The 72089-nt window shown below is 39.2% G+C and overlaps 4 protein-coding genes across 4 annotated transcripts in view; 2 read left to right on the top strand and 2 right to left on the bottom strand.

Annotated features, from left to right (window-relative positions):
* Positions 1-2296, top strand: part of LOC122666122 — a 6709-nt gene extending 4413 nt beyond the window's left edge. The window contains exon 3 of the mRNA XM_043862237.1: positions 2286-2296. The gene's annotated coding sequence lies outside the window, so the exon portion shown is untranslated. The remainder of the gene's footprint in view (positions 1-2285) is intronic.
* Positions 2297-12783: 10487 nt separating this feature from the next.
* Positions 12784-13203, bottom strand: LOC122665650 (secreted RxLR effector protein 161-like). Its single transcript, XM_043861800.1, has one exon. The coding sequence runs from the start codon at positions 13201-13203 to the stop codon at positions 12784-12786; it is 420 nt and encodes a 139-aa protein (XP_043717735.1).
* A 24939-nt stretch (positions 13204-38142) lies between these two features.
* LOC122664539 (enolase 1, chloroplastic) lies at positions 38143-48895 on the top strand. Its single transcript, XM_043860388.1, has 8 exons — positions 38143-38613; positions 44683-44990; positions 45402-45556; positions 45651-45968; positions 47066-47212; positions 47306-47356; positions 48547-48651; positions 48686-48895. The coding sequence occupies exons 1-7, from the start codon at positions 38192-38194 to the stop codon at positions 48610-48612; spliced, it is 1467 nt and encodes a 488-aa protein (XP_043716323.1). The 5' UTR covers positions 38143-38191; the 3' UTR covers positions 48613-48651; positions 48686-48895.
* Positions 48896-69005: 20110 nt separating this feature from the next.
* Positions 69006-70810, bottom strand: LOC122663826. The gene is made up of 2 exons (XM_043859475.1): positions 69206-70810; positions 69006-69024 (listed from the first exon to the last, which is right to left on the bottom strand). Exon 1 carries the CDS (start codon positions 70416-70418, stop codon positions 69273-69275), a length of 1146 nt encoding a protein of 381 aa, XP_043715410.1. The 5' UTR covers positions 70419-70810; the 3' UTR covers positions 69006-69024; positions 69206-69272.
* Positions 70811-72089: the final 1279 nt, after the last annotated feature.

Below are 72089 nucleotides of genomic sequence, written 5' to 3'. Positions count from 1 at the left end.
AATTACGTAATTGCTACCTACACCATGGCTTTTATACTTATGTTTTTTAAGCTAAAAAAGAGCAAATATCACAATTAAAAACTAGTTAAATTGTTTAGGTAGTATAACCATGAGTTTAAACAAGTTATTACAACTAAATTCTAGAGTTTAAATAAAATATAAACAAGAACAATTGTGCTGATCAGGTTCCATATCAACAAGAAGGATGTAAAATCGAATACAAAATACTTTGGCCGATTTTCTCTTGGTGGATGAATCCGAATGCCAGTCTTGAGAACATTATCATGGATGCACTCATCAATATGCGCTCATCAATATCTTGCCAATAATTTTGCATTAGATAGGAGAAAAGCAAGTACCACCTGTTCTTCTCATACATGTATTATACACTAATTACTAAGAAGGTGGAAGGAGTTGAACATTGAGCCTTGGAATGGATATAAAAAAGCTATAAGTGGAATCAATAAATCAATATTGAGCAGCTATGGAAAGTAAAGTCCCCTACTAAGTGGAGATGGTAGATCCATGGACTTGAAAATTGAACTTTTCTTTTTGTTTTTAATATAGGAAAGTGATTAATGATGCAGCTTTTATGATCAATTGAGCTCTGAATTGTGAATGATACTTTCAGAATGACTACCAAAAGGGCAAAAAGAGATTCAACACTTCAATTTTACCATTACAAAATAGAGTACTATATTTGAATTCATAGGTTGATGACAGAGAGAAATGCTTAACCTTCCAACTGTTCTTTCCTTAATTGTGAGAGAGAGAGAGACGGAACTTTCATGAGCCGCCTACACTTCCCAAAAATTAAACTTTTTCAAAATTAGATTTTTCCAGTTGATCTTCATCCAGACATGAATGTTGACAAAGAAACCTATGAGATCATTTCTTTGGTGAGGAATTCTTGTGTGTGTGTGTGTGTGTGTAAATTTAAAGAGAAAAATAGAGCAGGTTGAGTCTTTAATATTCGAGAGATGAAGGTATAGAAATTTTGAAGCGAGAGAGGGAGAGAGAGAGAGTGTATGTGACAAGATATCTCTCCCAGTACAAGTAGTTCCCCAACTCTCTCTTTTTACCTACACCTAAAGGTCCAAATTCGGGTTATCTTGTAATTCAAGATGAAGACTCTGTAGGTACCACTTGTTTTGGGTTGTCCAAAGATAAATACTTTCGAGAGATGCCCCTCAAGACAAGAGACTTACTGTCAGATACTCGACAGGGGTTGAAGAGAACACTTCCCATGATGATGTCTTCTTCATTCCAGCTCTTAATCAAGCTCTATATTCCAATTGGTATTACGTTATAAAAGCGCATGGCCGGCATAAAGGGTAAGTGTGAATCATCCCTGTTAACTTCAATCTATTGTGTTTTAATCTTAGAAAATAGTTGTAATTGTTCTAATTGTGTTAAGATTTTTTATTTTAATTTGTATGGAAATGTTAGTCAAATAGCAGTCCATAGGATCATCTCCATGGTTCCCCTAGGAAACCAATAAGAAGAAACATTTTGGGTTCACAAGAATTGGAATCTAGGTTTACCTAGGACGCCTTATTTAAATTTTAGGGTTGCCCATTGTCACCCATGGGTGCCCTACTGTGACCCAATTAGGGTATATATGGTATGATAAACCATTACCCAATCCATCTCTTTGTTGTCCCATAAAATTATGGGATCCATAAGAGAAAAAAATTTCATCTCTTTTCCATCCCATAGAAAGAGGGATCCTTCTCATACCTGAGTGTGTAGTGAAAAGAGATCAATTCGGGTTTCTTTCGCATCCCATGAATAATCATATAACTAAAACAAGAGGAATTAACAAGAACTTGCTAACCTGATGAGCCTCAAGTGTTGCTCCTCCAATAGATAGTGGTTCTTCCTCCAACGAGCACACCATGTAAATGATCTGAACCTCCAATGGTGCAGCCAAGGTTCTCCAAGTCAAAAATCGATCTTCTTCTTCAAATCTTCGAGAGCAATCCTGGGTTTCCAAAACCCTAACTCTCAAAATCTATAGAGCAAGAAAAATGAGAGAAAGAGAAGAGAGAGAGAGAGAGAGCTAAAAGTGTGGGGGAGAGGGGGAGCATCCAAAATTACCCACAGTTGAAAAATGTGGTCTCTACCTCCATGTTTTAGATAGTTTATATAATAAGGTTTTTTTTTTATTTAAATCCTTATTTTGAATAAACCCAATGAGAGTCTATTTCTCTCTCTCCACTTTGACTTGAACCTGTTTAAACCTGATGGGCTTCTAATTGGTGAAGAAGCAGAATCTAACAGAGAATGTTTAATTAATTACTTATTTTATATTTAAAGGATAAATAAAAATAGCACCTTATCCAATAAATTAAATAAAAAATTAATTAATTAGCAAATTTCATTTATACCCTCATATAATAATTAATTACTATGTACCAACCCACCACTAATCAACATCATCATTATGGAATCTAGGGCATGTACACATGTACTGTCAAACCCCATTCCATAGAACATGTTAGAAAATTACATTTATACCCTCACATAATAATTACTATATACCAACCCAGCACAAATCAACATCATCATTATGGAATCTAGGGCATGTACACATGTACTGCCAAACCCCATTCCATAGAACATGTCCATACGAGAGTGTCTATGTACGTGATCGGATCCCGTAAAACACGAGAAAATATTTTAAATGAAAAATACATATAATTAACATTTTATGTAAAATAGGTTTTGTAAAAACCATTTCTAAAATGGCATTGGATCCAAATTCCGATCTGATCATCCACGGACAATTTCTTTCTTGATGTTCCCCATTCGAGCAGTGGTGACCGTGTTGAGTAACTCTCTCACTCACGAAATGTTTGTGCATTCCCAAAACATCGGCTTTGACTCTCTTGAATCTAAGTCATTGATGATCCAAAGAATGCGTTCACATTTCGCAGTGACGAGGTCCTCTCAGGTACAGGGTCTCGGTGACACATGTCTATCCCATCCTACATCTGGCAGTAATACAGGGAATCAAAAAATGAGATTCTTTGCCAATGCACATTATGATGTGCACTAGCAATCGTACCCTTGCATCAACATGTCTGAGCATACCCAATGCGATGATTATATGATTAGGGTGCCCAATCGAAACCTTAGTCGTGACTACCATTTTAAATAAAACTTACGGACACATAATGCTCAAAAATTTTATATTGCATGTGATAATATTAAACCAAAATGTATAAAAGGTTCAATACAAAGTAAATCAGACCAAACCGAATTTGATAGACATATAAATCCAATAATCTCCTACTTTTACATCAAAGCCAATTTCCCATACATTTTAAAATCATACCCTCCTTATGTTTTTCAAACACTCCAGGAGACAAACCCTTTGTCATGGTATTAGACACATTTTCAGTTGTTTCTACTTTGGAGATACTCACGTCGTCGTATTGGATAATCTCTCTGATGAGGTGATACTTCTGTTGCACGAGCTTGTTCCTCTTATGAGCGCTAGGCTCCTTAGCTTGTGGAATAGCCCCTTTATTATCACATAACAGGGAAATTGGGGCCCTTGACAAGGTCAAGGACTACCTCCAAATCTGATAGAAACTTCCTCAGCCAAGCACCTTCTTTTGCTACATCACAAGCTGCAAGGTATTCTACTTCGATAATGGAATCAGCTGTAGATTTTGGTTTTGCACTCCGCCACACAATGACACTTCCACCCATTAGATATACTATGCCAGACGTGGATTTTTTGTTATCCTTGTTAGTTTGAAAATCTGAGTCTTTATAACCCAGAACTGACAACTGATCAGATCCAAAAACCAAGAAATAATCCTTAATCCTTCTCAGGTACTTGAGGATATTCTTGATAGCAATCCAATGCTCTCGTCCAGGATTAGACTGGTAACGACTCATAGTACCTACTGCATAGCAATTGTCCGACCTCGTGCATAACATAGCATACATAAGACTCCCTACTGCTGAAGCATAGGAAATCTTCCTCATCTCTTCAATGTTTGTCTGAGACTGAGGACATTGAGATTTAGAAAGGCGGACTCCATGTCAGAAAGGAACACTTTCCCGTTTGGAGTTCTCCATATTATATCTGGCCAGGACTTTGTCTATATAGGTAGCTTGCGACAAGCCTAATATTCTTTTCTAGCGATCTCTTACAAGTTTGATCCCAAGGATATAGTTGGCTTCGTCAAGGTCTTTCATCAAAAAAGTAGTGGATAGTCACTCTTAACTGATGAAAGAAACCCTACATTGTTACCAATGAGCAATATATCATCTACATATAATATAAGAAATCATACTGCAGTCCCACTGATTTTCTTGTAAACGCATGGCTCATCCATATTTTGATCAAACCAAATGACTTGATTGATTGATCAAATCTGATGTTCCAGTTTCTGGAAGCCTGCTTTAGTCCATAGATGGACCTCTACAATTTGCATACTTATCTTTATTCCTCCAAGGAAGAGAACCCCACTGGCTGTTGCATGTAAATTTTATTCTTAAAGAAATCCATTCAAGAATGCAGTCTGTACATCCATCTGTTAGATCTTATAATCATAGTATGTTGCGATTGCCAATAAAATCCTGATGGATTTCATCATCACCACTCGGGAAAAGGTTTCCTGATAATCTATACCCTCTTGTTGGGTATATCCTTTTGCCACTAGTCTAGCTTTGAATCATTCAACCTTTCCATCAACGCTCTTCTTCCTCTTGAAGATCCACTTACGTCCAATAGGTTTGACGCCAAGTGGTGGATCAACTAGAATTCAGACCTTGTTGGAATGTATCGAATCGATTTCAGAGTGCATTGCCTCCAGCCACCTAGTGGCATCAAAATCCTTAAGAGCCTCTGAGTATGTTACCGGATCATCATCCGATTCAACTAACACCATATAGAACTCTTCCACTATTTTCTCTTTTTCGGTGAGAAGAGTAAACCTGGTGGGTGGTCTAATAGTCCTTCCACTGCGTCGAGGTTCTTAAGGTGTTTGATCTTCATTGGGTATGTTGATTGGTCTCACCTTTGGAAATGAAGTTTCTAAGTTATCCAACAAGTCTTCAATAACTACAGGTTCAGTTTTCTTGATCAACATCTCTTCCTAAAAAAATGTAACATGTTTGCTAACAATGACCTTTTGGTCAATAGGGTCATAGAAATATTAATCTATTGTGCCATTAGGATAGCCTAAGACATAGCACCTTAAAGTCCTAGATTCCAATTTGTCTGTCTGTTTCTTTCACACATGTGCTTTGCAACTCCATACCCTAAGGTGTTGTATGCTAGGCTTACGCCCTTTCCATAACTCAAAGGGTGTCTTAGCTATAGACTTAGTTGAAACCCTATTCAAGATATAGATCGTTGTTTCTAAGGTGAACACCCAGAAAGAAAGAGGTAGTTCACTATATGTGAGCATTGTCTGGACCATATCCAATAGAGTCCGATTGCGTCTTTTAGATACACCCTTTTGTTGTGGTGTACCTGGATTAGTTAATTGATTAACTATCCCCTGTGAAGCGAGGTATTCCCTAAATTCATCTGACAAATACTCTACTCCACGATCTGATTGTAAGGATTTGATGCGCTTATCGAGCTGTCTTTCAACCTCGGCTTAGAATTCTTTGAATTTATCAAAGACCTCCGATTTTCTACGCATCAAGTAGATATAAGTATATAACCATATCTAGAGTAATCATCGGTGAATGTTATGAAATACTCAAATCCATACCTTGCTTGTATATTTATGGGTCCACACACATCAGTATGTATAAACTCTAACAAATCTGCGCCTCTAGTACCTTTATTGCTAAAGGATTTCTTGGTCATTTTACCCTGAAGGCATGACTCACAGGTAGGGAATGGTTCAATCTTTAGACTCTCTAAAGGACCATCTCTTACCAATCTACTGATTCGGTCCATATTAATGTGACCTAATCTTATATGCCACAGATATGTTGAGTTCATTGGAGCTGCTTTACATTTCAAATCAATATTTGAAATAACATTTGTTCTAACAAGGCAATCTAGGAAATACAATCCACTTTGCAAATATTCAGATGCCACAAAAACATTATTAAAGGAAAAACTATACCCATCCATAACTAGTTTAGAAATAGAGAGTATCTTCCTCTTAAAAGAGGGAACCTAATAACAATCATTAACACTAAATTAACGGAATCAAATTGAAAATAAAATGTTCCAACAGTCAATGTCATGGCTTCAGCTCCAATGCCCACCTGAGGACGCACCTCATTTCTTTCTAGTTTTCTTGTCTCCTTCAACCCCTGCAATACATTATAAATGTGAACAGTGGAACCACTATCCACCAACCAAGAATAGGTCGGTTCAAAGGACAAATTAGACTTATAAAGAATATTTACATCACATGTACCTTCTTTAGTAGCCTCTGAATTATCTGGCTTCTTATCTTTCACAATGGCCAGGATTGCATGACATTTTCTTTTTCAATGACCCTCCTTCTTGTAATGGAAGCACTTGCTTTTAGCCTTCTTATTGCCAAACTTTCCACCCTTGGGTTTCAGGGTTTTACCCTTATTTCCCTTTTTCTTCTTCTTCCCATTTGAAGAAGGCTTCACATCAGTTGCATTAACCTCAGCCTTATCCTTTTTCAAAGTAAGTTTTGCTTCTATCAGTGCATTAGCAAGCTCAGATGAGCTCCAGTTCCTTATCTGACATCTTATAAGACATTTGAAAGGATGCATAGGCAGAATTCAGTGATGACATGATCACATTAGTCTTGTACCTCATATCAAACTTAGTCCCCATGGATTTCAGTTTTTCTAACAGATTAATTAACTTTATGACATGATCCATTACCAGAGTCCCTTGGGATATTTTGGAGTTATGGATCTAACTTACCACATCGTAATGGGTATGTGTCAGCTGCCTATTGAATAATTCAGTAAGCTTATCCAATTTTTCTCCTGAGGTACGTATATCCTTGACTGGGTCCATTACTGACTTTTCCAATGATCATAGGATGTAAAGTGATGCTTTGGAACCCCTCTAAAGAAAATCCTGCATCACCTCATGTGCCTCAAAATCATCATGGTGGGGTTGAGGAGGAGCTGGTTCATCAAGAACCATGAAAAGACCTTCTGCAGTCAGGAGCAACTTAATGCTCTTATACAAATCAACATAGTTCATTCCATTTAATTTGTAATCGTTCATGAGTGCTAATAGGTTGGAATCAATGGCATCCATTGAATTTAGAATCTACACATGTACAGGTAAACCACACATATATTAATAACCATCGATAAAAATTTGAGTATACATATCAATGGTCTCTCATAATTTAGGTATTCCTCATGACCCAAAAAATGAATTGGATACCTACAACCCTTGCATGCATAACTTACCCTGTTTGGAGTCATTATACACACCATAGTAGTATGGACTAAGCTGTCTGCCTCATGGGCTTCCAAAATTTTTGGCCACCTGGGTGCCATGTCCAGATCCTGTCGGCTGACATACACTCAAGTCATGTATACACCTATTGCATTAGTTAGAATCATGGAATCATGAAAGATGGCCCACTGTCGTAGTGCCCTCTCACTATCTATACCCTAACGTATCTAGATAGAGATAAATATAGATGATCATGTGATAATGAACCTAGCAATGTCCTATTGGCATATACGGGGTCATATCACACAACCTCTACACTTACCTTCAATAGGAGGCCATGGATATGTCTACTAATCTAGACTAATCCATTTCATACATGTATTGTCTTCAAAGAGGGACAATGATAAACTCTCACATCATATCATGGATGGTAACATACAAAGTAATTAATCAACATTAATTATTTGTAATTATGGGATGGTAGCATTTTAATAGAAGTGATAAATTAATTTTCTCCCATTAAAATTTAAATCTAATAAACTTCAAGGGTGCATTAACATGCCAAAGATGCAACTTGCTTCAACTCGATCATCTCCTCTATGGATCTTTCTTCCAAGTTCGCGATCATCATTTCCATGAACCTTGAACACTGGCGGATCATCAGCAACATTCTCTGGGAAATCTAATTTCCTCTAAAAATTACATTTTAAAACTAGGAAAAATATCCATACGTTTTCCTTTCAAATATAAAGAAACCCCCATGGAGAGACCAACCTATCATTTGGGCTGCCCATAGGGTGGAGTACATTTGTATACAAAAAAGATAGGGGGAAAAAGAGAGAGAGCAAGAAGCATCACATCCACCCATTTACCCCATGAATTTAAATCGTGCTAATTTAAACCATCCACATTATTAGATAGCCAATCCCATAATCACATCGTCAATGCAACATCATGTATGGGTATAATCATGCAAGTAAAGAAACACATATGGATTTCATCATATTGAAACCACTACATCACATGTGATAACATCTATCCAAACCCATAAAACTAAAATCCAATTTTAATTTCAAGTGGGTGGAGAAAAGTATCACTTCACCAAGCTTCTTCCTCCAATCACAAAACTAATGTTTAAAAACAAAATTCTGTTTTGTAGAAAAAAAAAATTTAATACTGGAGGGAAAAATGCTGCAGGAAAAAAATTTTGCCGATTGCACACTGGCACAGGCCGTGAACATGGATTGTGGGTAAGGTCCAGGGGAGGAGCGAGCAGGGGTGCTTGGCAGTGTGCGCTCCACCCCCATATCCAAAAATTTTTTAAATAAAATTTCCCTTCCCTAATTGGGTACAATTTTCAATAATTGAAATTTAACATGGTTTTTATAAAAACCTAAGATTAATCATAACAACAAACATAGGCAAGTTGTTAAAGAATAACAACCTTGTAACTACACCTGTGCACATGGGATGATTGTTACAGTAACCAAATAACTACCCATGTGCATCCTTAACAAACTCAACAAAATTTAAACAACTTGCATCCCATACATAATATTTGCATCAAAATTTAATTATGTGATATCCATGGTTGAGATAGGTGGCTCTGATACCACACTGTTAGCTAAATAGCAATCCATGAGATCATCTCCATGGTTCCCCTAGGAAACCAATAAGAAAAAACATCTTGGGTTCACAAAATTGAATTTTGGGTTGCCCTAGGGTGCCCTATTTAAATTTTAGGGTTGCCCATGGTCGCCAATGGGTGCCCTACTGTGACCCAATTAGGGTATGGTATGATAAACCATTACCCCATCCATCTCTTTGTTGTCTCATAAAATTATGGGATCCATAAAAGAAAGAAATCTCATCTCTTTTCCATCCCATGGAAAGAGGGATCCATCCCAAATCCGAATGCGCAGCGGAAAGAGATCGATTCGGGTTTCTTTCGCATCCCATGAATAATCATATAACTAAAACAGGAGGAATTAATAGAAACTTGCTAACCTGATGAGCCTCAAGTGTTGCTCCTCCAATAGACAGTGTTTCTTCCTCCAACAAGCACACCAGGTAAACAGATCTGAACCTCTAATGGTACAACCAAGTTTCTCCAAGTCAAAACCAGATCTTTTTCTTCAAATCTTCAAGAGCAATCCTGGGTTTCCAAAACCCTAACTCTCAAAATCTAGAGAGAAAGAAGAATGAGAGAGAGAGAGAGAGAGAGAGCCAAAAACATGGAAGAGAGGGGGAGCACCCAAAATCACCCAAAGTTGGAAAACGTGGTCTCCCCCACCACGTTTTAGATTGTTTATATAATAAGTTTTTATTTATTTTTTATTTAAACCCCTGTTTTGAATAAACCCAGTGAGAGTTTGTTTCTCTCTCTCCTCTTTGACTTGAACCTGTTTAAACCTAATGAGCTTCTAATTGGTGAAGAAGCAGAATGTAATAGGAAACATTTAATTAATTAATTATTTTATATTTAATGCATAAATAAAAATAGCACTTTATCCAATAAATTAAATAAACAATTAATTAATTAGTAAATTTCATTTATACCCTCACACAATAATTAATTACTATGTACTAACCCACCACTAATCAACATCATCATTATGGAATCTAGGGCATGTACACATATACTGCCAAATCCCATTCCATAGAACATGTCCATACGAGAGCATCTGTGTACATGATCGGATCCCGCAAAACAAGATAAAATATTTTAAATGAAAACTACATATAATCTATCATTTTATGTAAAATAGGTTTTGTAAAAACTGTTTCAAAAATGACATTGGATCCAGATTTCGATCCGACCATTCATAGACAATCTCTATTTTGATGTTCTCCAATTGGGTAGTGGTGACCATGTTGAGTAACTCTCTCACTCATGAAATGTTTACGCATTCCTAGAACACTAGCTTTAACTCTCTTGAATCTCAGTCATTAATGATCCAAAGAATGCGTTCACATTTCACAGTGATGAAGTCCTCTCAAGTACAAGGTCTCAGTGACAAATGTCTATCCCATCCTACATCTGGCAGTAATACATGAGGGAATCGACAAATAAGATTCTTCGCCTATGCACATTATGATGTGCACTCGCATTCGCACCCTAACATCAACATGTCTAGGCAAACTCAATGCGACGACCATATGATAAGGGTGCTCAGCCCAAACCCTAGTCATGACTACCTTTTTAAGTAAAACTTACGGAAACATAATGCTCAAAAAGTTTATATCGCATGTGATAATATTAAGCCAAAATGTATAAAAGGTTAAATACAAAGTAAACTGGACAGAACTGGACCGAACCCGGTTTGATGGACACATAAATCCAACAAGAAGCATATGCAAGTTCGAGAGAGGATGACAAGGTCACTTATTGTTTCTTCGACTCTGTTACGGATGTGAAGCCCACAGAATTGGATTATGAGGACATGTATCAGTAGATTGAAATCATAGCTTTCGAGTCTTGGTTAGGTCCTAGTGGTTATGTTGCCAAATCTATGGCTCAAGATGGATTTCCTCCTCGTTTCTTAGCCAGAAAAGGATGGGAAGTTTATGCTTAAACTCCATGCAACTACCAGTTGTGAGAAGCTCAAGGCATCAAGTAAGCCATATCCGTTAAGTTGAAACCGTTAGTTAAAGCAAAAGATTAAAAAATGGCCATATTACCCTTCATTGGTGTAGTTTTACACTTTACATTACAAAACCAAACTCATCTCCTCAACTATCGTTCCAACCTTATCTTCCTCCATCGATCTCACCTCTTTCTTCTTTGGCGAACCTCCACTATCCTCTCTGGAGACCTTCGAGATGTGAAGCTGACCACAACCAACTCGTACATGGACCTCCCCTGTACTTTCCATTGGTCAGTTGGGATCCATATATAAATTTTTACAGAACTTTCATATTACCCGGGTTGCAGAAATTTTCCTGCTATCAAGCTCCTTGCATCTAAAAAAATGAAATTTTGAAAGATATTTTGGAAAATACTAAAGGGTATTTGTAAAGCAAAGGAAAGTGAATTATTCCATCTAGAGATGACTCTATCCATGGCCAAGGAGATCGTTTCATCCACCTTTGTAATTGTCTTTAGGTGCTCTTCCTCTTCTCTTCTCTTTCTTTGTTTTCTATCTTTATCCCTATTCGAAAATCTTGAATTTTTTGTTAGGGTTTAGGGTTTAAGCACAAGGTTGCTTAAAGCAATACACCCTACATATCAAGTTTGGAGTAATACAGGTTGCTGCCTCCAGCTAGTATTTATAGAAAAGACTAGGGTTTTAGGTTAGATGGGTTCTATCCAGTGGGACCCACCACAGCCTAATTCCTTATTCAAGTAGACTTATATTAGAACATATAAAAATGTTATAAAATATACCCAACAATCTCCTCCTATGTTCTGCATATAGTCAACACCAAGAATAGATAAACATTGTTCAAACAAAATATTGAATCAAATAAACAGAATGTTTAAAACTTTAATGGATCATAAGGTAAACTTCAAGAAATAAAACCTTTGAGTTTTAGATCGAATCTAAACTCAAACAACAAGAAGTTCCACATGCAAGTGAAAATTAAAAAGAAAAAGATCCTTGCAATCCTTAATGACTTTACTCATCAAGTAAGTCATCATCATCGAGATCCAGATTTAAACGTTCTCCTTCATCTTCGCCATCCTCTGTAATTTATCAAATATGAATTTCATAAGAAAAATGAATTCAATCATTTGCTTAAAGATATAGGAGTATCTAGTTCAACAAGAAGAACTTAGTACAATTTATATAATGGTTGGAAATGAATCAAAATTCAATAATAAGCATTACCGTCAAGTTTCTATGCAAGAATAAGACCCTATATAGTCTCTTTCAAAAGGACCATATCATGTTTCCTTTTAGAATATTATAATCGTCATAGCAATCACAGATGTTGTATCATCAAGTTTGGAATGACACATCATACTATGAAGGACTGAAAGACAAGTATAATATCAATGAAACATATCAAAACAATTTTCATATTTCTTTGTGGATTAACAAAGTAAGGAAACGTCATACAGAAATTTGCTACATCATCAGATTTGGAATGGTTTCACAAACCTCCATACTTAGTAATCCTACTAGATTATCTGAAATATATAAATTGTCACAGATGCTTATTATAGTTAGATGAGATTCAAATAATTCAAAATAACATAGGATTAGATTAAGACCTTCCTAAAAGGTCTTTAGTTCTACTTTCCCCCCAGTTTTGAATGTTCGATCTTTATTCAGTCCCTTTGTAAGGGCATCTGCCATATTATCCTTCAATCGCACATCAATCAAAGTGATGATTCCATGTTCTATCAGATAATTCAGCATGGCCTGCTTCAGCTTGATATGCCTCCTCTTTCAATTAAAGAATGAGTTATTAACTATTGTTTTTGTAGCTTGATTATCACAGAAAATAGATAGAGAGTTTAACTTCAAACTTCTCAATGGAATATCCATAATCAGATCTTTGATCCACTCTGCTTCATCTTCTGCAGAAGCTAGAGCAATAAGTTCTGATTCTATAGATGACAGAGCAATACAAGTCTGTCTTTTGGATTTCCATCCAACAGCTGCTCCATCCAGTGTAAATACATATCCACTGGTAGATTTACTGTCTCCTAAATCTGAGCACCACGAGGTATCAGAATATCCTTCTAAAATTGGAGGATGTCCAGTATAGTGTGAGGCATACCTTAGAGTACCCTTAAGGTATCTCATGAGCCTCGTTAGAGCATCACAATGCTCTTTGCCAGGATTACAACTGAATCCACTCAGCATGCCTACCGTAAAGGCATCAGAATATCCTTAAATCTATCTTCCATGGTTTTTGTCTTGTCGACCATTTGAGCTTAATCCCTAATGTCCATGATTGACAACACTGATCCGATCTCAGTCTTGAGTCCTTTCTCAAATTTCTTCGCCTTACTAATTTCTCCTTTCAAATGCTCTGGAGAAAAATGGAATAAGTCCTCAAATCACTGTTGATAATCTAGCACCGACTTGGTTCCTTGCACCAGTGCAATGAATTCTGCTTCTTTCCTGTCCCTGAAACTCTCTGGAAAGTAGTTCTTGAAGAAAACCTCTTTAAATTGCTCCCACGTGGGATTCGGGTGAGTGGCTTCCAAATTAGGCTTTGTAGCTTTCCACCAAGCTTTAGCTTCATTCTGCAACTGATATCCCGCACATATAATCTTTTGTGCCTCCGTGCACTCAAATACTTCAAATGCCTTCTCTAGGGCATTGATCCATCGTTCCGGCCACATTACTTTAGAAGTTATTTTGGAGAATGTAGGCGGTTGAAGTTTCTTAAATCTTTCCATAACCTTGGCGGTAGAGTTCTCGGCTAAATGTTGAGGCATAGGTGGTGGGAATAGCACAGGTCGATTGGGTGGCGGTGGTGGTGCAACGCGCTCATGCATCATGGTTGCAAACTGAGTAGACATCTGACCAAGCAATTCTTGTTGTTGTTGCATGGTCCGCATCGTTGTAGTCACGAATGCAGTCACGTCACCGGCTGCCACATTTGGCTGAGGTACAGCAGTAGTGGCTTACGCAGCTGGTGGTGCTTCTGATGAAGCAGCCGATGCCTTAGAGTTTTGAGCCTCAGTTTCGTTAGGCAGTTTAACCTCTGGTACAACTCGAGGTTGTTTTCCCTTACGACCACCACGAGAACCTCTTCTGGTGTTAACCATTATTGCTTCTTTGAAAAGAGGAGCGCATTCAATATTCCAATATCATCCGTATGGATCAACAATTATTTCCTAGCTGAAGCAGGTACAAGTCTAGTCCACAGTTCCAATGAGTTTCATGAGTCGTACCAGTAAGGTGGATTGTTAGATTCATTGTCTTGGTTTATTATGTGATGTGTCTTATTGAGTGCATTATGTTTCACCTTCTTATGCATTTTATGTATCAATATGCTATGCATGGCACTATATGAAAGATTTCAAATTTTTAAATAAAAGACTTTTATTTATTTACCTGATCTAGCAGGCAAGCATCTCCAGCTTCCTCCTGGTCACAAACTCCATCGCGAGCAGAAATTCTATGTCAGCTCTTACCTCTTTAGCTAAGGTCATAAAATACTCTCATTCTTCTAGTCCACTAATGGCAGCTATGGCTAAATAGAAATCCAACCAGTTCTCGGCTCGGGGCAGTACTAACCGTATCTGTCTCAATCTCTCTCGTAGATGTCTAATATAAATCATATTGCAGGGGTCTCCAGTCCTGGCCATAGTAATGGGTCCTGTAATGGGGAATGGTTCTAAGCATCAGGCTAAACTTAATTAAAAGAATTAGTACATATCTGCTGAAATTTAAATGACTATGGATTAAGAATTCTGACTCTTGGGTTGGCTCGAGGTACCTTAGCGTCTAAGTGCTTCGATTGGTTAGACAGCTTATTCTCGGTTGACCTATTCTCGGGAAAAGTAAAATCTATGCTTCCCACACATGGTACATCTGTAATACAACATACCTATATATCTATGTCCTGTTTACATGGCAACACTCCAGTCAGTTTGTACATCACAATATCCAAATACATAATAGTTTTCTATACACACGCCAATTCCAGAATTTGGTATACACATATATTTATATTTATATAATAACTACTTATATTACTCCTAATAACAGGAATTTTCCAAGTCCCCATGTGTTTTACTGAGTTTTCCCCAAGTAAGGGTTATATTTCTAAAATTTCATGAAAATTACATTTGTTAAATCTCTTAATTCAATTAATTATTTCCTTTTATTTGAAACCTTATTAAAATCCTAAATTTTGTGTTTATTAGGGTCATTATAGGTAAATCCTTGGTTCCCATGGGTCAAAATCTGAAAACCAGCAAAAATAGCCTCACTGGGCGATGTCTCTGGGCGTTGCCACATCGCCCAGTGCCATCGCCCAGAGAATCGGGCGCAGGCTTTTTATATCCGAGAGGGCCCCATTTGACTTCTAACTTCTTCTACACCTCTCTAAACACCTAGGAGAAGTACTTTGAGGGTGAGGGGACCATCTCAACACCAAATCTTGGCATTGCCTCGAGTCAATCACGAACCTACACATACCTAGGTGAGTTTTCTTAGTTACTTTATCTTTTCTTTGAATTCTTTTTGTTCCCTCTTGCTTAGGTTAGGGTTTTGTCAAACTTTTTTGCCCTAACTATGTTATTTTCTTCTCTTTTGTAGAAAATGTCTACAAGCCACCGTATGGCTAGGAAATCAGTAGTCCAGAAGCGGCTACGGGTTGAGTCAAAGGATTCTTCGGCATCCTCAGTGCCTCCTTCATCTTTTAGTGATGATTCTTCTTCGGAGGATCTCAACTTCAATCAGTTCCTCTTCTCCAGGTATGAACATGCTAAAGAGTGGAAGAATTTTAAAGACCTGAAGATTGTGAACGGTAGGGTGGTACGGGTAGAGGACTTCCACCAGTATGGCCTTTATGTCAAATTCACTGCCCTAGGTTGGGCATCAATGTTGTCTCCTACCAAGCCTTGTTATCCCAACTTGGTTCGGTACTTTTATTGTAACTTGATGCCATCTGGGGCACAAGAATTTACACTGTTGAGTAGGGTAGAGGGAGTGGATATTAGGCTGACCACTACCCTATTGGCAGAGATCCTGGGTTTACCTGACTCAGGAGAGAGGGTTTACTATCAACCTCATATGGATATATCTGAGATGTTTTCTTTGGAGACTAGGAGGACAGTCTTCAAAGCTTTGACAGGTTCAAGGGACACGCCTAAGTCTAAGACCTCCTACAGGCCTAGTGCTAGGGTGATCAGTAGGTGTGTGACCTACAATATTTATCCCAAAGGTGGGAACAAAGGCAGTATATCTACGGCGAGAGCTTACATTACCTACTGTCTTCTGGGAGCTGGGAAGGGGGGTCCAGTCATAAACCTCCCATATCTTCTTCTTCAGGTGATGCTCTACCATGCACGGAACCCAACTAATGGGAACCTTTCTTATGGGAAGTTCCTTACTCTGGTCTTCCAGCACTTTGGGGCTCCATGGGAGGGTGAGTTTGTTGATAGGACCAGATCCAGGCCCATAGACAAGACTTCCATCCTAAAAATGAAGGTGCCTGGGGAGGATCCACCATAGGGTGAGGAACAGATGGGGATGCAACAAGATATGGAGGAGCAGGCAATGGTGCATGGTGATGATGTGCACGATGAGGAGGTGCAGGGGTTGGAGCAGGGAGACATTCAGGGGGACACCCAGGGCATACATGTAGAGGCGCAGGGTATAGGTCCAGGCAATTTCGAGGGTTTTGACACTCAGTTTACTGACTTACCTGCATATGAGACGATCGGTGCCACTAGTTCTCAGGTTCCAAGGCCTTCTGATTGGGCACAGGTGATGACACATTTCCAGAGTCTCGACACTCAGCTCTCTAGCTTGGCGACTAGCGTGGATTAGGGTTTCACTTCTTTGGAGACGAGAGTGGGGTCTGTCGAGCAGCGGTTAGATTTCTGGGATAGATTCTACAGGGTTGATTCACTCCAGTCTCAACCTCCTTCGAGCGGCCCACCCCCGACTGAGTAGCTTCAGTGCAGCTTCGAACATTCTTGCTACGTGGTTATGATTACTTTTTTTTTTTTCCTATGCTTAGCTTATGTACTTTTCTTTCTTTGGTATGTACTTAAGTTAGTGTTTTATTTTCTTTTATTTTCTTTTTTATTTTTTTTTTTAGCTCATGTACTTGTTGAATTGCAGTTCCTACAATCAAACTTGTGTAATTATTGTTGATTTAGTGAAAATCTTACTTCTTTACTTATTTGCATCTACCTCCCCTGTAGCTTTTATTTGTTGCATGTTTTATTGTTTATAATTCATTAACCCTAATCTGCACTCCATGAATGTAAGAAGAGCCTCACGCTCTGATACCAAGCTCTGTCACACCCCAAACCACCCCCTAGGAGGATTGGGTAGGTGACCCGAATTACATAACGGCAATCCGCCAAATCCCACGGATCTAGAAGCAGTGCTTACATTCACGGAACCACATTCATTCACTTTACCAAGGGCAAGATCAAAGTGCTGTAGATAACTACAATTTCAATAAATAAAGGAAGCATAGTGATACGAAAAAATGATGATAATATATACATAAAAAGGTTTGTACATCTCCCACCAACCCACAAATATAAAAGCAAAGCTGACAAGAACAGAACTACATACATAAATATATACAGGGTGAGCATACTCAACCCCAAAAAGAAAAGAAAGTAAAAACTACAACCAGTCCACAGTCAGAACGGGGATGAACTCATAGCAAAAACAAAAAGGAGTCCCCAAAACAAAAAGCATCAGAAGCACTCCTCAATGGTCTTCATCAATGACCACTAAGAAAGTACGCAGGATCGGTATGACCTCCGTCGAGGTCCATACCAACATCATCGTAACAACATGGACTCTCCTCCTCGAGATAACCCTCCATGCCATAGCGGCATCAATCTGCAAAATCATCTAAGAAAAACATTGTATAACAGAGTGTCAACCCCACTGAGCTCGTGAGCAAATAACATCAATCATGCATGCATATGCAATCGCAATTCACAGTTCATATGATCCTACATGATGTGCATGTCCCGGGGGAAGGTTGATGTACGCGGAGTCATCAATGAACCTTCCTCGATCCCTATCGAGAAACCTCTCATCGACTGGCTCACCACTCGACATGTCGAAGATCTTAAAGGTCGGCTTCACGAAAATGTTTCAGAGGCCACCAACATAATAGAGTTCCGTCCCTACACAAAGGTTTAAGTTAGTTATGACTTGGTTACGGGTGTAACAACTACACTCTTCTGTCACTCTAATCTCTTTCTTCTCTTACTCTCATCTCTCTCCCATTCGTTTTATTTAGGTTAGGGTTTTACTCTTACTCTCATCTCTCTTTGATTTCAATAAAATAGTGTAGGGCTTACTTTGTTGTGTATATTTGACAAATAAATGTCTGCTGAAAGTGTTAATTCTAGCAAATCGTCGTACTCAAGTACCGATCCTTAAGGTGTAAATGTAATCGGAAAGCGGCAATTAGGCTCTCAGAGGCAGATGATAATCCAAATAGACTATTTTACTCATGCCCAATTTATAATGGCTGCAACTATTTCATTTGGTGTGATCCCATTAATGCACCAATAACCCATGATGTACAAGGGTTGAAAGAGCAGGTGCGAGTATTACGAGAGATACGAGGCTTGCGAGAGGTTAACCAAGGGTTACAGCAGGAGGTGCACAGTTGGAAAACTAAATTGGATGAAATAGCTAGGTCAATGAAGCTTGTTTGTAGTTGTATTTTGGTTTTCTTTGTTAGTGTATTTGTAGCAATGTTTATCGGCAAAAAAATGTGAATGTTTGATGTAATGAACCATTCAGTAATGAACAAATTAATGATGTTTGTTGGGGCTCATGTTTATTTTCAAATGTTAAAGTTTGTCAATTGGATCAAAAACTCAGATATCCCCTTGTTTATTTTCATCTACCTAATCCTGTTTGATATAGTCATACTTCGAGTAGGATTTCTCTTTTTGACCTGAAACCTGAAATCGAAATCCCAGTTTGATAAGTGATGTGGGTAGAAACAAGTGATGCTTGCATTACAAGTTTGATATATTTGATCTAAAATTAGATCAAATGGAGACATGATTGTTCCAATGAATAAGAAGAAGAATAAAAGGCAACATATACCATTTCAGATTAAAAATGGTATATGGTCCAAATCTGATTATGGTAGGCTTGTAGATATTGCTATTTATGGTGTGGTTTTAATGGGGAAAACCAATTTTTCCTGCAGAGGTCTGTTTTGGGTATTGAGAGTGGTTTATGGTTTTGATCTGAGCAGAGAATACATAACTCAGCTTAAGGGATTAATTGGTGGGATGCTTGATCAAGCAACACTAGATGATTTGCTGGTCTCCGATCATGGTGGAGGTGTTTATGATGTTAATTTGGTCTTAAGATTAGTTAGGGTTTTTGTCTATGATGATTTTGTGAGTATGCAGAGGATGAAGAAAGTGGGGAAATTAATTGATAAGTACATGAGAGAAATCTCTCCTGATCATAACCTCAAGATCACAAAGTTTTTTACAATTGCAGAGAGCTTACCTGATTCTACTAGAGACTGCTTTGATGGGGTTTACTGAGCAATTGACATCTATCTTGAGGTAAACATCATAGACACTTAAAATTTTTTTGTCTAAACTCAAATTTTTATTATATTTTCTCTGATTTTGTCTAAAAACCTTCCTGATTAATTGTAACAATGGATGATTTGTACCCTATTTATTGAAACAGAGAATAACCATCTGATACTCTATTAGTGTTACCAGGAATCTACCATACCATGAGGACCCAAATGCTGACCTTATTACTGAGTTGGTGACAGGAATTTGATGCCCAAAGCATTACAAGCACTAATCTTTTATGGGATTTTTGCTGTAACCCGAGTGAAAAATGAATTAATTTTCTCCAATCCGGGTGTCATGAGGGTCTGTGACTAATTTGGATACGGATTGGAGAAAATTGTTTAACTGGAGTTCTTCGTTAAGGGTTTAACGGTTGGGGTTGGGTTTAACAATTTATGAAGGAAACTAAACAAATAACACTCAGTGGAGTGGAAAGATGGGAAAAACTTACCCTCAGTTCGTGTCTTCAAACGATGGCACCGGATTTAAGGTTCTTCAAAGTAAGAACCTGCAACATAGTCGATTGATTGCTTACATTTAGTAAAATGAGAAGAAGAAGTGAAGATAAAAAGGTGGGGCAATTGATTGCTTACATTTAGTTAGATAAGGAAAATAGCAGAAGAGAAGAGGACTATTCCGAGCACTGACTTAGCAAAAGAGAAGAAGAAGCAACACAGCAGAGGGGTTTTTGGGGGAAGAAGATGCAAAAGGGGTTTTGGGGTTGAAAAGGGAAAAATCGGAATAAAAATACATTATGAGTATTGTGCGGTTTTAGAAAATTTGTAAATGCTCACGTCATCACTTAATGACATTTTTTAACAATTAGGATACAATTGATAGAACCTTTTCAGAAGTAAAGGAAGACATTATCATTATTCAAAATCTGAGGAGGAGTTTGATATTACGGATACTTAGAGGGGAGGGGGTGATATTTTCCCCAAAAAAGTCATAGAACAATGAAGCCCAGGACTCTTCATAACTAACCAAAAGGTAAACCTTAACGTCAGTTTCAGATCAATAAATTAGAGTAGTAGAAAAGGGGATGGTCAAAATGGCAACATCCGGCAGTTTTTGCCGTCTCCGGTGGCAACGTCCTTGCAAAAATCCCTTGCGGTTCTCTTCGGAGTGGGAGGAGTACAGAGAGAGAGAGAGAGAGAAGGAAGTGATGTTTGTGAAATAGCCGTTTCACGAGATCTGGGTTGAAGCAGATATGAGTAGCCGGAGAGAGGGAAGGAAGAGACAAGTGGAAGAGCAGAGGTTTACGAGAGGCTCTTCCAAATGGATAAAAAGAGACAAGTGGGGGGGAGGGAGGGGGGGAACCCAGATGGATAAAAAGAGACTAGTGGAAGAACAGAGGTTTACGAGAGGCAGTTCTCTTTTCCTAATAGGGAACTTCATGTTGACTCACCTTGTTTTTCTCCAAAACCGTTGATGGTGACAACGGCAAGTGAGAGAGTAGAGAGAATGTGAGACTTGCGGTACAGATGGGAACCGCGTGAGAGGAGTCGGTCATGGGTCGCGGTTGATGGTCAAAATGGCAACATCCGGCAGTGTTTGCCGTCTCCGGTGGCAACGTCCAGGCAAAAATCCCTTGCGGTTCTCTTCGGAGTGGGAGGAATACAGAGAGAGAGAGAGAAGAAGGAAGTGACGTTTGTGAAATAGCCGTTTCACGAGATCTGGGTTGAAGCAGATATGAGTAGCCGGAGAGAGCACTGCTGGTTTCTCCTTGCGCTTATAGCGGCGACCTTTCCGTTCTCCGACGCATTTCCTTGAGAGTGGGAGAGAGAGAGATAGAAGTAACTATTGTGAAAGAGGAGAGAGAGATAAAAGTTAAAATGAGAAGTTAAAAAAAAACCCAAAAGTGAAAATGTAAATTCAAATTTGAAAAGTGAAAATTCACTTTACAATTTGAACCGTTGGATCTATCTTGACACGTGTCGAGCATCCAATTTGGAAAATTGGAGAAATGGAGCTGATAAAAATCCATGCCGCCCTTTGTCTATTATTATTTTGGGTAAAAGAACATCTGTGATTCGCCCCTTCTCTATAAGTTATAGGTTCGGTTTTTGTCCCGTCAATCATAGTCGGGTACCTACAGTACCTGCTAGGGATGCAAGTTTTCCTGATGAATCCGATCCGACCCGAAACTCAGGCAAGCCCATCCTGGCCTGGCATGGCTTTTCAGCCGACATGAGTGGGCTAGAGTTGAGATCAATGGGGGGAGGGTTTGAGTAGAAACCTTTGGTTGAGTCCGGCTCGTTCTAGCATGAAGGCTATATTTGAAAGCCAAGAAAAAAAAGCAACAAAAAGAAGATTCATAGAAGAGAATCGGCATTTGGGTTCTCCCCCTCTCACCAAGGAGGACGAAGTTTGTCGAACTTCATAGGGCCTTACGTCAGGGAAATAGGACCCCTCTAGGGAATATAGTGATACGATCCTCACCCGATCCCTGGCACCCACACTATATGAAATGTGCAAGTGGGGAGGGTGAATTGTAAAGGGTCACCTTTGATTAGAATCACACAAACTATTTTCAAAGGACTCATATATTGTGCTTTTGTGGATGTAAGCCTCAAAACGGCCCAGCACAAACATGGAGCATCCCTCATCATTGAGAACAACGTTCAAACCAATATGCCACTAGTTAAGATGGGTCATTAGTACGAGGTTTTATCTGTGTAATATACCTTTGGGTATTGATGAAGACAATATTGGTGGAAGGCATTAAATGCCAACCACCACTATCCATCCACCACTTCCCCTCCCCCATTTCAAATCCGGTTCATTGAACAAAGTGGCTGATGTTCTTAGTCGTAAGCTTTGTCTTCTCAAGACATTGTCTTATGGGATTATTGGGTTTGAAATTTTACCGAAAAATTATAAAATCGACCAATATTTGGAAAATTTTGGGGGAAACATGCCAAAATGGAAAACATGATGATTTTTCTATTATAGATGGTTATCTATTCAAAAGAAATCAACTTTGCCTACCAGAAGGGTCCCTAAGACTCCAAGTCATCTCCGAACTACATAGTGGTGGTTTAGGAGGACATTTTGGAAGGGACAAAACCATAGCATTGGTAAAAGACCGATATTTTTTGCCCAAATTAAATCATGATGTGGAAAGGTTTGTTAAACAATGGATGGTTTGTCAAAAGGCTAAAGGAAAAGTTCAAAATTATGGACTTTACCAACCTTTACCTATACCGAACTACCCTTGGGAGGACATAAGCATGGACTTTGTTATTGGACTCCCAAGAACACAAAGAGGGTATGATTCTATTTTTGCAGTGGTAGACCGATTTTCAAAAATGACACAGTTAATTCCTTGCAAAAGTACTACCGCTGCCTCAAATGTTGCTCGCTTATTTTTCAAAGAAATTGTTAGACTACATGGGGTTCCAAGAACAATTACTTCGGATCATGACACTTGATTTGTGAATCATTTTTGACTTAGTTTGTGGAAGCTTATGGGTACCAAACTCCAATTCTCAAGTTCCTACCATCCACGTACAAACCGATGGTCAAACTGAGGTTGTGAATAGATCACTTGCTGACTTGCTTCGTTGTCTTGCAGGTGATCATGCTCGTCAATGGGATCTTATTTTACCGCAAGCAGAGTTCACCTGCAATAGCTCTAAATGTCGGTCCACTCAAAAGTGCCCATTTGAGATTGTGTATGGGCGAAATCCAAACCACATCTTGGATTGTGTTCCAATTCCAAATCCAAGCAAGAGTAGCATTGAAGCGTAAGAGCTTGCGAGTCACATTTGGGAAATCCAAGAACAAGTTCGAGTCCAACCCCAAAAAGCCAATGAACATTATAAAGAAGCTGTTGATGCCCACTGACGACATGTGGATTTTGAAGAGGGTGACCTTGTCATGATATATTTACGAAAGGAAAGATTTCCATGTGACACCTACAACAAACTCAAGCACAAGAAGATTGGTCCATGTCGTATTCTCAAGAAGATTGGACCAAATGCTTATCGTATTGAATTGCCCGAAAACATGAGCATTAACCTTGTCTTCAATATTTTCAACATCTACCCCTACTACGGCGATCCAAATACTCTAATTACCAACTCGAGGACGAGTTCTCTCAAAGAAGAGGGGAATGATGAAGACAATATTGATGGAAGGCATTAAAAGAGGGTGTTTTATGGAGAGGGATAATATTCTGTAAGCAGTCGCCACCTAAATCAGGTTCTAGGACCCATGTATATCTCTCCTTTCAGGGGAGAGAGAATATTCCACCTAGATTAGGGTCTAGGACCCAAATAGGTCTCTCCTTTTGGGAGAAAGAATTGACTCACAATGGATAAGGTAGAGGTCCATTCAAATTTCTAGTAAGTTCAAAATTACATGCTGGGAAGAGTTTACACAAAAAGTGCTTGCACATCCAGCGTTGCCTGACCAAAGACCAGTCTCTATCTATATTGACCATTAACTTTTATTACATGTACTTAGCATGCATTATAGGGTGATAGGATATATTAGGGAATCATATATATAAAGAAAGGGAAAAAGGAAAGGGTGTGGGAGAACTAAACATGCGCATTAATAAGGCTGCCTGCATACCCTCACTAGGATCAAGCTGAGCATAGTTCAGGAACATTTTGAAAACAATTATATGTGGACGTACTGGAAATGTATGTAGTACATACCTCATTGGAAACTTGAAAAATGTTAGAAATATCTTGATCATGGACTATTAGCAAACGATTTCTTGTAAGTCTTTTATGTCAATAGAACGAAAATTGCCAAAATTTGGGTATAGTTTCGGACAGGTCGGGAGTAATATTACTTAATTTGGTGATTGGAGGAATCTATTGACTGTGACCATGAGTCTAATGTAATTCCCTTGCAAAAGGTTCCTTTTGGGAATGACATCAATAATAAGTGTAGGTATTTCAATTTTGGCAATATATTGGCATATGCAAGACAATTATTCTAAATATTTTTTAAATCATTTGTGTAGCCTTTTAATGTAAATAAGCAAATCATTATTTTAAAAATCCTAAATAGGCATAATGGTATAAATAGGGAAATTTGAGGAAATTCCTATTTATGGCAATTTCAGCAAATTAATAGCATAAATAGGGGTTTTGGAAAACTACTGAAAAGGAAATCTATACTAAAGCATTTGAAGTAAATAAATTGGAAAGGGTTAGGAAATTCACCTGTTTGACCCTAAAGGGCCTAGCCTAGCTGCAGGTAGAATTTTGGCTTTCGAGGGTAATTTGGGGATTTCATGGGAACATTTCCCAGAGCCTCATTTCTTTTATTTCTCTCTTTCTTCTTCTCCTTTCCTCTCCTCCTTTCTTCTTTTCTTTTCTTTTCTTTTTCTCCTCCCTAGCTTTTTATTTATAGGCAACAGGGCACAAAAGGGGCATATATTTTTCGTCAGCACAAAAAGTGAGATTTTTCCAATGAAATGCTCTATACACCGATGCATAACCCAATTCACTGGCTCATAGAGCAACTCGCTGATGAAAAGCATGTTTTGTCACCCGCGCATAACTCGTTTCGAAGGTGAATTCTGAGTTTAGTTAGAATCTTGGTTTTTGGATGCTTTTTCTATGTTTTTCACGGACAACTTCTGGGAGGGATTTTTCCCAATCCGGTCATCGAAATTTGATGATTCAGATACCACCAGAAAGGTTCTGTGCTTACTATCTGATGGCACAAACATCAGAGGCAAATTATGTTGGAAATTGGGTTGGAAATATTTCAAAAATATGAGACTTGTAAATTAGTTATGTGGAAAGGTGTTTCCTACATACATTCTTTAGTGGGTACAACCAGTCCTTTGTTTGCGAGGTTTTGGTTGAGGGTAGAAAAATTTAGGGTCTAAACTATATTAGTATAATATATATTTGCATGTGTATTTTAAAACCCCGGTCTCACTTACGATGCCAACTTTTCCCAAAATACCCCAAGTTATACTATTACACTGACGACTTTTTCTAAAAGAGTTTTCCAAAACCTTTATTTCCCACATATAGTTTATGTAATGCAGAACTATGTTTGACCTGGTCCCTAGTATGGGTGCGAAGGTATCTGGGCGACCTTACGCTTTGGTTTAGCTATATGCCCCACGATATATCTCTTTATATTATTGTTATATTTTTACTGTACATATTGCCTGCATACATATTTTGTAGCTTTTAAACCTAGCAACCTATTCACCAAAAAAAAAAAACCTAACAACCTAGCTTAGAATTTTTTTTTTTTTGGTGGTATAAGCTTAAATTAGTTTACTTTCAAGTAATTCTACTATGCATGTTAGTATATTGGGATAGTTAGTAGGACTAGTAAGCCTAGGAGTTGGTATACAGAAAAAGAGACCGACCATTGGCCAAGTGTGGTTGGGTGCCTAACACCTTTTTAGTTTGTAATTTTTAACTTATCTAGAGATCTGGAATGATTTATGCCTTATCCATTAGAGTCAATTTTCTCTCCTAAAAGAGGGAGACATTTATGGATCCAAAAACCTTGATCTAGGTGGTAACTCCAAAAAGATAAGAAGATAGAATACCACTTACTTCTCCCCTTAGAAGCTCTGATACTATATGGGTATTTTGGTAAATTTCTTGTATAGGGTTTTGCTATAAATCTATAGTGAGTCTAAAACAAAAATTTGAGAGTGGTGTGAGGACGAGCGACTGTAACCCTATTCTCCATTGATAGTGAAACAGATCTCATCTCATTGTGGACGTATGCAACCTTGCCGAACCACGTAAATCCTTGTGTGTAGTGTGTGATTGATGTTTTACGCTTTTTTTCATTCTTCTCTGCATCGTATTAGGTTGTACAAATTTGTATCAGAGCTTCCAGGTTTTTCGTTTTCTGGGGTTTGGTATCACGATGTCAGGGAAGGGATCGAGTGTCAAGTATTACTTTGAGAAGTTTAATGGGAAGAACAACTTCACTCTCTGGCGACAAAGGATGAAGGGTCTTCTGATATAGCATGGTTTGGCAAAAACTCTGTTCTGGAAGTCAAAGAAATCAGAGAAAGAGCGTTGTCACACCCCAAACCACCACTTGGGAGGATTAGGTAGGTGACCCGAATTGCACTGTAGCAATCCGCCAAATCCTAAGGATCTAGAAGCAGTTAATCCATTCATAGACATACACATCCACCATAGTACATAATGAAAAACTCAGAGTGTTGCGGAGAGCTATTTTTAGATTAAAATTTTCAAAAGAGAAGTAAAACAAGAAAAGAAAATATATACAACATACAGTTTGTTCATTCTCTCTCTCACTCCCAAAGTAACAGCAGCTCCTAACTCTACCAGATACAGCTCTATCCAAAAGAATATAAACAGGGCAAGATAACCTAAGCCCCAAAAACAAAGCTGTAAAATAAAAAGGGAAACTCCAACAAAAACATAAGGAGTCCCATGATCAAAATAGAGTCAGCAGCACCCTTCACGGGTCATCCTTAGCTATCACTAAAAACACTCGTACCAACGGTATAACCTCCGTCCGAGTCCATACCAATATTGTCATAACCACCATAGCTTGCCTCCGGGAGATAAGCCTCCCCGCCACAGTAATATCCACCTATCTAACAGAAACATATATAACAGAGTGTGAGCTCCACCGAGCCCGTGAATGAAATATCACCATGCATGCACATGCAATCACAATCATATGAGTTCTACATGAGGCGCAGTTCATTTTATTTATTAGCCACCTAACATCAAACCTAAGGCAGGTTAGTGCTACTATAATCCCCAATACATGTATCCCTGGTGCGAGCTTTTTATCCCTTCCCGCGATACACCCATTGAGTTGTCAGAGAGGACCGATTAGCTACCGCATCAGTCACTAAGGTCAGCCCGACCAGCCCTCTGGGATTAACCTGTGAGACATCCATCCTTTGTTTCACATATCACATTTCTTTTCTCTGGCTTATAGCCATAATCACCTTTTCGGTGCAATAACATTTCTTTCTTTTCTTTTCTTTTTCTCTTTTATATGGTCACTCTCACAGGCATCCAACACCTTAAACCCTGTTGGCAAGGGTGCGTAGCATGGGTGATGATACTCTAGCCCAATGCATTTATATGGCATCATATGAGTCGGGTGGTGTCACCGTATCCCATTCTACAGGCTACCACATGCCTCATTTCCAAGCCGGCTACGGCATCTAGTCTAGCAATTCACATACAGCATTCAATGTTCAATCACAGTATTCACCAGTCAAATATTCCTTATTTAGTAGAATTCTCAGTAATTGAATTATGTGAACAATATATTAGTATTGATATAGATTGTGTTGACATATTAGCCTGTCGCATTTACATACACGGTGTAATTTCACTCACCTTGTTCTGGTCCTACTGGTTCAGCTATTGGTTCTATTCCGACCGGTGTCTGGCTGTGCACCTCGAGCACGGGATCAAATCCTAATTTATCGGATCATAAATGTGTGTCAATTAATATTCAAAGCTGTATTAATATCCTAGTGTTGGTCTAGGCTCACTGGTCTGACTCTGTGTTTATACTAATGCTACTTGGAATTCTCTGGGTCTTGCACTGGGCTTTCGAGTCTATCTCCTGGGTGAATCATCCAGAGATGTGGAATTCAATCTGACTTGGTACCCAATAGTATAGTCAGTCAGTACATGATCCAGACAGTCATACAACCAAGTGCCCAGGTCAGCAATTCAGTTGAATCCATTCCTGGGCATGGCTACCTGGCCCTGTGGGGCCCACTTGGGTACCCAAGGTATGGAGGTCAGCACACATTAGTGGAGAGGGATACTTTGGTCATTTACCACCTCATCACACAACCCTTAGGTCACTGGTGAAGTCCCAAAAAGATAGGACATCAAATCAGTCCAAAATATATCTCTGGGCATTTCACTGGGTGATTGGGCCAATCGCCCAATGCATCGCCCAGAGCCTGTTTGAGACGAGTTTGAGCTGATTTTCTTGTATTTTGCAGCATTGGTTGCCATGGAATCGATCATGGATACATGTGGGATGGTCATAGACCATATTTGGAGTATAATCCAATGGTTTTGGGTTTAGTTTACCCATTTGGAAGCCAGGAGCTGTTCTGACAGCACAGAGAATAGCTGTCCAGGCTGAACTCAACCTCAAGGATTCGGTTTGGGCTGCATGCAAGGCTTCTTTTATGTATAATATCATGGTAGGACACTGATACTACACTAAACTAAACAAGGATCATCTTGCATGCAAGGATCCATGCCCAGATTGCCTATTCTGGGTGCAACTAGGCTGTGCAGTCAAGCACAGAGACTGGTTTTAGTCTCAACAGTAAAATAGCAGTAAAAACATATATATTATGATCAGATCTTACATGCAATGGCTTTGCATGTCAAATCAGATGCATCCCAAGGCAACCCCAAAGTGTTCTGAGCTTTGCTAGCCAAATACACCATCAACAGAGCAGAGATCATGATACAAACATAGAGGGCAGCAGCACATAGAGGTAAAGATGATTACCTAGGGATGATGTGCAACTGAGTCAGTGTGCAGAATGGCAGCTCAGGTCCTTCTTCCCTTCCTTCTTCTTTTCCTTCTCTTCTTCTTCCTCTTCCTTCTCTCTTTCAGTTGGAGCAGTAAAACGAAATGAGGGTTGCCCCCCTCCTATTTATAGATTTGGCCCCACTGAGGTCTGTTTAGCCTCACGCTCTCCTCTCCCAGAATGCATTTTTAACTAAATTCTAGGCCATTCTGGCTGCACAGGTGGGGTCCATATGGTTCCAAGGGTGGGTAATGGTTCCTAAAATTTCCATCTACCCCTAGAGAGTGTTCATGGTCTGTATGGGTGGTCCCCACATGTCTGGAGTCCAAAATACTCATTTTAGCCACTCTGGGCGATTCTCTGGGCCTTTGGGCCAATCGCCCAGAGAATACAGCATTGTTGTATAAGCCTTATGCTTGCACAGGTGCTTGGCCCAGGGCTTGGGCTTTGCACCAACACCTCATCCAGGGTCTGACGCACATCTGAACAGGTGTGGGCCCCACATTTATGGATAGGAGAGAGAGTACCTGGGGTTGATGCAGTACATCATGCTCTGGGCAGTACAGCTGCATAGGTCTACAACCCATCTTCTGACAAGTATATAGGAGAACATTCTCAGGGGTTCTCCACTGAATTCAACCACTGGAGTGATGCTCCACAGTGTGTTTAAGTGTCTAGTCGGAGGTCCCTGTCCTTCATCCAAAATTCCAGTCAGTCAAGGGCAAGTTTGACATGAGTGATGAAGACTGGAAAGAGATGGAGGAGAAGGCGGTAAGCGCAATCCGTCTCAATTTGTCAGATGATGCCCTACAATATGTGGTGGATTTCGAATCTGCACTAGAGGTATGGGTGAAACTTGAAACTATCTACATGAATAAGTCCCTAACGAAAAGCTGTTCGTGAAGAAGCAGTTGTATTCTCTACAGATGGAGGAAAGTACAGATCTATTAGAACATCTCAACACGTTCAATCAGGTCATAAGCAAACTTGCAAATCTGGAGGTTTTGGTTAAAGATGAAGATAAAGCACTATTGTTATTAGCGTCACTCCCAGCATCGTATGATCACCTAGTAACGACTCTTTTGTACGGGAAGGAGACTCTTGAGACGGATGAAGTCATGGTTGCGCTTATGTTTAATGAAACAAGGAAGAGGGCCAGCGGTACTAAATCTCAAGGAGAAGGCCTCTTTGGGAATGTCAAGGAGCAAAAAAGAAGGAGATCAAATCAGAAGGGATCTAGGAACAGAGGTCGATCGAAATCAAAAGGGGGAAAACAAAGTTGTCTTATTACTACTGCAATAAGGAAGGCCAGCTGAAGAGAGACTGTATGAAGAGGAAGGTGGACTTGAAGAAGAAATGTGTAGATAAGGCATCTGAAGAAGCCAGCATGGCTGATAGCTCGGATGGGGATGATGGAGATCTACTCTCTATATCATCAGGTAAGAATCAACTTTATGATACTTAGATTTTAGATTTTGGTTGTTCATATCACATGTGTCCACACAGGGATTGGTTTGATACATACAAATCATACAGTGGTTGGTCTATTCTAATGGGGTATGCGGTATGCAAAACCATTAAGATAGGTACTATTAGAATTAAGATGTTTGATGGGATAGTAAGAACTCTATCAAATGTGAGACATGTTCCAGAACTAAAGAAAAACTTAGTATCTTTGGGGGCACTAGACTCCAATGGCTGTAGGTATACAACAGCAAGTGGAGTTCTCAAAGTTATTAAGGGAGCTATGGTTGTCATGAAAGGGCAGATAACAGGAAGCCTATACAGACTCATAGGGAGTACAGTGACAGGTGAAGCATCTGTGACTATAGATGCAGAGTCTGATACAGATGACACTCATCTGTGGCATATGCAGTTGGGGCATATGGGTGAAAAAGGTATGATGGAGCATCACAAAAGGAAGCTGTTGAAGGGGGTGAAAACTTGCAAACTGAACTTCTACAAATATTGTGTGTTCGAGAAACAGTGCAAGGTTAGTTTCAGAACTACAAAACACATGAGCAAGGATGTGCTTAATTATGTATATAGCGATGTACAGGTGGGGTAGAATATTTTGTGACCTTCGTTGATGATTACTCAAGGAAAGTCTAGGTCTACTACATGAAGCATAAAAGTGATGTTTTCACTAAATTAAAAGGACGGAAGGCTGAGGTACAAAGGAACACAGGAAAGAAAATTAAGTACTTGAGAACAAACAATGGAGGGGAGTATAAGTACAAGATGTTTTTAGAATTGTGAAAGGAAGAAGGGATTACATGTCACTTCACGGTGTCAGATACACCACAATAAAATGGTGTAGCTGAGAGGATGAACATGACACTTTTAGACAGAGCTCGAAGCATGAGGCTGAATGCAGGATTGAACAAGGTTTTTTTAGCAGAAGCAGTGAACATGGCATGTTTTCTCATCAACAGGTCTCCATCAAAGGCAATTTGATTGCAAAATTCCTGAAGAGGTATGGATAGGAAAACTAGTAGATTATTCTGTTTTGAAAATATTTGGTTGTCCAGCCTATGTTCATGTGTAGAGTGGGAAATGTTCCAAGTTAGACTCAAAGTCTAAGCAGTGTACCTTTCTTAGTTTTAAGAAAGGTGTAAAGGGGGTCAAGCTATGGGACCTTAGTTCACAGAAAGTTGTGATCAGCACGGACGTTGTGTTTGATGAATCTCACATGGTGAAGTCAAAAGAAGATGACGGAAATAAGAAAGATCTATTGTGCAGGTGGAGTTGGGTGAGTCAGAAATAGCAGGAGAGAAAGAGTCTTCCAGTGGCTTACCAGAACAGCGGGAAACAGTAGATGATCCCTATACCGTGGCAAAGGGTAAAGGGAAATGTACTCACAAAGCACCTGTGAGATACCAGTTTGAGGACATTGTTGCTTATGCCGTCACTGTAGGTACAAGTGACCCATCTTCCTACCAGGATGCTATAAATAATGAGCAAAGTGATAAATGGATGACAACTATGATGGAGGAAATTGAGTCTCTACACAAAAACAAGACTTGGGAGATCGTTGAAAAACCCAAGGGAAGAAAAATCATTGGGTGTAAATGGGTCTTTTGTAAGAAAGAGGTAACGTCGGAGAAAGAACATAAAAGGTTTAAGGCCAGACTCGTAGCCAAAGGCTATGCACAGAAAGAGGGATGGATTACAATAAAATATTCTCTCCAGTGGTGAAGCACACTTCTATTCGGGTACTACTTGCTTTGGTAGCTATGTTTGATTTTGAGCTTGAACAACTTGATATAAAGACAGCGTGTCTTCATGGGGACTTGGAGGAATAGATTTCCATGGAGCAGCCTGAAGGTTTCAAGGTGTAGGGAAAGGAAGATCATGTTTGTCTTCTTAAGAGGTCGCTTTATGGTCTTAAGCAATCTCCTAAACAGTGGTACAAGCGTTTTGACTCCTACATGGTGCAGATTGGCTACACAAGTGAGTATGACTATTGTGTGTATTATAAAGTGTCAGGTGATAACTCTTATTCTTTTGATGCTTTATGTTGATGACATGCTCATTGCTGCCAAGAATAAACATGATGTTATATCTCTAAAGTTTTTGTTGAGTGTTGAATTTGATATGAAGGATCTTAGTGCTGCAAAAAAGATCCTTAGTATGGAAATCCTTAGAGATAGAAGTGCAGGTAAACTTTGGGTAACTCAGAAGAGATATGTTGAAAAGGTGTTGGGGCGTTTCAACATGGAAAAGGCTAAATCAGTTAGTACTCCATTAGCTAACCACTTTAAGTTATCTGAAAACCAATGCCCTACAACACATGAGGAGGTGGAGCAGATGTCTCTGGTTCCCTATGCCAGCGCAGTTGGGAGCCTCATGTATGCTATGGCATGTAGCAGGCAGGATCTGTCTCATGAAGTCAGCATTGTCAGTCGATAAATGAGTAATCTAGGGAAGGAGCATTGGAATGCAATTAAGTGGATCTTCATATATCTGAGCAAGACTACAGGATTGGGTATTATGTTCAGTGGTAAGGGAAGTTCCACAGAGCTGGCGGGATATGCAGATTCTGATTATGCCGGTGACTTAATAGAAGAAGGTCTACTACAGGTTATGTGTTTACATTAGCCGGTGGACCCATCTCGTGGAGGGCGATGCTTTAGTCTACAGTTGCATTGTCCACTGCAGAGGCAGAGTATATGGCAGCGGTTGAGGCAAGCAAGGAAGGAGTTTTGTCGACTTGTTTGGTTCGTGAGTTGGGGTTGGAGCAAGGAGGTACGGTGCTACACTGTGACAGTTAGAGTGCCATACATCTTGCAAAAAATCAGGTGTTTCATGCAAGGACAAAGCATATTGATGTGAGGTTTCATAAGATCAGGGAGCTTGTGTCAGAAATTGAGAAAAATTCTTATAGATAGCAATCTTGCAGATATGCTTACAAAGTTAGTTACCACAGAGAAGTTCGAGCACTGCTTGGACTTGATCAACATCACTTATTGTTGATAGAGTGATAGTTGTACCTCAGATACATGTGGGTTGTGGTGTTGTATCTTTCGTTGGGAAGGTACAGGAGGGGAGAGAGGCATCTACAACTTATCTTCAAGGTGGCTGAACAGAATTCAAGCCAAGGTGGAGATTGTTGAGGATTGGTGTCTTGACTTTTGATGACTGGACCATATGGGTATTTCAGTAAATTTTCTGTATAGGGTTTCGCTATCAATCTGTAGCGAGAGTTCTTTCTCTAAAACGAAAATCTGAGAGAGGTGTGAAGACGAGCGATTGTAACCCTATTCTCCATTGATAATGAAACAGATCTCATCTCACCGTAGACGTAGACAACCTTATCGAACCACATAAATCCTTGTGCGTACTGTGTGATTATTGTTTTGCGTTTTTTTCCTTTTTTCTCTGCATCCTGTTAGGTTTTACAGTATGTATGAATTTCTTGCGTCGGTTGCATGCAATTTTATAATTTTTTTTCAAGACATTTTAGGCTAATAATCGATTTTACTAAAAGTTGGTGTGGTGTGCACTCTTCCTATCTTGATTGCCTATGTTCTTTTCTAGGAGTAAAGTTTAGGAATGGACATGGTTGTTACTTAAGAGTTGAAAAAAAAAATTAGGGGCTGAAAATTCCTTTTCATTCTCAAGCTGGGAGGACTACCCTTTTCAAATCTGTGTTAAGTTTAATACCAACGTATTGGATGTCCTGATTTTTACTCCCATTCAAAGTTTGTTCTAATATCGACTCTTTAAGTGCAAAATTTTGGAGGGGTGAAGAGAACGAGAAGAAGAAGTGGTGTAGTGCGGGTTGGTATATGCTTTGTAAACCTAAGGCGTATGGGGGTTTGGGGTTCAGACTCATGACCGATCACAGTAAAGCTCTTCTCCTCAAGCTTGCATGAAAAATGATTACTTAGGTAAGTCTCTTTGGGTTAGACTTTTGAAAGGAAAATATTTCGCACATCAAAGTCTAATCCACCCTTCCACTCCATCCAAAAAGGGATCATCTATTTGGAATAGTAATGTTAAAATTCTTCCTTATTTCTATTTCTATATGGAATGGAATGATCCCTGGATTCCTTTTCTTAGGAACCTTAGAATTCCCCATTCTAATCTGTTAATCCTATGTATTCTATGACAGATGAGTTTATTGCTAATGGTAAGTGGAATGTTAATCTTATTCATTCTTTTTTTTTTTTTATGAGAAAGAAAATAAAATTAATTCAGAAGAGAGTCCACATTCTTAGTTACAACGATTCTAAGGCTCTCAGTCCTAGCTCTATTTGCCAAATTATGAGCTAAACATATGTAGTCCCTATCCTGTTCAAAATATTACATTCAGAGAATTGTTTTAGCATATAGATTTGATGTCCAAAAATACATGAAATAATTCCCAAGGCCACATTTGGACATAGTGTCATCTTGCATCCAATCGTGCAATTCCAAACTTCCACAATTGTTGCTCCCAACAATCTTATCTATTATAGCTCTTGAAGTATCCCTCTTGCCTCTGCTTCCTAAGCGTTCCCTGCATAGCCATAATTCATAGAAATGGATATAAATTGATTTTGAGAAATAATGATAGCAGCTCATCCAGCTTGACAAGATTCACAATTAAAGCTCTCATCACAAATCAATAAGAAAATCCCTTATCGATTATATCTAAGAAAATCCTTACTAGATAAGAGATATAATAGGTTTAGAAACCTCAAGAAGAAAATGATTAACTGGACAGATTAAGGTCAGCTACCTATTGATTAATACTTTTGATAATTGCATAGGATTAGGCTAACAACAATTTACAACACAATAATTCTTACAAGTCCATAGAAAATAGCAAGTAAGGGAAAATATATGACATAAAAAAGAGATGAAATTAAAATAGATATATTCGATATCAAGATATTCAGTTCTCATTCCCAAAAGACCCGCTACGCAAATTTAAACGCAGCCTTAGTTGATAACACAACATTCTTGCTATAGGGACAGAAGAGTAAATCATCATGATCAGTAGTAGCTAATTAATGGAATCCTAACAATCAGAGATACTACAACATCCTATGGTAAAATAGTAGACAAAAGATTGGCATTCCAACCCCCATCAATTATCAAATCAGAAACACATTCAAAAGTAGGGACTCTTGAGAAATCTCCATCCTAGTCTAATAAGAAATATTTCATTGTGGACATGGTTTAGGCGAAAACCAAGCACACCCAGATGTTTGGGTTTGCAAATACTCGACTAATAAATCAATGATAACTTTCTATTGCCCATCCTTTTCCCCTTGCCAGAACTTTGAACATATCGAATCAAGCTTAGTATAGATATTCTTGGGCAGCACAAAACATGAAATAAGATATGTTGGGATTGAACTCAACATTGATTTAATATGGACCAATCTACTAGCTTGATATAAAAGTGGCAATTTCCATTGAACCAACTATCCACTAGTCTTTGGAGGGATGTATTTTTCTCTAGTAACAATTAGTGGAGATCCAATATAAAGAGAGGCACAAGTCATCTCTTTCATACCCAAAGTCTAACAGATTTGTCGGCGAAGGACATCAGGGGTATTCTTGCTGAAGAAAACTTCATTTTTATTAAAATTGACTTGTTGGCCAGTAAGGTCTTGAAAAAGATGGAGAATTGCATGAGTAGTAGTAATATCCTCTAAATTTGCACAACAGAAAATGAAAGTGTCATCAACGAATAAGAGATGAGTAATTTCAAGAGCATATCTAGAATTTTAATCCCTCTGAAAAACTTCAAATCTCGGTAGGCCGATAACAAACGAGATAAACCTTCCATAGCTAAAATGAAAACATAAGAGCTAAGTGGACATCCTTGTCGGATACAACAAGAGGGTTCAAAATATGCAAAAGCCTCACCTTTAAGTTTAATAGAATATGAAACAGAGGACATTAAGAAACAAATAAGATCACACCAATGATTGGAAAAACCTAAAAATTCAAAAATGGCACGAACAAAGCTCCATTCCAATTGGTCATAAGCCTTAGACATATCAAGCTTAATGGCCACCCTCCACATTTGTCTTTGCAAGGTCTTAGATAATGAAATATCTCATGTGCAATAATGATGTTATTAGATATTAGTCGACCATTCACAAAGACCGATTAAAATGGAGAAATAAATCGATCAAAAAATTTTTGTGACTATCTAGCAACTAGTTTGATACAATCTTATAAGCTACTACACACAAGCTGATTGATCTAAAATCTTCAAGTGAGAGAGCTTTATCTTTTTCGGGAATTAGAGTAAGAATAGTGTGATTAATACCATACTATACACTAATTACAAATTAGAAAAAAAGCTATAAACAAAGTGCTCAATGTCTGCATGAATTAATCCCAATAACTATGATAAAAATAGCAGAGGTTCCATCAAAACCAGATGTTTTGTAAGTACCAACACTGAAAACAGATTCTTTAATCTCATCCACAGAAGGGAGAGAAGTCACTTCATTATTCTCAAGAGGAGAAATAACTGGCCGGGGAGAACAAACTTGCCATGAAAACAAGGCTAAGAGATTGGTGGTGGTAAAATAGAACGAAAATGCAAAGCAAAAACTTTAGCAATGCTTGGGGTTTCCCTAACCAGCTGACCATCGCAATCCTGTATACATTCTATATTCATGACTTTTCTCTCTATTAACTTAGTATCTGCATTAATTTTTATGAAATGAAATCTATACCCAACCATTATTCATTCTTTGTTTTCAACTGATGTAGCTACCTAGGACAATCTATCGTGTTCCATGTAATCCTATTGCAACTATCGATGCCTGTTTTTATCCCTTTTGGAGAAGCTACAAAATATAGGCTAAGAAAGGATTGGATTTTATTTGGCATCTGAGTATATTCCAAATTTCAAATTTTTTTAGATGGTTTTGGTAGGTGTGATTAGTTGTAAAGTTAGGTGCATGGATTTTCTCTTTATTAATCCTTTGTGCAACTTTTGTAATGACAATATTGAAAGTGATTGGCATAATTTTCTTCTGTTCACTTGAGTGACTTTGGTTTTTCAATGGTTCATCTGCAGGGAGAAAATGATTCCATTATTAGGGGAAAAAGATCGTAATGAATTCCAACTCTTCTCCAACCACCCATCAATGACGGGTGGATTTGGACACACATTCTAGGTGTTGGCAGGTATTAGGATGCGTGCAAGTAGTTGGAGAGGGTTGTGCATGTTAATCTGACCATTCTTGTCTTCCTTTGTAAATCAAAACTCGTTTGGAATTCACTCTAGCAAAAGGACTTGCAGGTCCCACATGGACCATGTGACATGGCTAACAAAAATAAAGCACATGCTCACCAACCCACCCTCTCCGCCAGTGTCTGTGTCGAGTGGTGTGGTGGCACCGTGGCACCAAGTATTAACGTCCAGAGCTACCAAAAACCCCTGCGAAATACATGCTTGACACTTCTCTGCTTTGTTTCCATCGCCCAATGACGGACTTCTCCATGAAATGAAACTCTCTCTCCTCCGGTCCATATAAAAAACCCTACACTTGTCTATCTCTCTGTCTCTCTCCCCTAAGAAGCTGTTCCGACATCTCCAGCAAAAATGGCTCTAACAAGCAAACCTAACAACCTTTTCCAAAAGCCCTTATTTTCCTCTAAAATTCCATCTGTATCTTCCTCTTCCACTTCAATCTCATCCATTTCTTCTCGAAAGCCTCGTCCTTTGACCATCCGGAGTTCAGTGGCCGTCGCTCCGTCGACGGTAAAAGTTGCCAAGGAGTTCGCCGTCAAGTCTGTGAAGGCGAGACAGATCATTGATAGCAGAGGTAATCCAACCGTTGAGGTTGATCTTGTCACCGATGATCTCTATAGATCTGCAGTTCCCAGTGGAGCTTCCACTGGGATCTACGAGGCCTTGGAGCTCAGGGATGGAGACAAGAGTGTTTATGGCGGAAAAGGTGTTCTTAATGCCGTCAAAAACATAAATGAGGTCTTGGCCCGGAAGCTAATCGGTGTTGATGTCAGGTGAATTCACAAATGCATGGATTTTTATTGATCTCTTGCTGGAATTCTACTAACGTTTGTCTTGATTTAACTAGAAAATTGAATTTGCAATTCACTTATTGTTGTTAATAGCCCTATGATTTGGTTAGAAGTTAGAATAGTTACTTTTATTCATTATTTATCAAGGAAGTAGAAAGATCCAATTCAGTGGAATGATTTTCTAAGCAACTGGTTTACGTCAATATTAGATTTTACCAGTTTTGGGCTGAGTCACTCACTAAAAACTAGATTTGAGTTCCTGCATCGAGGACTTGCGAGCCAGAAGGCTGGTTTGATTGAGTGTGGAGATTTTAAATGGCTTTAAACTGATTCAAAATATTATTTATTATTTTAAAATTGTGTTGGAGGATTATGCCTCTTACTTCCATCTCTTGTTTTTTTCAAGTCTTTATCTGTCATTTTTCAGTTTTCATTTCCCATCTCTCTTTTCCCCATATCCTCATTCCCTCTTTCTGGTTAGACCTCATTTTCCTTTTTGTTTGGATCCGTGTAGCCAACCCCATTAAATTGAGATAAGGCTGAGTTTATTGTTGTTTAATAGGCATTTAAAGTGACCAATATGTGTTACTATTGGAAGACATATCTGAATGGTCATCAACACATGTCTAATGAGAAAAGACATGGTTTTTGGGCATGCCTTTTGGAGACAGCCTTTAGTGGTGTCTCTTGTTTCTCTATTAATAGAGGAGGTTCAACCCATTTCTCTAATAGTTTTCGAAGACAATCTCAACCCTTTGTTTTTTCTTGTTCTTTCTCTATTCATAGTCTTGTTGTTTTTCCAATGGAGCACAACCTTGAAGTACTTGAAGGGATGCAGTATGCGAGTGCACGTCTGCTAGCGAATGCCATCGAGCTGTTTTATCTTGGAGGCCGATTCACACCTCCCGGTTGCACCATAGGGGGTGGTTTGTCTGTGGTCTTTAAGGATAGGATGGTGTCGATTGACACGAATCAGCCCAACCATTTCCTTTAGAGCTTCATGTTTTCTCAGGTTCATGTTGTTGTGTACATTGTTCGTGTTTGTTGACGCATTATACAAGTTGTCTGCGGTACAAATAAGTTTAGTTGGTTTTGCAAAGAGAGAGTGTGTGATGCAGCATAATTCCATCGATTTGTGTCTTAAACAGGCCCACACTTGGGCCCATTGTTGTTGTGTTGTTGTAGTTTATAATCTCAGTTTTTCTCTTTTAGAAAGTAGATTTCCTTTCATTGTAATAGCAATCTAGGATTTTCTTTTTGCTGTCCAGCTCTCCCACGCATGCAGAGATTTACTTTGTAATTGTGTACTTTACTTATAAGTAGAAGAAAGGGGGAGACATCCCCATCGGTTATTGATGTTGGAAGAATGAGCTTTGCCTTGTGTGCTGAGTGAGTTAATTTCTGTGGGAGACAATGTATGATGAGAGACCATGGGTGAGAGACCCTTCCCTATCCCTCCTTTCTTCTTCCTTCGTCTTCTTTTCTATTTATTTCTTTTATTCAAACAAGTCCAGCGATACCTCAGCTGAAGTTCCTCAATATCGAGTTTGACATCCAGGTAATACAGTACTGTTTTATTGTTTATTTAACTAAAGGGAAAATTACATACCCCTCCCCTGTACTTTGGCCTAATTACATCTTTTTCCCCTGCATTTTCCCCAATTAGATACCCCTCCCCTCTACTTTGAAAAAAAAATACTATTACACCCCTGCTGTTAGCATCCATCTGTTAAGTGCTGACATGGCGTAGTAAGATTTTTCATAATCCCAAACTAACCTTGGGTTCTTGTGAGGTGACCCTTTTACCCTTTTTGATTTAGTCCGCAAACTAACCCTGGGTCCTTGTAAATAGACTCTTTTACCCTTCTTCTTCTTCTTCTTCCTCCTCCTCCAACCCCTTTCCTGCAACTTCGCCCCCACCCTGCTGCTTCAACCTCTGATTTTGACATTGAATCAAACTTTTTTGAACTCACGACCAAGATTAACTTAGAGAACTGGGATTTCAAGCTGAGATAGGCTGAGGAGTATGCATATTTTAGGGTTTCATATCAATTGTTTTTTCATTATTTCAAGTTTGAACTTAGTTCAGTTAGAATTAGGGAATAAGAGTCCGATTCAACTATGGGTTTTAAATTTTAGATATAGGACTCTAAGGAATCAATGTCAAAATCAGATTTAAAAAGTAAAATGCAATCAAGCACCAAATCCGATGGCTGATCCTAAAACCAGATTTGAAATTTTCAGTTTTAAAACTCAAGAAAATCAGGAAGCTTGACTTGAAGGACTACTCCGTGGAAATCAGTAAAAGATTGGATCTTTAATGACTAAAATAGTAGTAGAACTTAGGCAGAATTAAAGGAGATAATCAGCCAACAGAAACTCAGATCAAATAACCAGATTCAATGGAGTACGTACGCGCACGGAAGAAATAAGTTTCAGAAACTAAACTGGTTCAATGGTGGATGAGAAAGAAGAAGAATAGCAGGTCTTTTTGGGGTCCCTAGCAGTCTTGAAGTGCAACTAACCCTTCCCCGACCCAACCCACCCCTACCACAGCAGGTGGGCAGAACCAGAGGTCCACAGGTTTTTTTTATGTGAGCAGGATGGAGGTTGCAGCGGTGGTGGGGTTTCTGATGTTTTAGTCCTTCCAGCAGCAACCTTCAGTGATCTAACCAATCGATCCCTTTCTTTCTCCTCTAATATCTTCTTATTTGTTCTCTCTGTAATTTCTCTCTGATCCTCTGATTTTCGTTTGAACAACACTATAAACACTCAGAACAGAGGCGGTGGAGGAGGCAGCGGCAATGGTGGCAGTGGTGGTGGTGTTGGCAGTGGAGGAGGAGGAGGAGGAGGTGGCGGCGGCAGTGGTGGCGGTGAAGGAGGAAAGAAATGGTGTTTTAGGTTGAAAATGATGAAAAGGGTATCATTGTAATTCTATTTGTGGTGTTTTAGAACAAGGGTAAAATAGTTTTTTCAAACAATAACTAACAGCAGGTTAACACCGTCAGCCAGAGGGGCTTTGGGTGTAATTGGGAAAACTAAAGGGGAGGAAGGTGTAATTAGGCCGTAGTACAGGGGAGGGGGATGTAATTTTCCCTTAATTAAATGATTCTGTTCTTCAATGTCCTAATTACTTCTGATATTTTCAGCCTGGTTTAGTGTCTGCGATAGGCTCTGTTTTACACCATCATGTTCTGAGCTTTAGTCTTTGATTCCAGAATATCCAACCCTTGGTCTGTTCTGAGCTGTTGATATGTTATTCCCTTCTTTCCCTGCTACATTCGATCCAAGTTTGAGGCTCATCAGATTGCTGGATCGAAAGCCACATTAGTTTCTTCATAACTTTCTAATTCTGTTATTGTCTGTTTTTCTCTATCCAACCAGTGGATGAACCTAAGATTTTAGGTGCATATTCAACCCTAAGAGACCATCCTTCGTTTATAATATCAGCACCATCCATTGGTTAGATTAGGAGATAGTGTTGATTCCGTATTCTGATCATATATTTTGTTGAATTGTAGTCACTGTGATTCTGGATTTCAGTAGGTGTGTTAGTGTTGTTCTTTTCCAGCCTATCAAACCTACATCAGAGTATGTCTCTTTTATAAAACTCGGAACGTGTATATGACTTTCATGTTGAAAGGAGAGAGAGAAAGTGGGTAGTAATGGAATGAAGAGATGCTGACGCCAACAATGTGAGATTTTTTTTTTGTAATTGCATGGGCCCATTATTTTTTATCTCCCTTTCTTTTTTTCTCTAATTATAATCTTTTAAGAATTGCAGTTACAACGGCTGTTAAGGGTTGCATGTAGTCATCGGTTTTGTTTCACATGTTGGTCTTACCGTTTGACTCATTGGTTGTTAGTTTACTTATTTATTTATTTTTCAACTTCAATCATCATTACTACCCTATTGGTATGTTGGGGTAAGTGGAATGCGAGAACCTCTCTCATAGGCCATGTATAAGTGGATGGAGAGGAGGAATCTCTCTCAGTGAGTGGAAGGTGAGTGAATTTCTTCCTTTTCTGTTATTGCGTTTTAAAAGACAATGAGAGGAGAGAGAAGGGGAACAGACATACGTTACTGGCTGCCCGTTACTGCACCATCCACCTTGGGTTATATCTCTCTCATCTCGGTACCAAAACACATCAACTCATGGATTCTCTTTCTCAAGAATTGCAACGGTTGCGATGGGTATTGCTTTATTCAATGGATTTCAATTTTGAAACCAATGGGCTGTGCACGACTATTAACAGATGCCATCGGGCTGTTTTATCTTAGAGGCTGATTTGCATTACTGTTGGTTGCATTGTAGGGGGGCGTCTACGATAAGTGACACGACACAGCCCAACCATTTCCTTTAGAGTTCTTTGTATTCTCAGGTTCATGATGCCATGTATAGTGTTTGTGTTTGTTGACGTCTTCTACGGGTTGTCTATGGTACAAATAAGTTTTCATTACCTTATCTATATAAAAGAAATATTTTGATATTTTCCCATATTGAGAAGTCAGACTTGACTGACAACATGAGCCAGTAGAGAGATCTGGTGATAGCTAGATAATGTAGTCCTAGGTTTAAATAATCAAAACTAGGAACCACTAACCAGGATCTAGGTTTGAATAATCAAACTAGGAACCAATAGCCAGGATCTGTTCTGAACAGGTAGTTCCACTAGGTCAAAATAGGTGATTTTGGTCAAATTAGGGTTAGGGTTTGATGGTAGGGTTTGGTCTAGGCAGCAAGTAGGAGTCTTCCAGTGAGGTTACGTTAACCGGTAACAGAGCAACGACTGTTTATAGGCTCGGCAGCAAGGTTTTGTACTTAGGGTTTGGGTTTTGTGAAAGAGAGGGGAATGGAATTATTAAGGTTTGGATGGGCAGAATTGATCCAAACTTGGATCGAGTTTCCCAATGGGTGAGAGGGAGATTCGATCAAAGAATGGGGCTGTTTCTATGGCTGGATTGGTCTGTGAAGTGAATGGAGTGAAAAGGGTTAAAAGATGGAGAGGATTCTAGGGTTTAGTTGTTTAGAGGATTTAGAAGAAGAATGGTTAGGGTTTGGGATGATTCAAACTTACAGTTGTTGCAGACTTTCTTGGGCAACAGCTTGTTTGACTGAAGATCCTTGAATAAAAACCAGAACTTGAATGTAGAACACCAATGGAGAACATAGAGAGCTTGAACGAACCACCTGGGCTTCCCACCGCAAGGTGTCAATCGGATTGAACACCGATTCCTTCAAACGAACCACCCGGGCTTCCCACCGCAAGGTGTTGATTGGATCAAACACCGATTCCACCAGCCTTGATAAAAAACAAGACAAAATCTTCAATGGAGAATAAAAGCAGAAAAAGCTTTTCATTAATATCAAAATTCGTGTTCAATGTTTGCCCCCCTTACAGCTTTATATAAAAGACTCAAAAATAGACTCCTCCACTAAAAAGGAAAGGCGTAGCCCAATCCTTAACCTATTAGGTAACTTAAACTGATTAAGAAACTGAAATACTGAAGAAAATAGACTCAAAACATGGCTGGACTTATAGAGTCCTAATCCAGCCCAACTTACATTACAATTAACTAGTCACATGACCACTAATTACATAAAAATAAAAACTAAGGAATTAAAACATATAATTGCGTATGCAACCGTATTACCCATATTTTAGGTACATAAATGTGACCTATTACATTGAAAACCCATGGGATCAAAGGCCCAACATGTATGAACCCAAACCTAGACGTATTCCTAATAAAGAAAGCCTATTTCGGTGATGAATCTGCATCATTAGAAAGAACCAAAATTATAGGTCCAATAAGTAATTTAAGTTAGTGAATTTGAGTCTTGTGTATGATCTGGGGGCAAATGTGAAAATATTTTAGTTTAGCTTTCGACCCTTAATATTTACTCAGTTCTGTACTAGCCTAGTTTTACAATATGTTGCATTTTTTTTCAAAAAAACTTAGGCATTTTTTCCTACTTTTGTGCACAAGCTGTCGATTTTGTCGGTAAATTGTGTCTGACATTTATGCCCCTCTTTTATTTTGCTCAGGAATCAAGCTGATGTTGATGCTATCATGCTAGAGTTTGATGGAACTCCAAATAAATCAAAATTTGGGGCTAATGCCATTCTAGGAGTATCCTTAAGTGTCTGTAGGGCTGGGGCAGGAGCAAAGGGAGTGCCTCTATATAAGCACATTCAAGAATTGGCCAGAACAAAGGAACTTGTTATGCCAGTTCCAGCTTTCAATGTCATAAATGGGGGAAGCCATGCTGGCAATAATTTAGCCATGCAAGAATTCATGATACTACCAGTTGGTGCAGCTTCGTTTGCTGAGGCATTGTGCATGGGTAGTGAAGGTACCATATTCATACTTATATTAATGGTGATTTTGGATTGATACTTTTCTTTTGTCCTCATGTTGGGTTCCATCCCTGTACATGCTCAGATGGTTAGGTATCTGTTGGTTGGGCCATTAATCATTGCACCACGAGGAAATGGCTCAAAAAGTCTCATCACTTGATTCTAACCATCTGATATCCTGTGTTCTATATCATTGGTAAGAAAATCTGGATGCTGTAATCAACTATTTAAAACTGAGGCAGTTTGCCTTTTTAGTAGTGACCATTGTGTGGGTGGCAGTTATTAATTTTAACGCTATTCAGGAGGTGGTTTCTTTACACCACCCTAATAGGTCATTGTGGAATGGTGTCCTGTTATTGTAAAATATGTGATGAGGTGACTATTTTAGATGATCTGTGTGGAAACAGTATATCATATATTGAAGGGCATCATCAAGGCAAAATATGGACAAGATGCATGCAATGTTGGAGATGAGGGCGGATTTGCCCCCAATGTTCAGGACAACAGGGAAGGATTGGTTTTGCTCATTGATGCAATTGAAAAGGCTGGTTACACAGGAAAGGTAGGTAACTAGAACTGATGATTCGCTTTTGCCATCTTATCTTGGGTTATCTTCTCTTCAAATTTTATAAGTAATCTCAAAATGGATGATGCAGATAAAGATAGGAATGGATGTTGCAGCTTCAGAATTCTTCACAAAAAATGGGAAGTATGATCTAAATTTTAAGAAGCAGCCAAATGATGGAGCTCATGTTCACACGGCACAAAGCCTATGTGAATTGTACAAAGAATTTATCAGAGACTTTCCAATTGTTTCCATCGAAGATCCCTTTGATCAGGACGATTGGACCTCATGGGCTTCACTACAGTCTACAGTTGATATCCAACTTGTTGGAGATGACTTGTTGGTTACAAATCCAAAGAGAATTGCTGAGGGAATCCAAAAGAAGGCTTGCAATGCCCTGCTATTAAAGGTTAGTGTCTATAGTTAATGTCCCATACAGTACTTCTGTTTTTCATTTACTAACCATTGAGCTACTGTGTTTTCTTTTCAAGTTCTCAGGTTCTTACTTTATAGATAGATAATCTTTCCCCTAGTCCTAGCTTGGGACATTCAGGATCCATTTGTTTCGATGTAAAATAACCTGAAGTAAAATAAAGTAAGGGAAAGATTTCAGTCTTGGGCATAAAATAGGGAACCCAACAATTGAACTTTCCATACCTTCAATCAATATAATAAAAAATTTTACATTCCTGTTTTTTGTACTTTCTGCTCATTTTACATTTGAAAAGGCAATCAAAAAAAAAAAAAAAGCGTCAGGAGGAGAAATAGGTGGCGGCAGCTTGTAACATCATGAAACCCTACGTTTCCATTTATCCTCCATCTAATTTTGGTAGGCCACCCTGGGCACTGTGAATGCTAAAGATCTAGTAAACTCATCAGGGGGAAAACAAAAGGAAAAAATTTCCTGTTTATTGGTTGTCCAATGACTCCAATCAGATGCATTCAAGGGGAAATTGAAACTACCAAATTGGTGTATTTTTGGATTCTATTTGTAATTGAGGATGTGGTGATTGATTGGAGGGTTCGAATTTGCAATCAGTGAATGTTGGTTGGATGTTGGATGAGAGGAAAACTAGGGTCTTCAATTAGGAACATTAGCAAATCCCTCAGAAAAAGTTGGGAATGTTTGAGAGAGCATCAGAAAATGAACTTATCAAAAAAAATCAGAAAGTGAATTCACACATTTTATATTATTGTTTCATTGGTAGAATGCATACACAGTGGTTTCTGCGGTACAAGCATAATCACAGATTAATGTAGTCATCAATGACAGCTTAGTTGTAGTGCAAGGACTTACAGAGGGCTTATCTCCAAAACTGAAACTTAAGATAATTCAGACGGCAATAATCTTTATCAATGCCATATAGTATGGTGGAAGTTGTTGATTGTTTATTCCAGTACAAACTGATTCATACAGCAATATTCAACATATGTTCTCTGCATGGTTTGTTATCAGTTTTATTTATATACCATGTTGGGAATTCATCAATGCACAATCTGTTGCAGGTTAACCAAATTGGCACAGTCACAGAATCCATTCAAGCAGCTCTTGACTCAAAAGCTGCGGGCTGGGGTGTGATGGTCAGCCACCGAAGTGGTGAGACGGAAGATAACTTTATTGCAGATCTCTCTGTTGGCTTGGCAAGTGGACAGGTTAGGCTTACTCTTCTGGCTCAATCTCAATAGGTAATTTCTTGTGCATGCTTCCTTTGATGCTTTAGAGCTAATCTTGCAAACTACTTACAGATAAAAACAGGAGCTCCCTGCCGAAGTGAGCGGTTGGCTAAATATAATCAGGTAACCATTACCTCTTTATTTTACTGTTAGGTGCAATGAATATATGCTTTGTTTACTAACTGAGAAAAAACCAAACTATAAGTGCACCCAAGCATTTGAAATAAACCTAATCTATTCCTTGAAGGATCAACAGAAGGAAGACATTTGGACTGCTAAGACCCTTTTATTTATATAATTTGAGTGCCATTGGATTTGACTTATGTTGTATAATAATAGTGGCTGAGCCTTGGTGCAACGGTTAGGTTGTGCTATTGTTACCTGTTGGTTTTTGGGTTCAAAACTTGGAAACAGCCTCTAGGCTGTGCACATTTGACCCTCCCAGACCCTGCAGTAGTGAGAGCCTTGTTAACTGGGATGCTTTTTTTTTTTTTTTTTTTTTTGAAGTAATCCCAAGTTTTTAGAAACTGTCCTGGTGAGTCCAACGAATGTAATCTCAGCAATGCACCCAGCTATGGTTCTCAGCCACCCACCCGTAGTGTAACACGAAAAACAACTGCTCGTTGCTTGTACATCCTGTTGAGTGGTTTGACCTCGGCAAGGAATTATAGCCCAAAGTGGTATGGAAAAATGATCTTACAATCCGATCAGTGACATTCTTAGTAATTTAACAAAAGGGCATCAATATAAATAAATAAAAAAAGATGCTAGGTTCTGTATGACTAAGATTATCCATTTGCATTGGTTCTTGGCTTAGAAATGTGTGGCATGTATAGACTTATATCTCATAGTACTAGAAATGTATTTATTTTCTAGTTTGATGTCATCTAATGAAAATATAGTGCTAGAAAGGACCAATAGTTGAAGAATTATTGTGGGAAATTGCTAATGTACCTTCAAGGCTCTGTTTGAGTTGTGTGTCCAAACAACCAGGATTAACTGAACCTAGGGAAGTCTTTAGAGAGGCTTGGTATGGTTGTGAGTGATGTCCTCAAATAACCACCACCTCAGTGAGACTTGTCATGAATGGTACACTGATGTCATGAAACCTCTTTATCTCATCTCTATTTCTATATCAAAAACTGCTCTGGGATTGGTATTATTCTATGTATAATTATGAAATCTCTGTAATTCAATTCTATTATTTTTTATTTTTTCTTATGATGTTCTTAATATTATTCATTTTCTTGATCAATGAATATTTCCAGAATATTTTTCTTTTTTGACCATGAATCATCTAATCCTTGATGCAGCTTCTGCGCATTGAAGAGGAACTTGGTAACGTGCGCTATGCTGGGGAAGCATTCAGATCTCCTTAGCAAGACTCAGGATGAGTCAACAGTTTTAATGGAAATAAGGTACTGGTCAAACTTATTCACCAAAAAAAAAAAGGTACTGGTCAAACTGGCCCAATGTATGATGAAGGCATTAGATTATGTAATGGGCTAGAGGACTTAACCATGAGTTGAATTACATCTAGCGAGACAATGAAGCTAATTGGTTTAATTAATCGGCATAGATGGTGTTAGAAGTGATTTTGTGTTCTTTGATTTCGCATTTATTTCTGAAGTTTTTAAAAAAAATTATTTATCTTGTCATTAAGATGGAAATCTTGTATCTGGTTGAATTCAGCCTTTTCCACCTGCCTATATACGCATTTGTAGTTTCTCAGGCTTCCATTGCAATTTCTTTGCCTGATTGGTTGTGCTCTTGCTTAAGTTTAAAGGTACTGCTGATCTTTTGCTATTGGAATATGGAAATTCCTACAGAAAAAAAGATGGGTTAGTACTTTGTAAGGGCTCACTCTCCCATTTGCTTAGTATATGTATGATGGGCGCGACTGAAGGGCAAGAGAACGTTAACCGGTCGTGTAGCCTTGCACCAGCATGGGGGCCAATGAAAGTGCGCACAAGCATTGGTTTGGATGAGATGACCAAATTTGTTTCATCTATTTATTTTCTCCTCTAAACACTTCCACCTACCCCACCCTTGGCTTCTCTTTCTTCTCCATTGACCCATCCTCCTTTCTCTTGCAACCATATCTCATTATTTCTCAATAATTGCTGAACTCAACCCACCTCCTCTCATATTTTTTAGCTACTCTATAGGCTCTGAACCATGTGACCTCAACAACTCCACATTCCTTTATGGCTTCTATTCCAAAAATTGGAGCTACTTCCCTCTATACTTTCACATTAACAACCATAACATTGCCTTCACTGCCTTCAATGCCTTAATATATCTCTTCCCACCATGTTCAGGAGTAATGAGGTCGTAATACACATGTTTTTATTTGGGCTTTTTAATCTGACCTCCTTTATGAACATAAAATGAGAACACCATTTGCTCACAACAACGGTTGCAGAATGCTCTTATTAGACATTTTTTTTGGTAAAGAGAATTTATAAATGAAATCCCCTAGGGAAATAAACATTACAAAAGTCACTAAACAGAAAATTAGAAATGAAACTTGGGAAGGAATCCTCCCAAACAAAATCTGATTGAAGAGCTGAACGAAAGCCTGCTAATGCATTCGCTACAAAATTGCCCTCGCGTAGAATGTGGCAGAACTAAATATGTGCAAATCTAGAGGCAAGAATTAGACAGTCCCAAACTAGAGGACGAATTCTCCAAGGAATAGAGTGATCACATCCTTTCTGAATATTGATGATCATGAGGTTGTCACTCTCTATGCAAATATTATCAATTCCTTTAGATAAAGCCAATGCAAAGCCCTTCGGACCGTTGCAATTTCAGCCACACCTGCATAATTAGAGCCAATGCCTGCAACAAAGCACAAAATAGGGTGTCTCGTGGCATCACAACATACTCCACCGATACCTGCCAACCCAAGGGTTCCTTTACTTGCTCCATCAATATTAAAATTATAAGACCCCATAGGAGAAGAGTTCCAAGAAATAGGAGCATGAAGTCGTGCTGCATGATGGAGTAGCTCCTCTTTACTGATGGAGGCTTTGCGAATTATAGTTCCAAGGGCAGTTACCTTCTGTCGAACTGTGAGGTCCAAATAGGAAGTCCAGAGATTCCATAAGATATTGAGTGAAAGAACCCCTATTCGCATTCCTTCAGAAGTAGAGCTCATCTGTTGTAGAACTTGCTTGACTGTGCGGCGAGCATCCATCGATTTAGCGATTTGGGATAACCCCGCGGTGATCCATGTAGTTTGAGCCACTGGGCACATCAGCATCAGATGATTTGAGTCCCCAATATGATTCATACATCTATGGCATATAGACCTCCCACCATGACATACAAGGATTTCCACCTTGTTGACAAATGTCTCTGTGCTCAGTCCCTTTCGTTGCCAATTAGCATTCACAGTGCTTCCAATTTATAGAATCTAATCCCATCCCCTAGGGTTTTCCTCCTTTCCGCCTCATGTGTGACCTTTTTCACCGTGTGCGTGCCCCCATTAAACTACTTTGTCTCTCTCCCTCTTCTTGCTTCGTTCTTCTCAACATGGTTATCATGAACTGTGAAGAACTCCATCAGCTTACCCAAGCTAGAAACCAGACCTATGACTCACCTCCATTACCTGATCTGCCCAATCCATGTGACCCTCCTATAGAAGACACAGAGGCGGAGGTTCTTATTGACGATGAAACTAAGGTGGAGATCTCTGAAAGCTGGAAGAATACTCTTGTAGGTCTGGTGCTTGCCGGAAAACCATACTGTTGTCAAGCGGTAATAGATGCCCTTCACGTTGCCTGGTACAATATGTGGTGTTGAAGTATCATCGTTGGCAGATCTTCGTTATTTATTCTGATTTAAACAACATATAGTCGGGATGTTGCAAATGCTCTCATGGAGGGCCCTTGGACTGTCTCCAAAATCTGATCTTTTTGGAAAAATGAAGAGAATCTAATGATTGGGACTTTAGCTCGACGAGCTTCTGGATCCAACCCCATTCCCTACCTCAAAAACTGATCTCCCTGTAGTAGGCTTTTCAACTGGCACTTAAGGTAGGTTACTCAGAGGAAGCAACGATCATTAACATTTTTCAAAACAAAATAAAGGTCAGCTACCTCCGATGTCGGATAATGTTGAACATTAAAAAGCCCCTCCGTGGTACTATTCTGGATAATGAAGATCTGGAGTAAAGTATATGGCGCAAGTTCGCTATGAGTGACTTCCCTTATTCTGGTACAAATATGAACTAATCGATCACGAAACAAGCCGATGCAGGTTAAGATTCAGAGAGCAGACAGACATAGCAGCGGTTGTTGGAGGCTCATCGGTGAATCAACAACAAACCATTTCCTCTATCCATGGCCAATCAACATGTATTACTTCAGAGCACTTTGGTCCTTTCTTAAGACTAGGGCTGCAACAGGGTCGGGTTGGGCCGGGCTTTTTAAAACCCTAGCCCAACCCTGAGTCCCCTTAGCTGGGCCCAGGCCCGCCTTGACCCTGACTCAGGGCTTAAATACTTTGACCCTAATCCTGACCCTGACGGGCCAAGCCCAGCCCAAATCCGCCTTGATTGGCCCTGATTGGGTCGGGTTTGACCTAATGAACCTGGCCCTGCAATAATTAAATAAAAATAACAAGTCTAGAGAAGATGTGAGAGAGGAGGCTTGAACCCAAAACCTTTTGATAGCAATTGGTTTTTCACAACATAAACTGCCAAGTGCCCTAAGCACTTGATTATATTAATAATAGTTTCTATTTTTTAATAAATAAAGAAATTTCTTCAGTGCCAAAATCAGGGTCGGGTTGAGCCCGAGGTCTCAACCCTGACCAGACCCGACCTGACCCGACCCTGACTCAGGGCCAGGAATTTCTTGCCCTAACCCGCCCTCAGGGCTAGAAATCTTAGCCCAGGCCCTGTTCGGGCTCAAGGCTAGCCAGGGCGGGTTTGGGTCTACAGGACCAAACTTGCAGCCCTACTTAAGAGGTACTACCCCAGACCCTCGAACCATCAACCATGAAATTCGAGTACTTAAGGACTTACTCTCAGAACTAACCTACCAGCACTACCTTCTCCTCCACCACCCCAATCCCTAATTCCCCATCCCAGGTGAGCCCTAACACGGGGATACCAAACAAGACCAAGACCAATGTCAAAGAATATTCCACGAGGTCGACCCACATCCAATTTTCCCATCATTGAAATCGTTATTGTCAAAGGTACGACAACTACTGAAGGGGGGACAAATTGTCCTTTCACACAATCATGTCTCCCTATTAACCCTTTTGCTTGACTCAGATCATCAACCCCATTTTCCTAACTGACCTACCATATCTACCCGACAACATTACAACCCAATTCATAGTCAACCTATGCAGAGTAGTGTATACACCACTTTGTTGCAACTATAGCTGGCCCTCAACCTTGAGCTCTCACCAATGTTATTGTATATTTGCCCTGTTTTCATCAATCTCCATAACAAACCCCAAAGACCCAACAGATTTCCCTACCCTATCACTGGAATTTACCCATCCATAGACCCATATTCCTATCCAGGAAGTTATCAAACCTTCTGAACTTCTAGAACACCCCCATCATCCTCCCAGATCAGACATTATTGAGCCAAGTACAGGATCTGATGTAACCCAACCAACACCAAAACCAAACCAAACCCATATTGACTAGACCCCCATCAACCCATTACCACCGAGTAACCCCTTACTCCGAACCTAATACCCGACGTTTTAATGCTGAAATTCCTCTTCCTTTGGAAAAACCAAGAGAGCTTATAATACTGGTAAGATTTCATCAACTTAGGAAACAAACATATCTTTTTTATCGGTGAGCACTGTGGATGTTGGATATCAGCTCCACAAGAAGCAATGAAACTTCTTAGTTGGAACCGTTTGTGGCTGGGGAGACCCCTGACAAGAAGTTCCCTGATGAATCTTGCCCGTGTTGATTATCCGGATATTATATTTCTCATGGAGATTAAGGGATCAAGTAAGCCGTGAAAAGATTCAGAGATATCTCTGTATGGACTCATCATTTGCTGTAAAGGTTGAGGGGTATTCTGGAGGTCTTCTGCTCCTATGGAAACATCATATTACATTGGAAATTCTCTGCGTAGAAAACCAGATTATTGACATGTTAGGAATCATCATCAACAGGTTTGGGATAGCCTCGTGGAACTAGGAAGGGATAGAAGTGAGCACTGACTCTATGCGGGAGATTTCAATTCCTTTTTGGCTTGGTACAAGATGGATGGAGGAAACTCTGTAGGCGCTTGAGATGTTCGTGGTTTCTGAGAAATGGTGGACGCTTGTGGTTTTTGTGATATGGATTATCATGGCCCAAGTTTCACATGGATTAGTAGAAGGGTTGGAGAGGGGAACATAAGGATTCGTTTGAACAAAGCTTTGCGAATGCTTAGTGGATGAATCGTTTTGAGCACTATGCTGTTTTTGTTAGATCTACATAGGGTTTGAACATGCTCCGCTTCTTATCAACACCCAAGGAGGACTAACCAAAGGACCTCGCCCATTCAAATTCGAGTCTACGTCGTTTAAGCACCAAGACTGTAGAAGAATGGCTACGGCTTCTTGGAGGATGTATACAAATGTAGATACTTCTCATCGAATTCAAGCCAAGTTAAACAACTGTAAATTGGCTTTTCGTAGAAGGAATAAAAGGGTCTTTAGAAATGTTCAAACAAGAATCAAATGTTTGATGGAAGAATTAGCACCCTTGCAAAATCTTCCAGCATCTGCAGGCTCACAACAAAGAGAAAACGAGGTCTCTAGGATGTTAGCGGAAGAGCTTGCTAAAGAGGAGTTATGGTTCTAAAAGTCTCATGTAAATTGGATCTAGAGCAGAGATGCTAATACAAAATCCTTTCATGCCTCAACAATGCAATGTCGACAGTAAAATAAGATCCTTCGATTGAAGATAGAATATGTTTGATGATGTATGAATGAAGGGGAAGTTCAAGAGGAGATTAAAAGTCACTTTCAAAATGCCTTTATTGCTTAAGGCATTGAATCAAAAGCACTCAGAAAGGTCCTTCAAGTGATCCAACCTATGGTAACCCCAATGGAAACAGAATTGCCTAGCCACCCGCCTGATCTTACTGAGATCAAACGAGCTCTTTTTGAGATGATCCCTCTCAATGCTTTGGGTTCAGATGGGTTCCCACTGGCTTTCTTCCAGAGATACTAGGATTTTTTACACACCGACCTTGCAACCTTTGTCACAAATTTCTTCTAGATTGGGCAACTCCCCCCCCCCAAGCAAATACATATCTTCTGTGCTTCATTCCAAAGATTCAAAATTTGGAAAAAGCAGATCAGCTACGCCCAATCAGCCTATGTAATGTGATCACCAAAATCATTACAAAGAGCATGGCTACTCGACTCAAATCCTTTCTACCAGGCATTATTTCGCCCGAGTAGTCAATGTTTATTTCAGAGAAACTCATATCTGATAACATATATATGGCCCACGAGTGTTCAACTACATCAAGAAGAAGAAAAAAAAAAGTTTGTGGCTTTAAAACTCGATGTGAGAAAAGCTTATGATTGGCTTGAATGGCGCTTTATTGAGCAGGTGTTGATTCAGCTTGGTTCTAATGAGAAATGGGTCAATTGTTATGAGTTGCATTACAACCACCTCTTATAGGTTGATAATTAATGGTGCGATGAGTGAAGAAGTTAATCCAACTTGAGGAATTCGGTAGGGGGATACCCTCTCGCCTGCTCTTTTCATATTATATTCCCTAACACTCTCTTCTCTCTTGGCAAATGCCCAGGCAACAAGGACATCAAAGGAATTAAAGTAAAGAATAGAAGCATCCCAATCACTCACCTGCTGTTCGTAGATGATTGTGTGATGTTCTCGGAAGCAATGAAACAACTCTGCTCCCTTAAAGACTGCCTGACACATATTGCAAAGCCTCTGTTCAAGCCTTAAATGTGAAGAAATTCTCATTGGTGTTCAACCCAAATACAGTCAACCATTTCAAGCAGTGGTTTTCCCAAGTCCTTAAGATATCTTACAAAGATGGCCCAAAGAAATATTTAGGGCTTTCATCAGAATTTGGTATCCCAAAAGTTAAAGTTTTTTATGATATTAATGATAAGTCTCTTAACCTTTTGCTGAACTGGAAACATCAATTTTTATCTCAAGCTGGAAAGGAGATCATGCTCAAGGACAAAGCTCTTTCTTTGAATACATTTGTATAGGCGCATTTCAAAGTTTCGGTTGAACATCATAATCGACTTCGATCTGCAACAACTAATTTCTTCTGGGGGGAAGATGGTGGAAAAAAAATACATTAGACTACATGGGATCCACTCTATCGATCTAAATTAGCCGGTGGTCTTGGATTCAAGGATTCAAATAAGCACAATCAAGCTATGTTAGCCAACGTTGTGTGGCGGTTATTTAATGATCCATTGTCTCACTGGGCGAAGTTTATAAAATCTCTACTACCCTTCCACTAATTTCTTACTTGCCACTCTTGGTCATCAAGCATCATGGGCATGGAGAAGTATACTAAAGGGTCGCAAGGTCATCCAAGCTGGATTTGTGTGGCAAGTAAAAAAAAGAGATCAAATTGAGAAATAGAACAACTGGATACCATCAGCTTCAAACTTTAAGCTTCAACATCCAAGATTGATAAATTGTACCCTCCAAAAGGTTGTTAAACTAATTGATGAGGAAGGCAGAGTTTGGAAAATGGAGTTATTGAATCAATATTCCATACTTGATGACTGAGCAGTCATACTTCAAACTCAAATATCATTATTCCCTAGAGAAGACTCAATGAAATGGGAAGGATCAAAGAATGGAGTTTTAGTATCAAGTCGGCTTACCATTTTATCTGCAACTTAGCTGATACAAATACAGCTACGAATCACAACATGTCTCCCATTTGAAAGAGAATATGGTATTGTCCGACTCTACCCAAGATCCGTAATTTCTTTTGGAGGGTATGTATAAATGTTGTTGCAACTGGGAAGACCTTCTCACGGAGATGTATCCCACTGAATCTTACTTGTCCTTGCTGTAATAAGGGGGGAAGAGTCAATTGATCACATGTTACTTGCTCGTGACTTTGCTCGATCAGTGTAGTTCGAAAGTCTATTATCATATACGATTTCTAGTACCGCTGAACCTTCATTAAAATGGATTTCGAGCAAGGAAACCTTGGCAAGCCAAGTAAATGCTCAAGGTAGACAAAATAGGCTCTCTGTTGTTTTTTAATATGGGGCATATGGTTGTCTAGAAATGAATTAATTTTTATAGGTGTATCTAAAACCCAAGAGAAAGTCATCCAACAAGCAGTCAAAGTTGTTGCTTAATTCAATGAAGTCAAATTTCCCATCTCATAAAAAACACAAGTAGAAGACTCATATTTCAATCACAAATCCGGAACACTCTTGGACTCCTTCGACAAGTGAATTTGTCAAAACTGAACTGCGATGCAACCCTGCTGCAAGACTAAGTGAATGGAAGTATAAGGTTTGCTCTTTGTGACCATCAAGGGAAACTCTTATTATCAGTCACGGAGCCAAGTGTCTTTGCAAACTTTCTCATTAGAGAAGGTATAGCTATCTGAAATGGTCTTCTTCAGAATATTGCAGATGGATATGACAATGTGGAGGTGGAATCCGATAATCTGAGAATGATCTCCTACTTATCGAAATTGAGGAGCAAACCTCCATATGTGCTTCAGCCTATCGTGAACGATATCATCTATCTTACGATGGTGCTTCAGGCTTGCTTCTTTAAGAACATTCGAAAGTTTGTAACAACCTTGTTGATTCTCTGGCCAGGAAGGCCATATCCAAGTCATGTAAGATATCTTGGCCAACTTCCACTCCTTGGATTCAGGAAATATATAATTCTGACTCTACATGTTCTCCATGTATGAATAACTAAATTTATTCTTACCAAAAAAAAAATTGTACATTTAGGTGCTTGCATACATATGGTATATACCAGTTGATGCAAATCAATTCAATTATGGTAAATTCATACTACAACAACTACAACACAACCTTATTCCAATTAAATGGAGTTGGCTACATGGATCCTTGCCCTCCAATCAACTCTATTCAAGATCATACTTGATACAAGGCCTAAAACTATATATGTTTTTCCTCACTTCTCGTAAGGTCATTTTATGTCTTCCTCTAGCTCTTTTAGTTCCTTCAATCTGAATCAAATCACTTCTTCATATTGGAGCATCCAAAAGCCTTCGTTGAACATGACCATGCCACCTCAAACAACATTTTTATAGTTTATCTTGTATCAGAGTTTCTCCATTCCTTACTTTATCCTGTAAGATTAAATATTAACCGGGATCACATAGACAGATCAAGAATACAATAAACATGTGACAAAGTCGTTCATGGAAGCATACCTTCTTTGGGATCAATTGGAGACGATGAAGAACGTAGCGGAATGAATGTTTGATCTCCCTTAAGTAAGGATTTTCTCCTCTAAGCTCCCCTTTAGCACTGGCTCAATGGTAAAACCTTAGAGACATCGTTTCTCTAGAATGGTATTGCAATATTGTGATTGATTGGGGTTAGAGGAGGGACCTAGCTTTTTTTTTATACAGATTTTCATAGATCTTCCCATTACAGATCTAACGGTGATCTGTGAACCCACATTAGCCAGTCCATATTAGACTCCATAGATTCTGCATATCTTCCTTATTAGACCAACCTCTTAGAAATAGAAGTTGCTACAATTAATAGAGCCCACTAAAAGGAAAGAATATTAACAAAATATTTTAACATTCTCCCACTTGTGGGCTAAATTAATTATAACCAAAGTGAAAGTTTTTGTCCTAAACAGTTCAAAATCATTTCTGAAAACATGTGTGCGCCTTTATGTTGGTCTAGAGATAATTCTAAAGGTTCAATCCCCTCACATAGAGTCTTAAACACCGAATCATGGTGGTAACTGCATCTTATAAGTGACACAGGACCATCCATGGTCACGAATGTCCTTAATTCTACTGAAATGGATGCAATATGGTAGTGAGGCAACTGGATAACACTTTATAAATAACCTTTATGTGTCATCCCTTTTGTCAGTCCAAATTTCTCTTTCCTTAAGTGACACAAGGACACATTGGAGAAAACTTTATGGCTCCAACAAACCTGTATGTCTTTTACATTTAACAACTCGAGTTTTACTTTATGTGATACAAGACATACCTTAAGGCCAATAAATAAGTGCCCCGGCCTTTACTTTAGGTTATCACATATCTCAAGACTTTAAAACAGATATATATTCAATATGCCAACATACAAAACACCCATGTGTTAAACAGAACAGTCATAATAAAACTGCATTTTATTGAATAAAAAATTCATGCCATAGACAGTTGATACATGAATATCAAAATTTATTAAAAGATAAAGTATAAATGCAAACTTTATTACATAATAGAACAAAAATAAAATGACACCCACTAAACAACCACATCTAATGATGCTCCCAAGCCCATACTAACAGTATGTCTCTAAAAAACATTAGGGCAAAGGCCTTTAGTTAGGGGATCAGCAACCATATCATCTGTATCAATATGCTCTACTGCGATATCACCTTCTTTAACCTTTTCTTTAATGGTCAAATATTTGATCTCCATGTGTTTAGACCTTGTGATACCTTTATTGTTATTAATAACCAACACTGCAGAATTGTTATCACAGTATAACTGGATAGGTCTATCCACAAAATCAAATACTATCAACTCCCTTATGAGATTCCTTAGCCAAACTGCCTGAGTAGCTGCTCCATCGCATGCTATAAACTCTTATTGCATAGTTGAATTAATCATTCCCTGCTTCGTGCTTTTCCACGATATTGTCCCTCCTGCCATTAAGAAAATATAACCTGATGTGGACTTCCTGTCATCTTGACAACCAGCAAAGTCAGAATCAGAATACCCTACTAGCTGCAGGTCTTGAACACGTCTGTGGATCAACATATAATCTCTTGTCCTCTTCAAGTATCTCAAAATCTTCTTGGCAGCAACTCAGTGATCGTGACCAGAGTTGGACTGATATCTGCCTAGAAGTCCTGTTGCAAAAGCAATATCTGGTCTAGTACAAACTTGAACATACATGATGCTTCAAAGTGCACTAGCATAGGGTACCAACTTCATTTATTCTCTCTCAACATCATTTTTAGGGCACTGTGATAAGCTCAGTTTGTCTCCTCTGAGAACTGGAATATTCCCAAGTTTACAATCCTGCATACTGAACCTCTTCAAGATACGATCGATGTAACCCCTCTGAGAAAGACCTAATAGGTGGCATAAACGATCTTTGTGGATCTCAATGCCAAGGATGAAAGATGCCTCACTAAGGTCCTTTATGTCAAACTCCTTAGACAACAATTGCTTTGTCTCACGTAGTAATCCAACGTTACTACTTGTAAGCAAGATGTCATCCACATAAAGTACCAGGAAGATAAATTTTCTCTCTCTCACCTTGCAGTATATACATTGATCTACACAGTTCTCAACAAAACCGAATGAAGTCACAACACTATCAAACTTTATGTACCACTATCTAGAGGCTTGCTTGAGGCCATAAATAGACTTCTTACGTCTATACACAAGATGATCAGAACCATCCATAGAAAAACCTTCAGGTTGAACCATAAAGGGAAAATTATCACCTCAATTTTCTTGTCCATCAATTTCCTCAATTCCCTCTAATAGAGGGAGGTGGACCCCACCCGGGCAGTGTGTTCGGGTAGGAGGTAGGATGGTCATTTTCGCCCCCTATTAGATGGAATGAAGAAATTGACGGACAGACAAATTGAGGGGATAAAGATCTATCATATAGACCTCCTCATCAAGGTTTCCATTCAAAAAGGCAGTCTTCACGCCCATCTGGTGTAACTCCATGTCGAAATGAGCTACTAATACCATAATTATCTTGAAAGAGTCCTTCGAAGAAACTGGTGAGAAAGTTTCATTATCGTCAACTCTCTCTTTCTGAGTAAATCCCTTGGCTACCAGTCTGGCTTTAAAACTCTCAATCTTTCCTTTGAAATCTTTTTTGGTCTTTTACATCAATTTACATCTAATGGGCTTGAAACCTTTAAGTAATTCAACAAGCTCTCAAACACTATTATGTCTCATCTGATTGCAGTTCATCTCTCATTGCTTCCAACCATAAATCTGATTGAGTGCCAGAAACAGCTTCCGAATAAGTAATTGGATCAACCACATGACCAATGTCATAGTCATGCTCTCCCAGATAGATCACATATTCGGGTGATATGGCTGACCTCCTCTCCCTAATGGATCTCCTAAGTGGAGCCTTCACAACCACATCCTGAACCTGAGGAGCTTCAGCAGGAATAGGATCAATAATAGGTTTAACCTCTGGTGCAACAGGCTCTGCATCTGTCTGAATGAGTAGAGGATAAAATACAGTCATCCCAATCCTACTACTTTCCTGTTCAGTCTGAGAACAAGTACTACTTTTCTCAGCCACATCAAACTCTAGAAACTTGACTGTCTGAGAATCCACAATTCTAGTACCTCCATAGGGATTATAAAAATGATAACCCTTCGAATGATCTGGATAGGAAACAAAAAAGCAACGCGTAATTCTGGATTCCAACTTGGTCAATGTTGGATTTTACAACCTTACTTCTATAGGACAACCCCAAACTCTAAAATGGTTCAAGTTAGGTTTACGTCCAGTCCACAACTCGAAAGGAGTCAATGGAATAGATTTGGAAGGAACACGATTAATGATATAAATGGTTGTTCTCAAAGCTTCACCCCACAAAAACTTAGGTAAATTTGTCCTACTAACCATACTCCTCACCATATCCATAAGGGGTGCGGTTACGCTTTTTGGCCACCCCATTTTGCTCAGGACTTTCAGGCCTAGTAAACTAACCTACTATCTCAGAATCCTCCAAGTATTTAGCAAACGGACCCTTAAGCTATCCAGCATCTTCATGCTTTCCATAATACTCTCCTCATCGGTTAAATCTAACAATTTTTATGACTTTCCCTAACTGTTTCTCAACGTCAGTCCTAAAAATCTTGAATTTCTCAAGAGATTTAGGCTTTTCCTTAATTAAGTATAAGTAGCCATATCGGGAATAGTCATCAATGAATGTGATGAAATAATAATTTCTATACAATGTGGCTGAATAGGGTCCACTGATGTCAATGTGAATGACCTCCAACAGATCAGAACTACGAACTGTCGATTTCTTCTTTATCTTGGTCATTTTATCCCTACAACAGTCTACATAAGTCTCAGGCTCACCTTCAAGAGTAGGTAGGATGTCAGACTTTATCAGCCTTTCTACTCTTTCTTTAAAGATGTGCCCAAGCCTTTTATGCCATAAAGTGTAAGATTGTTCCTTAGGCAAGGGTTTTTTGAAAATAATTTTTTCAATATTATAAGAGACATAGATTTTATTGGAAGATAAACACAATCTATATAATCCATTGGACATGGTGTAACAACCAACCTTACTTGCTTTAAAAAATATTGTAACCATATTGTTCTTTATTTCAAAAGAGTAGCCACACATGTCCAAACTATAAACAAAAATTAAATTCCGTCTAAAGGAAGGTATATAAAAAGTGTCTTTTAACTTCAAATTAAAACCACTATCTAGAATTAAAATGACATCTCCCACGAACTCCATGTCAACTTGTTCATTATTCCCCACAAAGAGTTTTGAATCATCTTTGTTTGGTTTCCTCCTGTTTCTGAACCCCTGTATGATACAAGCAACATGATTAGTTGCACCACTATCTAGCCACCACGTACTGGATGAGGCTTCAGATAGATTAGATTCACAAACAAAAGCCAAAGAATCGTTACCTTTACTCTCATGATTAGCTAACCAAGTCTTGTATTTAACGCAGTCCTGCTTTATGTGACCTTTCTTTTTACAAAAGAAACAACGGTCACCTTCTTTCTTTAGACCCGAATTGTTAGTCTGACCGGACTCTTTGTTATTTCCATGAGCATCCTTTTTGGTAGGGTATTTGGACTTCTTACCTTTAGGGGTATTGGATTTAGAAGCAAACAAGGCTACCTGGGTTTTGTCTTTCTTCAATTTCTCTTCCTCAGGAACAACTCTAGAGATCAAGTCATTAATATGCTAAGATTCATCAGCGGATTTGTAATTGGTTTTGATAATTTCACATTCAGGTGGAAGGGTGTTCAAGGCTTGATGAACAATACAAGCATCAGGAAGTGAAATATTCAGGGTTTTGAGTTTGGTTTGGTATCAACCATCCTAATGACATAATCTCTAACTCCTCTAGAATCATTATAAGTCATGTTGGAGAGTTCCTACAGAAGGGTTCCTATTTAAACATTGGATGAGACTCGATACCTTTGTGCCACTGCAGCCAACAACTCCTTAGCAGTGCAATCAGAAGGAAAGCCACTCTTCAGGTGCTCCCTAATCGTTCTCTTCAAGGACAATAAACAGAGACGATTACTCTTCGTCCATGTAGCATGCACCAACTTATCATCATCAGAACTATTGTCATTTAAATCTGCTGGTTTGTCCATAACAAGGGATGTATGAACATCTGCCATTTCCATGGCAAACAATAGATCCTCTTTTCATTTCTTGAAGTTTATCCCCGTAAGAATCTCAATGGTAACCATATTATTGTTAACAGAAAAAGTGACTGAAAAGCAAACAATGTAAATTATTAGCACAATGTGAGCAATGTGTAACTTGGAACCCATACAAGTACACTTCTTGAGAGTTCACAAGCATCACCATATAAACACATTTGGGCAGAATTCATGATATGCAGTTGTAATACCCCCTTCACACACCAGCAGCCATGAGAATATATTCTAATCCTTAATAATCTACCACCTTTGGGTGTATAGACCTCTTGGGTTAGTCAATCCCCAACTATATGTTGTATATGTGACCTTCTAAGCACTAATACACAATCACCACCTTTGGGTGTATGACTATGCATTAGAACCAGAGATATCACATTACCATATGAGACCGATATTCCATAAACCTAATCAAGAGTGTCACTTTGGCGGTCACCACTCAATCAGATCCATGAAACTCTCTCACATAGGGACATACTTTATGTTACTCACACAAACCATATTGTATGTAATTTTAGACTAGATGACAAGGGGCTGAATTGTCCAAAAATTACAACACATGCTAATCACATCGTTTGAAAAAGGTTCAGGATTGCAAAAAGCAATCAAACTTAATTAACCAAAATTGCTACATTACAAAAGTGAACATTCTAACAATATAGAATATGCATAAATTACAGAATCATAGCAGAAAATTCCAGAATTATAATAAAAAATTCAAAAACTAAGCAAAATGGTGGAAAAGTAAACAAAAAACAACTATTTTGTAATTTTCACAAATCCCGAGGCATAAAATATAGCCAAATTACATATGAAAATGTAGGGAATTCTGAGACGAATCCAACAACACCTGAAACGCCCCAAACAGAGCTCCCACACTCCCTCACGTGCCAGTCAAAGTTGGTGTGTGAACCGATGCGCGTGATCAAAGATTCCAAAATAAAAGGATTAAATATGGTTCAGGGTATGGTTCAATCGTTGGTTGATTCGGTTCGGTCCAGATCAGTTCACCCATATGAACCGGGCCGTTCAACTCGGGTCAACGGGCCGACCCGATGGGCTACCAAATCGGGTCGCTGGTTTGACCCGGATGGGTCATCGAACTGGGTTTTTGGGTCGACCCGAATGGGTCCCAGGCTCGGGTTATCGGATTGACCAGAATGGGTTAGGGTAAAAATTTTTTTTTTTTTAAAAAGCCAAGACAGCAAGTGAGATCACTTGCCGGAATCCGCTGATGTGTGAGGGCTCGTTTGGCAACGATCCACCCACCAAAATGCTCGTAATCCCGAGCCCTACAAGTCTGTCTAATTTATTTCAGTTTTCATTAGTCAAAAAATGCGACAGAGGCTGGAAAACGTACAGGTTCGACAGAAAACCCAAAAAAAAAATTTACCGATTGATTTGTTCAACATAAGAACGAATAGAGGTCACGTATCAAACCATATAGGTCCTTAATCTAATCTATACTTGCTCTGATGCCACATGTAAGATTAAATATTAACTGGGATCATATAGACAGATCAAGAACACAATAAACATGTGACAAAGTCGTTCATGGGAGTGTACCTTCTTTGGGATCCATTGGAGACAATGAAGAATGTAGCGGAATGAATGTTCGATCTCCCTTGAAGCAAGGATCTTCTCCTCTAAGCTCCCCTTTAGCACTGGCTCAATGATAAAACCTTAGAGACACCGTTTCTTTAGAATGGTGTTGCAATATTATGATTGATTGGGGTTAGAGGAGGGACCTGGCTTCCCTTTTATACAGATTTTCATAGATCTTTCCATTACAGATTTAACGGTGATCTGTGAGCTCACACTAGCCAGTCCATATTAGATTCCCTAGATTCTGTATATCTTCCTTATTAGATCAATCTCTTAGAAATAGAAGTTGCCACAATTAATAGAGCCCACCAAAAAAAAAGAAAATTAACAAAATATTCTAACATATCCTTGCTAGTTTTACCACATCCATCTCACTACATTGAATTTATCTACATGATGCTTCTTTATTGCCCCACATTCTCCACCATACATCATAGCCAACCGTATAACGGTCATATAACTACTAGCAATAATTATTGCAGAGCACGATAATACAATGACTTTTCTCGATTATTACCTAATTTATCCCACTACTCAGCATCCCCCCCTCCCCAAAAAAAAAAAAAATAATAATAATTTCACATTGTTGAGTTCGCTTTTTGTTCTTGTTGGAAGGGGAGGGGAGGGTCTGTTTGTCTTTTAAAAACACTTTTCCAGAAGTGGAAACAGAGAATCATCCAATTGCTATGTTATTTCTATAGATTAACTAACCTATTAGTAAGGGGGAGGTTCCATACACTTTGTAAGTATTTTGCTTGCGTTCTTATAAATTAGTGGTCAGAAAACAACAGCTGATCAAAGGTTGGAAAGAACTGATACACCTTATAAGGATGAACTAATTGAACTTCCTCACTTCTTGATGAATGAATAATAAACAATAGTCTAAGATCAAGTTTGAGGAAATGGGTGCTTCCTAACCTGCATGTTCTTTTTACATGCACCCTAACAACACGTATCTTGTTACGTACGTTCTTCTGATTCTTCGTCTTTATCACAACATAGCCTTTAGAATAGGGGATCCACATCCTCTACTTCCAAAGGGGTACTTCCATCCTACTTCTATGAGTTCTCATTGCGCCACCTGGCCTAACCAGTATCCAATGGTTGATATTAAAAATTTTCAAAATAACTTTAAAACCATGAGAGATAAGTTTGAACCAACTTAAACCCTAAAACTTGACCGGTTCAATCTCATCAAATCAAACCCATTTCACTCAATACAAACCCATCAAGACTCATCTCTAGGTTTGGATTCAAATCGTTTAGGAGAAAACTAAAATCCCCAAATCGATTGCACAACCTCTCCCTCGAACTGACCTTCTTCTCTTCTTCCGAAAACTCAGAGCAAGACCATGGCGCAAAGGAGCCGAATCCCTCCATCGCTCACTCCCTTCTTCTTTGCTTCTACGAAACTAATCGAAAATGGCTCACACCTGGCTATTTTCCCTCAAATCACAAACAAATATATTTTAACGAACCAGACACAATTACAGGAATCAAGCACCAATTGTGTCATAATAGGAAAAGCAAACAAACCTAAAAGACTGAACCTACGACATAGCACCGGCGAGTACACCTGGGTGATAGAGCTGCTGATGCTGTAGCATCTTCATAGGGTCAAAAACAGGGGAGATTTATTTTTGTAGAATTCAATGCGAGCAAACGAAGAATTAACAACTCCTACCAAATCCAAAAGAGAGAGAGGAAAACAAAGGCAAGGGACGAAAAATAAAAAATTGAGAGGAAAAAGAAGCCCTAAAAATCAGGGTTTGCCCTTAATGGAACGTCTCTGTTTCTGTTTGATCCACTTTCATAACCCAACAAACACAATTCTTCCGATCCAGAATTTTATTACTGGGATAGTTCTTCGATCTGGGTTTTACTCGTTTAATCTTCTCGATACAGTAAATCTTGCTGTTAAATGGAATAATAGCATAATTTACTAAAACCCAGTTTTGAATTCTAGTTATGCGAACTTGACTTCTACTATCTTAATAATCCCATGTTTTCTACCCCTACTGTTGTGGTTTATAGCAGTGATTATGGAGATCGAGGGTACGGACGTTCTTAGGATTTTCAGTTCTACTACGGGTTATGGCGTGGATTTTGAGAGACGGACTGTTGTTTCTGATCAGTCTATGGAGATTGCCTTCTGAGAATTTCGTATTGGTGGCTCTGTCTTACATGAGGAGAAGTCCCATGATCTTAGAGGTGTTTTACGGATCCAAGCTCTGTATCATGGAGAACACTATCCGTGTTCCTTCATAGGCGTCCATGGAGATGAAGCCCTCCAAAGCGTTTGAAATTACAAGCACAGTGGACAATGCAGAGGGTGGGCGGTGGTCGGAGGTTGCAGCGGTAGTATAGGAAGATGGCAATTTTCGTTTGATTTGAAACCCTAGCAGATGAGTGTTGATAGGTTTGGTTTGAGTGAAATGCATTTGGTTTGATGAGATTGAACCGGTCAGGTGGGTTTGTTTTAAGGTGTAAGTTGGTTTAAACTTATCTCACATGGTTTTCAAAATATTTTGAACTTTTTTAATATCATCCGTTAGATGCTGGTTAGGCCAGATGGTGCAATGAGAGCTCATGGAAGTAGGATGGAAGTACTAGCTTTGGAAGTAGAGTATGTGGATCCTAGAATAGGTAGTAGATTTACTAGAATGCATTTTCTTACATGAATGAAATTAAAATGGTCTTTGGTATCATTTTTATTTTTGATTTTTGATCCAAAAAATGTTTTTGGTTGCGTTTGGTACCCGTTTAAGGAACCTGTTTCTATTTAAAAAGGGTTGAAAAAACACAGAAACCACAAATAGGTCCTGACTCATTTTAGTGTTTTGGTCAAAAATCAGTTTTGGTCATTTATGCAGGACTTTAATGTGCATGTGTTCATGAGTCTCAAAATCGAAGGGTAGGAATGTCATTTCTCGTTCAATTAGAAGATCGACTCTCCTCGTCCTCCTCTCCTTCTTCCTCCTGCTGCAACACCATCCGCCACTTCCCCTTCCTCTTATTTTTCCTGCAATTCCACCCGCCCCCGCATCTTCTTCTTCATGCGACCCCACCCGCCCCTACACCCTACTGCAACCTAACCCACTACACCCACTCCTTACATGCTGCAACCGAACCCTTTCTGCAACGAGGATATATTGTTCTGCATCGATGTCGATCATGAATCTCTGGTGGAGATGAAAGTTTCAGGTCAACCCATCAAGAGATTGGATTCAATAAAAAATACGGCACTCCTTTTCGTCCATGCCAAACTTGCCATCAATCCTGAGCGCCGTTTCGCCTTTGGGGTTCTTGGCCAATCCACTTCTTGTGTATCCCCAACTTCAAATTTTGCTTGCTTTCATTTTGATTTCATAATGTCGTGGAGGTTTAATGCGGTTCTACTAGAATATGTGAAAGGTTGTGGGTTCTGGCATTGGATTTTCTACAATCGCAACCTTGATGTTTTGTTTGGTCTTTTTTATTATATTCTTGGTTAATTGGTTATCAATAGCATGATTTGAACTAAAGATTAGAACATCTGATGTGAATCACTGGATCCTCTCTTCATTTTGTCGGGCGTTTCTCAAAGTATCAGAAGTTTGATGAACTTGTCGATTCTCTGCACAAACAAATTCCCTTGCGCCTGTCTATTCTTATCCAATTCCAATCGGAATTAGGAAGAACCACCTAAAAGGCTGTGACCGATTGATGCTTATCTGAATTCCGAATCGTGATTCCAAATGGGATCCATTCCTGGGAAGGAAGATGGGTGAAGAGGGATCTCTTCACCCACCACTTACTCTATATGAGATTTGATAATTTGGGATCATTTCTTCAAAAAACTATTCTACACATGGGCATACCAAACCATTTCTCATTCCATACTCTATTTCGTCTAATGTTTATCAAACGATTTTTAGTTTTGATCAAAAATGGTTTTCATTAATGACTTTTGTTAAATAGGCAAAAATAAAAAATAAAAATGATACCAAATAGTCTCTGCAAAGTGGGAGTAAGACTGCGTACATATGCCCCTCTGTAGTAACGGGAACCTCGTGTACTGGGAGTTTGGGATGCTCTTTTTATACTAGTTTAGCTAAGTAATTGGAAGACCGATCTATCCACTAGGATGCCTAGCACCTTCCTGAATGAAAACGTGGCTCCTTCACCAACATGGAGCCAATGAGCACAAGAGGATGCATCGACAAGGTGACATATACCCCTTTCATGGGGTGCCTGGGCAATGTGTGTGTGTGTGTGTGAGAATCTATTTCCCAATTGGGAATTTCAATGGAAAAGAAATTTAAAGTTTCAAGTGCAACATGGAATTTAGTAACAAAAACATTCGAGCAAGAGAGGAGGGGAGGGGGAGATGGACAAGAAAGCATTATATTACAGTAGCTAGGTGCTTAATCTCATGAGAAGAAAGTACAAAGAAAGGGTGATCAACAGTGAATCACTACAACATACCCAGAGCTTCAGTCCACCAAAATATCCTACTTCAGAGATCCTTGGCAACTCAAGATCCAAATTTCAAAATGGGAAAATGGAACTTGTCCGGCAGTGTGGTTCCTGTGCCTAGACACATGTCCCTGTAAAATGACATTATTGCCCCCATCAAATGCCGAAATGCCATCCTTTCATGCTTCCATTGGCCTCTGCGCTGGCGCAAGAGGCGCACCCCCTCCCCCCCGCCAGGAAACTCTCTCCCCTTTCAAAATTTTCTTCTCATCTCTTCAGAATTTGGAGACATACTTAACAAACACATTTGCACTTTCCCATTTGATTAATGATGCTTGAATACCCATCTCCATACTTTCAGGCTTTTGCTGCTCTTCTTAATCTCCTTCTCGTTAACTGTGATCCTGCACGAGTCTCCATTACTCCACAACTCATCTCCACTCGAATAACGAAAAGAACGGCATCCATGTTTCGAGAAATCACCAGGTCTTGCACTGCTAAACCCATGTTCTGACACAGAGAAACCTCCCATCTTCAGACCAGAGAGCTGCTCTGGTTTTAATTCTGACGAGGAACCAAGCTTTAAATCAATAAAGCCCGAATCATCTAATGTACTGAAATCTGCTTCTGACGCTACTGGGCATGAACTTCTACTATTTATAGCTCTAAAACTATTTCCAAATTCTACACATCCACCCTTCTTCACACCCTTTAAACCACTCTCTGTTTCTACAGAAACACCATGACAATCTCTCTTCACATCAATAAAACCAGCCCCTTCTAATGTCTCTGACAGGCCGCTTAACTTAAAGCTTCTACGGCCATCTGATGTGGGCTTTACCTCACTCGAATCATTCTTCTCTCTTGACTCTGAAACCATATCTCCATTCCCAAAGACGGGGACACCACCAATGCCGGCTGGTTCATCAACACTAGTCCTGAAACCACTAACAGACCTGGATCTAGACATACCCATGTAATTAAAAATCCACATCTCACCTTTATCTTCGGTTACTCCAGTGTTTTTCTCTGAAATCTCTAGACCCTTTTCTTTTTTCTTCCTGAAAAACTTCCTAAACTTCCAAAGGCCAGTCTTTTTGACATCAATAGAGCTGCTGCTGCTCCTCTTGAGTTGAAAAACTGATTCAGACTTGTCATCACAGACAGGCTTCGAATTTGTACGTAACAATTCAGCCTTCTCGTTCTCAATGAGGAAAGAAACACGGCCGACACTACCAACCTCGACCGTGCAAGAATTGCGGTATGAAGATATGTCGGAGCAGGAGCAAGAGGAGAGACGTTGCTCTCCACAGTCGGAGCAGACGAGCTTTATCAATCGGTCTTTCAGACAGTAAGCACAGATTCCAGATGAAGAAGAAGATGGGTGTTTTCTGCAGGGAAGGTCCGATGAAGAATAGTCTGAGAACCAATTACCCCCAGTGACTTCCACAGCTTTGCCTCTGTCTTTCATGGCTTCCTCTGTTTTCTTTACTTCCCCAATTTGAGTTTGCAAAGACAATGAAAACTTTAAAAAGGCTTTGAAGGAGATTGGCAGAGAGTCAGAGAGAGAGAGAGTTAGAGAAAGGAAAAGGGCTGAATGAGGGATCAAGTCATTACACAAGGGAAAAGCGAGAGAGAGGAAGCGAGATTGGCTTGGCTGTGAAAGTGCAGACAAGATAATCAAAAGACATCTTGAAAAGCATATATATGAAAGAGAGAGGGCGTCACCTTTACGTTTCCAGGACAGTTATGACGAGTGATGAAAGGCATTACCATCTGCAGGCGCGATATAAATTGTGTGTGCAGGGTGGAATTGAGTAAAAGAATGGACAAATCCGTAATTAAAGACGCCTTTTCCTTTAACTACTACCTCCACCAAAGTTTTCGTATTTGGTATCGCTTTTCCCCAGAGAGAGAGAGAGAGAGCACCGGCCATAGACTAGTTTGCTAGAGAATGGCATGGATTGAGACTTGTGCCAAACTGGGTTTTTTAGCCCCAAAACAAAAAAAGATGGACTAGTGTCAACTCTACTCATTACTACTCACTATTCACGGCCTTAATTAACTTCTACTTGTTTTTTCTCCGCCGGCCTCCACACTCAACTTTCAACTCTCCCCCCAGGCCCCCACTATCTCCACCACCTCCGTCTTCTTGTCCATCTAACTTTGTTTCCCGTAGATTTGATTTTGATGTTATATGTTGTAGATGCAACTACTCTTTCTTTTTGTCAGTAATTGGTAGATCTTTTTTTTTTTTGGGTAATGTCAGTAATTAATAGTCATTTCTCTTCCTCATCTGCCCAAATGACATAAATTCCTTGTACCAATTAGCTTTTTTCGATTGTCACTGCATGAACACTAGTCAGTCCGACCAAATTGCCAGAAATGAACCCACTTGAACATTAACTCGAACACCTTATGGTCACTTGTCCCGTTTAGTTTTCTGCATTCATCACGCAAGATCTAAAGTCCTTTTTATACGAAGATCAATAATCCATGACCCACCTGCATATCTTTTCAGTCTTGGTCTACACAACCATTCGATTGGAATATTTTCATTACCTTTATTCAGCCCCATGCGACCATGCCAACAAAAGGTCGCCACGCCCACGCGGAGTGGACCCTAATGAGATCTGCAATTTAGAAAGTTATTCACATTAAAATCCATTAATTAATTAATTAATATAAGCTTAGTAGAAAATTCCCAAAGTTATGGTTGAAGCTTTCGCCTTTCGGTAACGGCTATGGAAATCAAAATTTTTTTGTGGGGAAGAAAGAATGATTGTAGGATGAAATTGTAGGTTACGAAATAGGGTTACACTAATGATGAAGGTTGGTGCAATGGTGTCCTGACTCGTGACATTGCCGGTGATGAGCTTGACCTTAAAGCAAAGGGTACGTACAAGTCTACAACTGGAAGATCACCGATGCTCTCTCATGTCCAAATGCTTAATTCTTCTCATGCTTTGCAAATTGCCATGATTTCCAAGATTGAATTAGTCAGACAAAATGACAAAGCGGATAGCTGGATCATTTAAAATTAGGAGAGGTTCATGAATTTCAATTTCTTTGGGAGGCAACTTCACTCATCACTTGGGAGTTTGTGTTGCTCTGAGTGCCTTTGGAGTTTGGAGTGTTTAAC

This window comes from Telopea speciosissima, chromosome 6 (assembly GCF_018873765.1).
Source record: "Telopea speciosissima isolate NSW1024214 ecotype Mountain lineage chromosome 6, Tspe_v1, whole genome shotgun sequence".
Lineage (NCBI taxonomy): Eukaryota > Viridiplantae > Streptophyta > Magnoliopsida > Proteales > Proteaceae > Telopea > Telopea speciosissima.
Note: the sequence above shows the minus strand (reverse complement) of the source record. Positions and strands in the feature narration are given on the sequence as shown.

What these genes read in the sequence shown, in the direction of transcription:
- LOC122665650 (XM_043861800.1), bottom strand. Translation starts at nt 13,203, where the DNA reads ATGCTGAGTGGATTCAGTTGTAATCCTGGCAAAGAGCATTGTGATGCT.
- LOC122664539 (XM_043860388.1), top strand. Translation starts at nt 38,192, where the DNA reads ATGGCTCTAACAAGCAAACCTAACAACCTTTTCCAAAAGCCCTTATTT. An exon ending in ATTGTGCATGGGTAGTGAAG is followed by an intron (nt 44,991 to 45,401) that starts GTACCATATTCA and finishes GTGTGGAAACAG; the next exon opens with TATATCATATATTGAAGGGC. An exon ending in TTGGCTTGGCAAGTGGACAG is followed by an intron (nt 47,213 to 47,305) that starts GTTAGGCTTACT and finishes AACTACTTACAG; the next exon opens with ATAAAAACAGGAGCTCCCTG.
- LOC122663826 (XM_043859475.1), bottom strand. Translation starts at nt 70,418, where the DNA reads ATGAAAGACAGAGGCAAAGCTGTGGAAGTCACTGGGGGTAATTGGTTC.